At 54.2% G+C, this 66,927-nt stretch overlaps 6 protein-coding genes across 6 annotated transcripts in view; all 6 read left to right on the forward strand.

Annotated features, from left to right (window-relative positions):
- The first annotated feature begins 3,006 nt into the window (after positions 1-3,006).
- Positions 3,007-9,020, forward strand: LOC147596497 (dynein regulatory complex subunit 4-like). The gene is made up of 11 exons (XM_086771452.1): positions 3,007-3,093; positions 4,363-4,560; positions 4,757-4,963; positions 5,256-5,310; positions 5,691-5,896; positions 6,170-6,337; positions 6,674-6,760; positions 7,750-7,959; positions 8,297-8,362; positions 8,682-8,857; positions 8,969-9,020. The coding sequence occupies exons 1-11, from the start codon at positions 3,079-3,081 to the stop codon at positions 9,018-9,020; spliced, it is 1,440 nt and encodes a 479-aa protein (XP_086627578.1). The 5' UTR covers positions 3,007-3,078.
- A 6,191-nt stretch (positions 9,021-15,211) lies between these two features.
- On the forward strand, positions 15,212-21,246 carry LOC147596498 (dynein regulatory complex subunit 4-like). The gene is made up of 11 exons (XM_086771453.1): positions 15,212-15,298; positions 16,568-16,765; positions 16,962-17,168; positions 17,461-17,515; positions 17,917-18,122; positions 18,396-18,563; positions 18,900-18,986; positions 19,976-20,185; positions 20,523-20,588; positions 20,908-21,083; positions 21,195-21,246. Exons 1-11 carry the CDS (start codon positions 15,284-15,286, stop codon positions 21,244-21,246), a joined length of 1,440 nt encoding a protein of 479 aa, XP_086627579.1. The 5' UTR covers positions 15,212-15,283.
- Positions 21,247-27,431: 6,185 nt separating this feature from the next.
- On the forward strand, positions 27,432-33,466 carry LOC147596499 (dynein regulatory complex subunit 4-like). Its single transcript, XM_086771455.1, has 11 exons — positions 27,432-27,518; positions 28,788-28,985; positions 29,182-29,388; positions 29,681-29,735; positions 30,137-30,342; positions 30,616-30,783; positions 31,120-31,206; positions 32,196-32,405; positions 32,743-32,808; positions 33,128-33,303; positions 33,415-33,466. Exons 1-11 carry the CDS (start codon positions 27,504-27,506, stop codon positions 33,464-33,466), a joined length of 1,440 nt encoding a protein of 479 aa, XP_086627581.1. The 5' UTR covers positions 27,432-27,503.
- Positions 33,467-39,652: 6,186 nt separating this feature from the next.
- Positions 39,653-45,687, forward strand: LOC147596500 (dynein regulatory complex subunit 4-like). The gene is made up of 11 exons (XM_086771456.1): positions 39,653-39,739; positions 41,009-41,206; positions 41,403-41,609; positions 41,902-41,956; positions 42,358-42,563; positions 42,837-43,004; positions 43,341-43,427; positions 44,417-44,626; positions 44,964-45,029; positions 45,349-45,524; positions 45,636-45,687. The coding sequence occupies exons 1-11, from the start codon at positions 39,725-39,727 to the stop codon at positions 45,685-45,687; spliced, it is 1,440 nt and encodes a 479-aa protein (XP_086627582.1). The 5' UTR covers positions 39,653-39,724.
- A 6,189-nt stretch (positions 45,688-51,876) lies between these two features.
- On the forward strand, positions 51,877-57,911 carry LOC147596501 (dynein regulatory complex subunit 4-like). Its single transcript, XM_086771457.1, has 11 exons — positions 51,877-51,963; positions 53,233-53,430; positions 53,627-53,833; positions 54,126-54,180; positions 54,582-54,787; positions 55,061-55,228; positions 55,565-55,651; positions 56,641-56,850; positions 57,188-57,253; positions 57,573-57,748; positions 57,860-57,911. Exons 1-11 carry the CDS (start codon positions 51,949-51,951, stop codon positions 57,909-57,911), a joined length of 1,440 nt encoding a protein of 479 aa, XP_086627583.1. The 5' UTR covers positions 51,877-51,948.
- A 6,201-nt stretch (positions 57,912-64,112) lies between these two features.
- The window catches only part of LOC147596502 (dynein regulatory complex subunit 4-like), a 6,036-nt gene continuing 3,221 nt past the window's right edge, over positions 64,113-66,927 (forward strand). The window contains exons 1-5 of the mRNA XM_086771458.1: positions 64,113-64,199; positions 65,469-65,666; positions 65,863-66,069; positions 66,362-66,416; positions 66,818-66,927. The exon at positions 66,818-66,927 is cut by the window's right edge and continues 96 nt beyond it. Coding sequence (XP_086627584.1) covers positions 64,185-64,199; positions 65,469-65,666; positions 65,863-66,069; positions 66,362-66,416; positions 66,818-66,927 — 585 coding nt within the window. The 5' untranslated portion in view covers positions 64,113-64,184. The remainder of the gene's footprint in view (positions 64,200-65,468; positions 65,667-65,862; positions 66,070-66,361; positions 66,417-66,817) is intronic.

Here is a 66,927-nt window from a genome sequence, read left to right on the forward strand (position 1 = left end):
TCATCAGGAGAGAGACCCTATCTTTCCGTACAGCGCGATATCTTCCGGTCGCCAGACCCTAGCTACCCACATTTCCCCCCTCCCTATGCGTAATTAAATTGATCAAAATATCACAGTCTTTTCCCATTCGAATGCAAACGATTTTGACTGGCCTCATGGAGAGGGAGGCAAAAGAAAAAAAGCGTCCTTTCAAATCCGGAGCAGCAAGCCAAAGTGGTTCAGGTGTCATCACAGTCAGCAGGGCGTATGGATCCGCCACTGCTGGGTAGAGGTCTTCTTACTTTCCGTACGTCCAGTCCCAACGATATCTTTCCAGTGAGCAAGTACACAACCTAAAGGGCTTTTCTTTAATGTTCCTCCACTCTGACCTCCTCCCATATTTACTGATTCATTCTCTGATCCTGTCTTTACTCCGTGTCCAGCAACTCAGTTGCTGTACCACCCCTTCCCCAGAGTTTGAGGGGTGCTGCCACTCCCCCAGAATCCGACTGGGCGACTACTTCCTCTCTTCCCTCAGCCCGACTTCCTCTTTCCAGCGTACACATACACAACCCTCTCTTTACTCACCTAGAACACTCGAAATTCCAGCTAAACACTGCTCACAACTTTTCATTGCAGCACTTACTTGCACTCTGGAACAAACACAGGTTTACAAGAGGTATCGCGGTGTAAAGGATACCATTCAGGGCCATCGGGGTCCCACTACAAGGGAACAAAGAAATCTACAATGACAGAACACAATAAATTCGTACCGCAACTACAAAGACGCACTTTGGATCCAGTTCAAGAATACGTACACCGTGATCTCGGATAAAAACATACTAAACGTATAGTTAAGTTAGTTCAAATATTCTGTTCTTGTTCTACGTTTTACAGCAATCGTAAAGAATATATATATCTTAAAATAGTTGTTACCTTAAAAAGATCGATTAACGGCACTTTGTGAGTAGGCGTAAAAGCGAAGGCAAGCCTAATACTGTTAGTAAACCTGAGTGAAAATACTGTGTAATCATCTCGCGATAGCGAGTGTAAGGCACGCTGGGCGGATGGTAAATGGGGAACGATTAGGGATAATTCTAAACAAACAGAACCTTAAAGCAATTGTCGGTGTTCCATGCGTTCCACTAACATGACGTTAACCGTCTCTAATCGGCTCTTGACAAACGACACGAGTCTGTTTAGTATACAGGGTCCGAAGACCAATGCTAACACGATCATTGTGACTGGCCCTCCCAGGGTAGATACCAGGGTGGTTAACCACGGTGTGGCGAGTAAACCCTTTGTCCCCCGTCTGCCACCCGGACCGGGAATGCCAGCGTGGCTGTTGGGACCCAATCCGCACAGGCAATCTTTATTTCCCTCCAATCCGTGAGAGGAACTCCTTCCCCTCGCGATTCCTTTTTATTTTGGCTGGGGATATTTTTGCTTTTAATTTTATTTACCCTCGTGTCCTCCTCCTCTGAGTCTGAATCGGTTACGAGCCGCTCGCCCCAGCTCGCGGCTGTTCCGGAGTCGGAACTCGACTGACTGGTTACTTCCGGGTTCTGATGCCTGTTTGTTGGGCGCCGCCTACTTCCTTGGTGGGCGGGCCGTTCCCTCCCCCTTGGCTTGTCCCTCCGTTTTGGTTCGCCCCGCCTTCTGCTCGGCGGGCCGCTCTGATTGGCTGTCGGCGCTTCACTCACACTCCCCTCCCCTCCCCGGTCGCCCCCACCACTCTTCTCCTTCTTGTCCTCCTGCCCTTCACCTTTGTGTGCGCTTCTTAGCTCGAGCGCTTCTTCTTTGTTCCCACCGGGGACATCTTCGCCCCGCCCTCCCCCCGGGGTTCGGCGCCATTATGAGGCGCATAAGGTGGTGGTCTCGCCCGGGCTTCAGCGCCCCTGGCTTCCTCAGTTAACCCACCCCAGAAGGACAGTGCGCGCTTCTGTGCCTCCGTAATCGGGTCAGGGTTTGGGGACTGAGGGGGCGAGGGGTTCAGGGGTAGAGGGGGCGTGTCGCCCTCTTGTAAGTTTTTGGACTCCGTGGAATCACCGCCGTTTGGGGGGTGCGGAGTCTGCGTAGCTGCCCCGACTCCCAATTTCGGAGTGACTAACAAACAGTCCCTTGCCGCCCTCCAGGTTTCCTGCTCTTGTAAGGCCTTCTGCAGGGCCTGTACGACTTTCCCCCACGACTTAAGGTTTTTCCCGCTACCCGAGGACATCGTCTCCTCGGCTAATGCTTTAGTGCATTTATCCCACACTTCAGGGTGGAGAATATCCACCGGCTGGTCAATGACCCCAATTTGTAAAAGCCTCGCAACTGCGACAGTAAAATCTTTGGGCTTACAATCAATACCCCACTGCTTATGTAATTGTGATACGACCTTCACAAGGGCTTCCATCCTCCTTGTTGGTCCGGGAGCGTCCTCCCCGCCGGGCTGGTCCTGCCGCTCCGGCCGCCGTTCACCCGTCCAGGCGACTTCCCGGGTTTCGGCACCACTTGTTGCCTTTGTTGGCGTGGCGACCTGGTTCAGGGCCTGGACTAGGCCCCACCCCCGTTGCCACGGTGCAGCCCCACGTTGCTAACGGGCGTGTCCGACCACCTCACACCTCTCTCCAGATGCGCGTTCCCATTGCCTTGGAGACCACAGTGTGAGTGGCAGCAGCCATGGTGAGAGCAGGGCCTGAGCTTGTCCTGGGCCCAGCCCTGGGGAGGGAGCCCCTCAGCGCCATGCCCAGGCCTGTGATGCTGCTCCCGAGCCCTTCTTTTGGGTACGGGCATTCTGGGCTTCGCTTTGGGCCAGCAGTGGCTGGGTATGAGCCGTGGCTGTGCTGGAGGCTGTCAGGGGCTTCCAGGCCCCTTCCACGGACCCTGGCTCCCTGTCCCCCTCCTCACCCTGTCCCAGCCATGAGAGCAGGGAAATGTCCTGGTGGCCTGGGCTGCTGTGGGAGCTCTGAGCAGCACAGTTTCTTCCCAGCACCTGAGCCATGCACACACCTCGTGTGTTTTGCTTTCTCTCCTTAGGCACCCAAAAAGAAAGGCGGGAAAAAAGGGGAAGAAAGCAAAACTCCAGCAGTGGTGGATGCTTTGTCCCCGCAGGAGATGAGCAAGGAGCAGGTGAGAGAGCCCTCATCTTCCACACCAGTCCCGCTTAGGAAGCCCAGCTCAGCACCTGGCTCCGGCAATGACAGGTGGCGGAGGGTGACAGAGACAAGCAGCTGAGGATCATTTCCCTGCCTGATGGCCAGCTGTGCTGGTGAGGGATTCTCACTGGTCCTGGAAGGAGCAGCCCCCTCGTCCCATCCTCCCTTCTGCTGGTCCGGCCCACTCTGCTCTCCAGCCCTGTGCCCTCCCTGTCTTCTCCCCGACTCCATAACTCCGGCAGCCTGCTCAGCCAGCTGATGGCTCAGCTGGGAGCTCTGTGATGGCAGCCTGCTGTGCTCTTGCTCGCGGCACCCTCAGTTGCTCCAAGTCCCCTTGTTTTGCCCAGTGTCCTACCAACAGAGGAGCAGATGGCCCTGGGCTGGGGACCTTGCTCCTTGGGAAAGATCTTGCACATCTCAGAGCAAGCAGCATGCCCAGGTGGCCAAGAAGGCCTACAGCATCCTGGATTGTCTCAGAGAGTAGCCAGGATAATTAGGGCAGTGATCGTCCCCTGTAGTCAGCACTGGTGAGGCCGCACCTCCAGTGCTGTGTTCACTTTTGGGCCCCTCACTGAAAGAAAAACATTGAGGTGCTGGAGCACACCCAAAGGAGAGCAACGACGCTGGTGAAGGGTCTGGAGCCCGAGTCCTGTGCTGGAGAAAAGGAGGCTGAGGGGAGATCTTAGTGCTCTCTACAACTACCCGAAAGGAGGTTGGAGCAGAGAGGTTGTGGGTCTCTTCTCCCAAGTAAGAAGTGGTAGGGTGAGAGGAAACCACCTTCACCCAAAGGGTTCTCAAGCATTGGAACAGGCTGCCCAGAGAAGCAGTGGAGTCACCACCCCCAGAGATATTTAAAAGGCACGCAGATGTGCTGCTTAGGGACATGGATTGGTGGTGGCCTTGGCAGTGTTGAGATAACGGTTGGACTCAGTGATATTCAAGGTCTTTTCCAACCTAAACGATTCTATGATTTGATTCTACAAATCAGTAGTATTTAGGCACCTGGGAATGGTGTTACTCCTTTTCCAGGGGCTGATGGGTTCTGTCAGGCCCTGGGCAACCCCCACAGTCCCCAGATGTCCCTGTGTCAGGGCCCGTCCCCTTCTCTCCTGCGCGCCTCCATCCCATTGATGGCCACTGTGGTCTGCCAGGTTTGTGACATGGCTTGCCACGGGTGTCTTGTGGAGGTGTCTGTCTGAGGCCTCTTTTTTCCCCTCCCTGGCTCTTCCCCTTGGCTTTGCAGCTGGAGAAGCATGTTGCGCGTCTGCGGGAGGAGCTGGACCGGGAACGGGAAGAGCGCAACTATTTCCAGCTGGAACGTGACAAGTTTCACAGCTTCTGGGAGATGACCCGCCGGCAGCTGGAGGAGCAGAAAGCAGAGTTGCGGAAGAAGGAGTGGGAGATGAAGGAGGCGGAGGAGCAGCAACAAGTGGAGCTGAAGGTGGGAGGGCAGGAGGCTGGGAGATGTTGTGAGTGCCCCAAGCTCTGTCTGAGCCTTGGGCAGCTCTGAGGAGGTGAGGGAAGGGCTAGAGGAGGAGAAGCTGGGTGAGATGCAACCCAGACGCGTCACAGATAAAAATCCCAGGTCCACATGTCTCCTGCAGAAGCCCCTCACCCAGTCTGTAGCTTGTCTTTAGGTTTACAAGCAGAAGGTGAAGCACTTGTTGCACGAACACCAAGAAAACCTCACCGAGCTGAAGGGGGAGGGCACCCTGTCCGTGAAGCGGGCCCAGAAGGATCACTGGGCCCAGGAGATGGAGCTGAGGAAGGACATGCGTTCCATGAAAATGGAGCTGAAGGAGCAGGAGCTGGCCAGTGAGGAGGCACTGAAAAACATGCACCTGGTAGGTCCCTGGCCGGGCTGGAGCCATGTATGAGCCGTGTGCATCTGCTGCAGAGGGAGGTGGTGGGGCTGCGGAGAAGGGCTTCCTGGGGCTCCCAGCTCCTGCGAAATCCCCCTCCTGCAACGGAGAGCTGTGAGAGCTGCTGGAGAACCCATGAGCTGCCGTGTGCAGAGATAACGTGGGACTGGCACCACAGCAGGGGCCTTTCCCAGGGAGCAGGAGGGAATCCTTCAGGATGCAGCTGCCTGAGGATTTGATTATGTGTCTCTGACATGTAGCTTCTCCCTAACAGAAACAAGAGGAGGAGATCACCCAGCTGCACAACAACTTTGAGAGACAGGTGAAAGGTGAGTCCGTGCGCGTAGCTCCTGCGTGACCTCCCTTTGTCAGTGTGCCAGGGGAGGCTTCTCCGAGCTCTGCTGTGCTGCCGGGCTCCGTGGCAGAGCCTCGAGCAGAAAGGGGGATGGGTTTCCCTCCAGTTCTGGCTTGTTTTCCCCAAGTTTCCAGAGGGTGCAGGCAGGGCGCCTGTTGCTCTGCTCTCCGTGGTCCCAGTGTAGCTGCTCCGCACACTGGTGGCAGCTGTGGTGACACTGCTAACAAGTGTCTTGAACTCCAGTGATGCCACAGTGGCACACGCCACTCTGGCACCTCACCTATTAATGGCACTGGGGCATGTTACGTGCGATCTCCAGGAGGTCCTCACTCAGCTCTCTGTGTGCTCCCCCAGAGATCAAGGCCAAGTACACCAACAAGATGGAAGTGCTGCGGGACGAGCTTGACTTGTGTAGAACGACCGAGGTCCACAAAGTGGAGGAGGGGAAGAACACCCAGATTGATGAGCTGATGAGGAACCACGAGAAAGCCTTCCGTGACATCAAGGACTACTACAATGATATGCGTGACAAAAACATGGCGCTCATAGACTTGCTCAAGGTACTGCCTGCCCCCCTGCCTCAGCCTGCCTGGCCTGCAGTGTCACCATTCCAGCAATGGACCGCTCCTGTGAGGATTTCACCCAGGTCTGGCCGGTTCCCAGGCGGCCGTGTGGGTGCTGCTACTCTCCCGAGGGTCTGCTACCATTCCAGGAGTGAAGCTCTTGAGCACAGGGTCTTGCTGGGCCAGCAGCAGGAGGGTGTCCGGAGGGTTGGGGAAGCCCTGAGGACCTGGGCAGCCCCCAGGAGTTGGCACTTGTGTTTCCAAGAACAGGAGCAGATGGAGGAGATGAAGAAGAAAGGGAATCGCTTGGAAAAGGAGAAGGCACGTGTGCTGCTCCAGAACAAGCAGCTGAAGGAGCCCCTGCAGCAGGCCCGCGAGCAGCTGTCTGAGCTGCAGAAGAAGTTGGCCAACTATGACAAGGACAAGGAGGCCCTGAGGGTGAGTGCCAGCCCTGTCCTCTCCCCAGTGGCCCTGGCTCTGTCCTGGAGGCAGCCGCTCAGCAGTGACCTCTGCCACTCGGCTTGGCCAGATCCCTGAGCAAAGTCCTCCGAGTTCCTTTGGGCTTCGCTGGGTGCTTGTACGATCTCAAATGGCACTCCGGTAGCGAGAAAGTAGAGTCGCCTCCACAGCAGAGAGGAAAGGGTGTTGGTGCGGGTACTGCTTCTTTTTTCTCACCCATTTCTCTTTGCTGGTCACTCTCCTGCCTTGCCCGAACGTGTCCCCCACACCTCCCAGAGAAACCTGTGCTTTTTAACTGCCCCTTCCCACTCGCAGAACATCAGAGCCCATCTGAAACTCACCCAGAAGGAACTGAAGGCTCTTCAGTGGGAACACGAGGTCCTGGAGCAGAGGTTCAGCAAGGTGAGAGCTGCAGATGGGTCTGGGCATCCCACTTCCCTCTCCAAAACCCTGGCCCCTCCGCAGAGGGCTGGTCATGGGGACTGAGCAGAGAGTTTGTGCTTAGCCAAGGGCTTTCAGAAGATCTGATCCAGAGCCCTGAGATAACTGCTACTTCCAGTGAAGCTTCTCACAGCTTTGGCATCTTCCACTCAGCTCAGCAGACAGGCCTGGCCTTGTACTTGGCTAAGCAATCGCGCACGCTCAGGTAGTCCCCTCCCAGCCAGGGAGCCACTGGCTGCAGCAGCAGTTCTGGAGCAGAGCTGTGGCGAGGGATTGTCATGGGTCAGCACCCCCGGTGGGAGCTCGCTCCCTCCTTCTGCTGGCATTTGGGGGTTGCTTCCCTTGTTTGCCATGCGGGAGTGGCTCGGGATGAGTCCCATTGTCTGAGTTCTCCCAGACTCAGCCTCTCCCCCTCCCAGCGAAGATAAATCTCTGGAGGCAAGAAGAGAGCTTGTTTGTAATTAGCAGAAATCCTCAGGAACAGGAAGACTGGTCTGAGGCCTTGTTATCGATCCATCATGAAGGCAGCAACATATTAATTGCATTCCAAAATAAGCTGTGGTGGAGAAATTGTGTCCTAATTAGGACACTTCTTAACCAGCTGTGAGCCAGGGACTCCTGCCAGCTGCGAGGAGAGGAGAGACCCTTGTGTGCTGTGGGGCCCCCTCTGAAGTGTAAACCAGTGCCCATCCAGCCATTCTGCTGTCAGAGGTGTCTCGGGCCTGGAGGGGAGGCGAGAGCAGAAGTGTGGGTGCTGAGGGAGTGCCAGCCATGAAGGGAGGGAGGGAGAGAAGCTGTGCTCCAGCACCTGCCTTCCTGTGGGCTGCAGGTGCCATGGGGAATGGCCAGGCCGTGGCTGGAGCAGGCAGGGCCAAGCCACCAGACCTGTCTGGTGCTGGCCCGGGGTTGCCGCCAGCCCGGGTGTGAAGGCACGCTGTCTTTGGGAGCAGGTGCAGGCGGAGCGAGATGAGCTCTATCAGAAGTTCACCCAAGCCACAGAAGAGGTGCAGCAGAAGACGGGCTTCAAGAACTTGCTCCTAGAGCGCAAGCTGAAAGGGCTCCTCAGCATGGTGGAGAAAAAGGATGTGGAGCTCAGTGAGGCCTTTGCAGCCTCCAACCTCGACCCGGATGCCCTCTTCTTGGTCTCCAGCAAGCTGGAGGTACTGTGTGGGGCCCGGTGAGGGCTGGCCTTGGAGGGCAGAGGCTGCCTTATGGTGAAAGCTGACCCTGAGCCATGCAAGCCCTCGTCCTCCGTGGCTGAAGCTGCCATGTCACTCATCCATGTCCCTCACCTCTGCCTGGGGCTGGCTGTCCCTGGCAGTTCTGGCTGGAAGGACATAGAGCGGTGGCCACCTGTCAGGCTGTACTGCAAGCTAAGTCCTGCTGCCAGCTCGGCCGCTGCGCAGCAGCTCCTCTGTGCACTCTGTCACACTGCTCACAGCCGCCGTGTCCCCAGGGCCGTGTAGCTGTTGCCTGATGCACCATCTCCCTTTGCAGGACTTGGTCAGTTCGAAGAACACCACCATCAGGCAGCTGCAGCTGCAGCTAGCCCAAGTCTGCAAGGTGAGGGAAGGGGATGAAGCTTCCCTGAGCCCTGCAGGTCAGGGCTGGGGCCTGGTGGGTGCTGGCTGTGGCTTGGTGGGGTGGAAATGGGAATTTCTACTCCAAGCCTTGCACCAAGTGGATGGAAGGGAACTTCCAGCAGGCCGGCTGAGCTGCTTCATGGCCTGGGCAGGAGCCAGCCCAGGCTGCGGTTTCCCCTGCAAAGGAAGGCATTTTGGGGTCCTCTCCATGCAGGGAGGTGCAGAGCGTCCATGGCAAGGCAGGGAGGTGCTGGGCTGGAGCTCGGTATCAGGCTGAGCATGGGACGCTTCTCTTGCAGGCACACAATGACATGCTGCACACGTTGGAGGCCAAGCTGAGAGCCTTTGGGATCCCCGTGGACAACCTGGGCTTTAAGCCACTGGCGAGCCCCGTGCTGGGGCAGGTGCTGGGACAGGGCCCTGCGGGACTCATCGCTGTGCCCTCCTGGCGCCAGCTGGCGCGAAGGGACCCGCTGTGCCGTGCAGGGCCTCATTGGTGCTCCGCGACAATAAACAGAGCCCAGTGAGCCTTTGGCTCACTGTAGTCACATAGGGTAAATTTTGTATGAAATCTATGTGCCCTTAGAGGGAACACGGAGTCTCAGAACTGCTACAACATCTTGTTTGTTAGCAGTTAGCCCAGCATGTCTGGGGTGATTAAGAAGAGTGGTAGAACAAAGGCAGGCCTCAAACCCCAGCTGTGAAGATAGGCCCTGAGCCATCACTTTGGAGCCAGAAAATCAAGGAAAACGCGACCTGTTCCCAAGACCACGGATGGAGATTTTAAGGAAGGGTTCCGCCAGAGAATTTGAGGAGGGCCCACTCTGACAACCCCCAAGACCACCAGAAGACCCTTGACTCAAAAGACTGAGCATGCACAAGTGGGTGGGGAATATTACAATGGTTTCCAGGAAAACTGATGATTATGTATTAGTGTTCAGGGAATTATTAATGATGATGTATGAAATCACTAAATAGATTCTGTCCAGATTTTCAGACCGGCATGTATGCTGGGTGGAAGGATCCCCCGTGCATCCAGCGCTGCCACAAAGAATGCTGCTTCTTAATGCTATATTGCTGTTCAGGAGTTTGATTCCCGATTTTGGTGACACAGCTACTGGAGAAATGAGGGAAAAGGTCATGCCAGCATCAGTCCCTGCGACCACTGACTCACCAACCCTCTACTTCATTCCTACCACTGATTTAAAAGAAATGGGGGGAGTAACAGGACTGAGTGCGCGTAGGAATTGACGGGCCGGGCGAGGAGACTGGAACCAATCATTCTATAGAATAGTAATGCACATGTATTCGAAAGCTGAATCTGTAAAGGCTTTTTGTTCAAATACACTGCAGAGGGTCCCACTTGGTGTGATCCATTTGTGGGAGACTGTAGTGGATGGGAATATGAGCAAGTGTATCGATGTAAGCAAATGCAGCAAAGTGAGTAATGCGGATGGGAATAGGGGTGAATGTATCAAAGCAAACAGGACCTGAGCACAATGGGCAAAGCGAGAGTACATGCTGAGAAGCAACGGTGTGAAGAAGTACGTGATGAAGAACAATGCTACAACGTCAATCAAAAGCGTGAAGCAAATTGGACAAATAGTGGGGTGGTAGAGATCGTGCTAATAGTTGCCCTATAGGAATAGAGATCGTAGACAAAGAGCATCCAGGTAAAGAGTATAAAACACTGCTGTAAAAATAAACTTTGGCCTTTTGGGCTCACTTGCTGTCTTGCCCGTTACTCTGTCCCACCAATATGCCACAGATGGCGCCCAAACAGGGACGCACTTAAACTTCAAAAGGAACAAGGACGGAAACTCTGAAGAGGCTTGAACAAAGCCTGCACTGGTGGCATAGCCCAGTTGAACCAGAGGCCGGAATCCAGAAACCGGGATTGAGGATCCACACATCAGAAAGCGCGCTCATCACTTGCATACAGGTGAGCAACTGGGAATCATGGGAGGGAAAATATCCTCAGATGAGATGCAAAGCATTGATGTAATGGGAAAAATGCTGAAAACGCAGGGCAGGACTGTTACCAGCCCACAGTTAATGACTTTATTAGAGTGGATTCGTGAAAATCATCCGCAATTTCCTGCAGACGGGACTTTTCAAATAGAGGCTTGGGAGAAAGTGGGCACAAGCCTTCAAAAAATCGCTGCAGCAGCTTTTTGCAGCCAAGCTTGCAAAAACTTAGCCACTTGGGTACAAATCATGCTAACCCTCGATAATGTTTCAACAGAGTCTACTAATTCTTCTTTGCCTGAGGCGTCGGCATCTCCATTACCAGACCCTCAACCTGTAAGCGTGTCCCCCTGTAACAATGGCATCTCCCCAGAAACTGGTTGGGGGGAGGGATTAGCACAGAGAACTCCGTGCCGCGGGTCGGGGCAGAAAACTCCGTGCTGTATTCCTGTTCCCCTGCAACCTGCACTTGTACACCCTGCTTCCACGCTTTTACCGTCGCTGTCGTCACCACAGTCTCGCGTGCCAGATTTGCCTCGGGTTTCACCTATCAATTCTTTTCCTGATACTGCGCTTGCTAATAACGAAACCTCTCTGGAGGTAGATGTATTTAATGTGGGTTCAAAAGACTTTGAAAAGAAACCTGATCTGTTCCCTCCTCCGTGAAATGTGAATGTTAGTCATGCAGCTGTGAATGTTGAAATGTGTGGTATCTGGGAAGAGCGTAAAAAAGAGGCAATGCAGAATGGTGACTGGCAAACTGTTTTAGCCTGTCCAGTTATGTATCAAGCTAATCAGCAGCTGGTTTCGCAGCCTCTCAGTTATGATGCTATAAAGGAGCTGCGACGGACAGTAAAGAAGGGAGGGATACATTCTTCTTTTACTACACCCTTACTTGAGGCAAAAGCAGAGTCGTATACTCTGGATCCACATGATTGGAAATTGTTAATGAAAATGGTGTTAACACCTACACAGTCCATGATTTTAAAGAAGGATGTACTGTGCAAAGTATTACAAAATTTAAATCAACAGATTCCAATAGGATATGAACAACTGGCAGGAGAAAATGCTTATAGTAACTCGCTCCTGCAGGCACAGTTCCCGAGAGAAGCGTATGCTCAAATTAGACATATTGCTCTTAGGGCAGTGAGAAAAATCCCAGCATCAAAAGGCGAAGGACCTCAATCTTTTGTTAAGGTGCTGCAAGGAGCTAATGAGCCATATGCAGATTTCATAGATCGTCTGCAAGCTACTTTCGAGCAGCAGTTCGACAATGATGATGCAAGAGGGATGTTGCTATTACAACTGGCTGTTGAAAATGCTAACAATGATTGTAAGCATGTACTGCAACCTATGAAAAACCATAATCCCTCTTTGGCTGTGTAGTAGTTCAGCCCCGATCGGGACCAGACTACGCAGTCTCTCTCTCATTCCCCCCACCCTCCGAGAGAATAGGGAGAGATAATATAAGGAAAAACAGCTCGAGGTTTGAGATAAGGACAGGGAGAAATCCTTAAAGTTACCGTTACGGGCAAAACAGACTCGACTTGGGGAAAAACACTCATTTATTTCTAAAACTAGCAGGAGAATGAGACAGGGAACAAGATAACCTCCCCCCACCCCTCCCTCTTCCCGGGCTTAACATTTTCTCTACTACCTCCTGTTGCCTTTGTTGGCGTGGCGACCTGGTTCAGGAACGGCACGGCGACCAACCCCAGGCCGCTCGGTCCATCAGCTCGCTGACACCAGTGTGGTGGATGGCAAATGGCGTTTATTGAGGGGTAACACGACCTTATATAGCTTAGGTTTACAACGTTATTTCCGTCTGCTTGCATCACAAACTGACCGCTATTGGTCATCAGGAGAGAGACCCTATCTTTCCGTACAGCGCGATATCTTCCGGTCGCCAGACCCTAGCTACCCACATTTCCCCCCTCCCTATGCGTAATTAAATTGATCAAAATATCACAGTCTTTTCCCATTCGAATGCAAACGATTTTGACTGGCCTCATGGAGATGGAGGCAAAAGAAAAAAAGCGTCCTTTCAAATCCGGAGCAGCAAGCCAAAGTGGTTCAGGTGTCATCACAGTCAGCAGGGCGTATGGATCCGCCACTGCTGGGTAGAGGTCTTCTTACTTTCCGTACGTCCAGTCCCAACGATATCTTTCCAGTGAGCAAGTACACAACCTAAAGGGCTTTTCTTTAATGTTCCTCCACTCTGACCTCCTCCCATATTTACTGATTCATTCTCTGATCCTGTCTTTACTCCGTGTCCAGCAACTCAGTTGCTGTACCACCCCTTCCCCAGAGTTTGAGGGGTGCTGCCACTCCCCCAGAATCCGACTGGGCGACTACTTCCTCTCTTCCCTCAGCCCGACTTCCTCTTTCCAGCGTACACATACACAACCCTCTCTTTACTCACCTAGAACACTCGAAATTCCAGCTAAACACTGCTCACAACTTTTCATTGCAGCACTTACTTGCACTCTGGAACAAACACAGGTTTACAAGAGGTATCGCGGTGTAAAGGATACCATTCAGGGCCATCGGGGTCCCACTACAAGGGAACAAAGAAATCTACAATGACAGAACACAATAAATTCGTACCGCAACTACAAAGACGCACTTTGGATCCAGTTCAAGAATACGTACACCGTGATCTCGGATAAAAACATACTAAACGTATAGTTAAGTTAGTTCAAATATTCTGTTCTTGTTCTACGTTTTACAGCAATCGTAAAGAATATATATATCTTAAAATAGTTGTTACCTTAAAAAGATCGATTAACGGCACTTTGTGAGTAGGCGTAAAAGCGAAGGCAAGCCTAATACTGTTAGTAAACCTGAGTGAAAATACTGTGTAATCATCTCGCGATAGCGAGTGTAAGGCACGCTGGGCGGATGGTAAATGGGGAACGATTAGGGATAATTCTAAACAAACAGAACCTTAAAGCAATTGTCGGTGTTCCATGCGTTCCACTAACATGACGTTAACCGTCTCTAATCGGCTCTTGACAAACGACACGAGTCTGTTTAATATACAGGGTCCGAAGACCAATGCTAACACGATCATTGTGACTGGCCCTCCCAGGGTAGATACCAGGGTGGTTAACCACGGTGTGGCGAGTAAACCCTTTGTCCCCCGTCTGCCACCCGGACCGGGAACGCCAGCGTGGCTGTTGGGACCCAATCCGCACAGGCAATCTTTATTTCCCTCCAATCCGTGAGAGGAACTCCTTCCCCTCGCGATTCCTTTTTATTTTGGCTGGGGATATTTTTGCTTTTAATTTTATTTACCCTCGTGTCCTCCTCCTCTGAGTCTGAATCGGTTACGAGCCGCTCGCCCCAGCTCGCGGCTGTTCCGGAGTCGGAACTCGACTGACTGGTTACTTCCGGGTTCTGATGCCTGTTTGTTGGGCGCCGCCTACTTCCTTGGTGGGCGGGCCGTTCCCTCCCCCTTGGCTTGTCCCTCCGTTTTGGTTCGCCCCGCCTTCTGCTCGGCGGGCCGCTCTGATTGGCTGTCGGCGCTTCACTCACACTCCCCTCCCCTCCCCGGTCGCCCCCACCACTCTTCTCCTTCTTGTCCTCCTGCCCTTCACCTTTGTGTGCGCTTCTTAGCTCGAGCGCTTCTTCTTTGTTCCCACCGGGGACATCTTCGCCCCGCCCTCCCCCCGGGGTTCGGCGCCATTATGAGGCGCATAAGGTGGTGGTCTCGCCCGGGCTTCAGCGCCCCTGGCTTCCTCAGTTAACCCACCCCAGAAGGACAGTGCGCGCTTCTGTGCCTCCGTAATCGGGTCAGGGTTTGGGGACTGAGGGGGCGAGGGGTTCAGGGGTAGAGGGGGCGTGTCGCCCTCTTGTAAGTTTTTGGACTCCGTGGAATCACCGCCGTTTGGGGGGTGCGGAGTCTGCGTAGCTGCCCCGACTCCCAATTTCGGAGTGACTAACAAACAGTCCCTTGCCGCCCTCCAGGTTTCCTGCTCTTGTAAGGCCTTCTGCAGGGCCTGTACGACTTTCCCCCACGACTTAAGGTTTTTCCCGCTACCCGAGGACATCGTCTCCTCGGCTAATGCTTTAGTGCATTTATCCCACACTTCAGGGTGGAGAATATCCACCGGCTGGTCAATGACCCCAATTTGTAAAAGCCTCGCAACTGCGACAGTAAAATCTTTGGGCTTACAATCAATACCCCACTGCTTATGTAATTGTGATACGACCTTCACAAGGGCTTCCATCCTCCTTGTTGGTCCGGGAGCGTCCTCCCCGCCGGGCTGGTCCTGCCGCTCCGGCCGCCGTTCACCCGTCCAGGCGACTTCCCGGGTTTCGGCACCACTTGTTGCCTTTGTTGGCGTGGCGACCTGGTTCAGGGCCTGGACTAGGCCCCACCCCCGTTGCCAAGGTGCAGCCCCACGTTGCTAACGGGCGTGTCCGACCACCTCACACCTCTCTCCAGATGCGCGTTCCCATTGCCTTGGAGACCACAGTGTGAGTGGCAGCAGCCATGGTGAGAGCAGGGCCTGAGCTTGTCCTGGGCCCAGCCCTGGGGAGGGAGCCCCTCAGCGCCATGCCCAGGCCTGTGATGCTGCTCCCGAGCCCTTCTTTTGGGTACGGGCATTCTGGGCTTCGCTTTGGGCCAGCAGTGGCTGGGTATGAGCCGTGGCTGTGCTGGAGGCTGTCAGGGGCTTCCAGGCCCCTTCCACGGACCCTGGCTCCCTGTCCCCCTCCTCACCCTGTCCCAGCCATGAGAGCAGGGAAATGTCCTGGTGGCCTGGGCTGCTGTGGGAGCTCTGAGCAGCACAGTTTCTTCCCAGCACCTGAGCCATGCACACACCTCGTGTGTTTTGCTTTCTCTCCTTAGGCACCCAAAAAGAAAGGCGGGAAAAAAGGGGAAGAAAGCAAAACTCCAGCAGTGGTGGATGCTTTGTCCCCGCAGGAGATGAGCAAGGAGCAGGTGAGAGAGCCCTCATCTTCCACACCAGTCCCGCTTAGGAAGCCCAGCTCAGCACCTGGCTCCGGCAATGACAGGTGGCGGAGGGTGACAGAGACAAGCAGCTGAGGATCATTTCCCTGCCTGATGGCCAGCTGTGCTGGTGAGGGATTCTCACTGGTCCTGGAAGGAGCAGCCCCCTCGTCCCATCCTCCCTTCTGCTGGTCCGGCCCACTCTGCTCTCCAGCCCTGTGCCCTCCCTGTCTTCTCCCCGACTCCATAACTCCGGCAGCCTGCTCAGCCAGCTGATGGCTCAGCTGGGAGCTCTGTGATGGCAGCCTGCTGTGCTCTTGCTCGCGGCGCCCTCAGTTGCTCCAAGTCCCCTTGTTTTGCCCAGTGTCCTACCAACAGAGGAGCAGATGGCCCTGGGCTGGGGACCTTGCTCCTTGGGAAAGATCTTGCACATCTCAGAGCAAGCAGCATGCCCAGGTGGCCAAGAAGGCCTACAGCATCCTGGATTGTCTCAGAGAGTAGCCAGGATAATTAGGGCAGTGATCGTCCCCTGTAGTCAGCACTGGTGAGGCCGCACCTCCAGTGCTGTGTTCACTTTTGGGCCCCTCACTGAAAGAAAAACATTGAGGTGCTGGAGCACACCCAAAGGAGAGCAACGATGCTGGTGAAGGGTCTGGAGCCCGAGTCCTGTGCTGGAGAAAAGGAGGCTGAGGGGAGATCTTAGTGCTCTCTACAACTACCCGAAAGGAGGTTGGAGCAGAGAGGTTGTGGGTCTCTTCTCCCAAGTAAGAAGTGGTAGGGTGAGAGGAAACCACCTTCACCCAAAGGGTTCTCAAGCATTGGAACAGGCTGCCCAGAGAAGCAGTGGAGTCACCACCCCCAGAGATATTTAAAAGGCACACAGATGTGCTGCTTAGGGACATGGATTGGTGGTGGGCTTGGCAGTGTTGAGATAACGGTTGGACTCAGTGATATTCAAGGTCTTTTCCAACCTAAACGATTCTATGATTTGATTCTACAAATCAGTAGTATTTAGGCACCTGGGAATGGTGTTACTCCTTTTCCAGGGGCTGATGGGTTCTGTCAGGCCCTGGGCAACCCCCACAGTCCCCAGATGTCCCTGTGTCAGGGCCCGTCCCCTTCTCTCCTGCGCGCCTCCATCCCATTGATGGCCACTGTGGCCTGCCAGGTTTGTGACATGGCTTGCCACGGGTGTCTTGTGGAGGTGTCTGTCTGAGGCCTCTTTTTTCCCCTCCCTGGCTCTTCCCCTTGGCTTTGCAGCTGGAGAAGCATGTTGCGCGTCTGCGGGAGGAGCTGGACCGGGAACGGGAAGAGCGCAACTATTTCCAGCTGGAACGTGACAAGTTTCACAGCTTCTGGGAGATGACCCGCCGGCAGCTGGAGGAGCAGAAAGCAGAGTTGCGGAAGAAGGAGTGGGAGATGAAGGAGGCGGAGGAGCAGCAACAAGTGGAGCTGAAGGTGGGAGGGCAGGAGGCTGGGAGATGTTGTGAGTGCCCCAAGCTCTGTCTGAGCCTTGGGCAGCTCTGAGGAGGTGAGGGAAGGGCTAGAGGAGGAGAAGCTGGGTGAGATGCAACCCAGACGCGTCACAGATAAAAATCCCAGGTCCACATGTCTCCTGCAGAAGCCCCTCACCCAGTCTGTAGCTTGTCTTTAGGTTTACAAGCAGAAGGTGAAGCACTTGTTGCACGAACACCAAGAAAACCTCACCGAGCTGAAGGGGGAGGGCACCCTGTCCGTGAAGCGGGCCCAGAAGGATCACTGGGCCCAGGAGATGGAGCTGAGGAAGGACATGCGTTCCATGAAAATGGAGCTGAAGGAGCAGGAGCTGGCCAGTGAGGAGGCACTGAAAAACATGCACCTGGTAGGTCCCTGGCCGGGCCGGAGCCATGTATGAGCCGTGTGCATCTGCTGCAGAGGGAGGTGGTGGGGCTGCGGAGAAGGGCTTCCTGGGGCTCCCAGCTCCTGCGAAATCCCCCTCCTGCAACGGAGAGCTGTGAGAGCTGCTGGAGAACCCATGAGCTGCCGTGTGCAGAGATAACGTGGGACTGGCACCACAGCAGGGGCCTTTCCCAGGGAGCAGGAGGGAATCCTTCAGGATGCAGCTGCCTGAGGATTTGATTATGTGTCTCTGACATGTAGCTTCTCCCTAACAGAAACAAGAGGAGGAGATCACCCAGCTGCACAACAACTTTGAGAGACAGGTGAAAGGTGAGTCCGTGCGCGTAGCTCCTGCGTGACCTCCCTTTGTCAGTGTGCCAGGGGAGGCTTCTCCGAGCTCTGCTGTGCTGCCGGGCTCCGTGGCAGAGCCTCGAGCAGAAAGGGGGATGGGTTTCCCTCCAGTTCTGGCTTGTTTTCCCCGAGTTCTGGACAGTTTTCCCCAAGTTTCCAGAGGGTGCAGGCAGGGCGCCTGTTGCTCTGCTCTCCGTGGTCCCAGTGTAGCTGCTCCGCACACTGGTGGCAGCTGTGGTGACACTGCTAACAAGTGTCTTGAACTCCAGTGATGCCACAGTGGCACACGCCACTCTGGCACCTCACCTATTAATGGCACTGGGGCATGTTACGTGCGATCTCCAGGAGGTCCTCACTCAGCTCTCTGTGTGCTCCCCCAGAGATCAAGGCCAAGTACACCAACAAGATGGAAGTGCTGCGGGACGAGCTTGACTTGTGTAGAACGACCGAGGTCCACAAAGTGGAGGAGGGGAAGAACACCCAGATTGATGAGCTGATGAGGAACCACGAGAAAGCCTTCCGTGACATCAAGGACTACTACAATGATATGCGTGACAAAAACATGGCGCTCATAGACTTGCTCAAGGTACTGCCTGCCCCCCTGCCTCAGCCTGCCTGGCCTGCAGTGTCACCATTCCAGCAATGGACCGCTCCTGTGAGGATTTCACCCAGGTCTGGCCGGTTCCCAGGCGGCCGTGTGGGTGCTGCTACTCTCCCGAGGGTCTGCTACCATTCCAGGAGTGAAGCTCTTGAGCACAGGGTCTTGCTGGGCCAGCAGCAGGAGGGTGTCCGGAGGGTTGGGGAAGCCCTGAGGACCTGGGCAGCCCCCAGGAGTTGGCACTTGTGTTTCCAAGAACAGGAGCAGATGGAGGAGATGAAGAAGAAAGGGAATCGCTTGGAAAAGGAGAAGGCACGTGTGCTGCTCCAGAACAAGCAGCTGAAGGAGCCCCTGCAGCAGGCCCGCGAGCAGCTGTCTGAGCTGCAGAAGAAGTTGGCCAACTATGACAAGGACAAGGAGGCCCTGAGGGTGAGTGCCAGCCCTGTCCTCTCCCCAGTGGCCCTGGCTCTGTCCTGGAGGCAGCCGCTCAGCAGTGACCTCTGCCACTCGGCTTGGCCAGATCCCTGAGCAAAGTCCTCCGAGTTCCTTTGGGCTTCGCTGGGTGCTTGTACGATCTCAAATGGCACTCCGGTAGCGAGAAAGTAGAGTCGCCTCCACAGCAGAGAGGAAAGGGTGTTGGTGCGGGTACTGCTTCTTTTTTCTCACCCATTTCTCTTTGCTGGTCACTCTCCTGCCTTGCCCGAACGTGTCCCCCACACCTCCCAGAGAAACCTGTGCTTTTTAACTGCCCCTTCCCACTCGCAGAACATCAGAGCCCATCTGAAACTCACCCAGAAGGAACTGAAGGCTCTTCAGTGGGAACACGAGGTCCTGGAGCAGAGGTTCAGCAAGGTGAGAGCTGCAGATGGGTCTGGGCATCCCACTTCCCTCTCCAAAACCCTGGCCCCTCCGCAGAGGGCTGGTCATGGGGACTGAGCAGAGAGTTTGTGCTTAGCCAAGGGCTTTCAGAAGATCTGATCCAGAGCCCTGAGATAACTGCTACTTCCAGTGAAGCTTCTCACAGCTTTGGCATCTTCCACTCAGCTCAGCAGACAGGCCTGGCCTTGTACTTGGCTAAGCAATCGCGCACGCTCAGGTAGTCCCCTCCCAGCCAGGGAGCCACTGGCTGCAGCAGCAGTTCTGGAGCAGAGCTGTGGCGAGGGATTGTCATGGGTCAGCACCCCCGGTGGGAGCTCGCTCCCTCCTTCTGCTGGCATTTGGGGGTTGCTTCCCTTGTTTGCCATGCGGGAGTGGCTCGGGATGAGTCCCATTGTCTGAGTTCTCCCAGACTCAGCCTCTCCCCCTCCCAGCGAAGATAAATCTCTGGAGGCAAGAAGAGAGCTTGTTTGTAATTAGCAGAAATCCTCAGGAACAGGAAGACTGGTCTGAGGCCTTGTTATCGATCCATCATGAAGGCAGCAACATATTAATTGCATTCCAAAATAAGCTGTGGTGGAGAAATTGTGTCCTAATTAGGACACTTCTTAACCAGCTGTGAGCCAGGGACTCCTGCCAGCTGCGAGGAGAGGAGAGACCCTTGTGTGCTGTGGGGCCCCCTCTGAAGTGTAAACCAGTGCCCATCCAGCCATTCTGCTGTCAGAGGTGTCTCGGGCCTGGAGGGGAGGCGAGAGCAGAAGTGTGGGTGCTGAGGGAGTGCCAGCCATGAAGGGAGGGAGGGAGAGAAGCTGTGCTCCAGCACCTGCCTTCCTGTGGGCTGCAGGTGCCATGGGGAATGGCCAGGCCGTGGCTGGAGCAGGCAGGGCCAAGCCACCAGACCTGTCTGGTGCTGGCCCGGGGTTGCCGCCAGCCCGGGTGTGAAGGCACGCTGTCTTTGGGAGCAGGTGCAGGCGGAGCGAGATGAGCTCTATCAGAAGTTCACCCAAGCCACAGAAGAGGTGCAGCAGAAGACGGGCTTCAAGAACTTGCTCCTAGAGCGCAAGCTGAAAGGGCTCCTCAGCATGGTGGAGAAAAAGGATGTGGAGCTCAGTGAGGCCTTTGCAGCCTCCAACCTCGACCCGGATGCCCTCTTCTTGGTCTCCAGCAAGCTGGAGGTACTGTGTGGGGCCCGGTGAGGGCTGGCCTTGGAGGGCAGAGGCTGCCTTATGGTGAAAGCTGACCCTGAGCCATGCAAGCCCTCGTCCTCCGTGGCTGAAGCTGCCATGTCACTCATCCATGTCCCTCACCTCTGCCTGGGGCTGGCTGTCCCTGGCAGTTCTGGCTGGAAGGACATAGAGCGGTGGCCACCTGTCAGGCTGTACTGCAAGCTAAGTCCTGCTGCCAGCTCGGCCGCTGCGCAGCAGCTCCTCTGTGCACTCTGTCACACTGCTCACAGCCGCCGTGTCCCCAGGGCCGTGTAGCTGTTGCCTGATGCACCATCTCCCTTTGCAGGACTTGGTCAGTTCGAAGAACACCACCATCAGGCAGCTGCAGCTGCAGCTAGCCCAAGTCTGCAAGGTGAGGGAAGGGGATGAAGCTTCCCTGAGCCCTGCAGGTCAGGGCTGGGGCCTGGTGGGTGCTGGCTGTGGCTTGGTGGGGTGGAAATGGGAATTTCTACTCCAAGCCTTGCACCAAGTGGATGGAAGGGAACTTCCAGCAGGCCGGCTGAGCTGCTTCATGGCCTGGGCAGGAGCCAGCCCAGGCTGCGGTTTCCCCTGCAAAGGAAGGCATTTTGGGGTCCTCTCCATGCAGGGAGGTGCAGAGCGTCCATGGCAAGGCAGGGAGGTGCTGGGCTGGAGCTCGGTATCAGGCTGAGCATGGGACGCTTCTCTTGCAGGCACACAATGACATGCTGCACACGTTGGAGGCCAAGCTGAGAGCCTTTGGGATCCCCGTGGACAACCTGGGCTTTAAGCCACTGGCGAGCCCCGTGCTGGGGCAGGTGCTGGGACAGGGCCCTGCGGGACTCATCGCTGTGCCCTCCTGGCGCCAGCTGGCGCGAAGGGACCCGCTGTGCCGTGCAGGGCCTCATTGGTGCTCCGCGACAATAAACAGAGCCCAGTGAGCCTTTGGCTCACTGTAGTCACATAGGGTAAATTTTGTATGAAATCTATGTGCCCTTAGAGGGAACACGGAGTCTCAGAACTGCTACAACATCTCGTTTGTTAGCAGTTAGCCCAGCATGTCTGGGGTGATTAAGAAGAGTGGTAGAACAAAGGCAGGCCTCAAACCCCAGCTGTGAAGATAGGCCCTGAGCCATCACTTTGGAGCCAGAAAATCAAGGAAAACGCGACCTTCCCAAGACCACGGATGGAGATTTTAAGGAAGGGTTCCGCCAGAGAATTTGAGGAGGGCCCACTCTGACAACCCCCAAGACCACCAGAAGACCCTTGACTCAAAAGACTGAGCATGCACAAGTGGGTGGGGAATATTACAATGGTTTCCAGGAAAACTGATGATTATGTATTAGTGTTCAGGGAATTATTAATGATGATGTATGAAATCACTAAATAGATTCTGTCCAGATTTTCAGACCGGCATGTATGCTGGGTGGAAGGATCCCCCGTGCATCCAGCGCTGCCACAAAGAATGCTGCTTCTTAATGCTATATTGCTGTTCAGGAGTTTGATTCCCGATTTTGGTGACACAGCTACTGGAGAAATGAGGGAAAAGGTCATGCCAGCATCAGTCCCTGCGACCACTGACTCACCAACCCTCTACTTCATTCCTACCACTGATTTAAAAGAAATGGGGGGAGTAACAAGACTGAGTGCGCGTAGGAATTGACGGGCCGGGCGAGGAGACTGGAACCAATCATTCTATAGAATAGTAATGCACATGTATTCGAAAGCTGAATCTGTAAAGGCTTTTTGTTCAAATACACTGCAGAGGGTCCCACTTGGTGTGATCCATTTGTGGGAGACTGTAGTGGATGGGAATATGAGCAAGTGTATCGATGTAAGCAAATGCAGCAAAGTGAGTAATGCGGATGGGAATAGGGGTGAATGTATCAAAGCAAACAGGACCTGAGCACAATGGGCAAAGCGAGAGTACATGCTGAGAAGCAACGGTGTGAAGAAGTACGTGATGAAGAACAATGCTACAACGTCAATCAAAAGCGTGAAGCAAATTGGACAAATAGTGGGGTGGTAGAGATCGTGCTAATAGTTGCCCTATAGGAATAGAGATCGTAGACAAAGAGCATCCAGGTAAAGAGTATAAAACACTGCTGTAAAAATAAACTTTGGCCTTTTGGGCTCACTTGCTGTCTTGCCCGTTACTCTGTCCCACCAATATGCCACAGATGGCGCCCAAACAGGGACGCACTTAAACTTCAAAAGGAACAAGGACGGAAACTCTGAAGAGGCTTGAACAAAGCCTGCACTGGTGGCATAGCCCAGTTGAACCAGAGGCCGGAATCCAGAAACCGGGATTGAGGATCCACACATCAGAAAGCGCGCTCATCACTTGCATACAGGTGAGCAACTGGGAATCATGGGAGGGAAAATATCCTCAGATGAGATGCAAAGCATTGATGTAATGGGAAAAATGCTGAAAACGCAGGGCAGGACTGTTACCAGCCCACAGTTAATGACTTTATTAGAGTGGATTCGTGAAAATCATCCGCAATTTCCTGCAGACGGGACTTTTCAAATAGAGGCTTGGGAGAAAGTGGGCACAAGCCTTCAAAAAATCGCTGCAGCAGCTTTTTGCAGCCAAGCTTGCAAAAACTTAGCCACTTGGGTACAAATCATGCTAACCCTCGACAATGTTTCAACAGAGTCTACTAATTCTTCTTTGCCTGAGGCGTCGGCATCTCCATTACCAGACCCTCAACCTGTAAGCGTGTCCCCCTGTAACAATGGCATCTCCCCAGAAACTGGTTGGGGGGAGGGATTAGCACAGAGAACTCCGTGCCGCGGGTCGGGGCAGAAAACTCCGTGCTGTATTCCTGTTCCCCTGCAACCTGCACTTGTACACCCTGCTTCCACGCTTTTACCGTCGCTGTCGTCACCACAGTCTCGCGTGCCAGATTTGCCTCGGGTTTCACCTATCAATTCTTTTCCTGATACTGCGCTTGCTAATAACGAAACCTCTCTGGAGGTAGATGTATTTAATGTGGGTTCAAAAGACTTTGAAAAGAAACCTGATCTGTTCCCTCCTCCGTGAAATGTGAATGTTAGTCATGCAGCTGTGAATGTTGAAATGTGTGGTATCTGGGAAGAGCGTAAAAAAGAGGCAATGCAGAATGGTGACTGGCAAACTGTTTTAGCCTGTCCAGTTATGTATCAAGCTAATCAGCAGCTGGTTTCGCAGCCTCTCAGTTATGATGCTATAAAGGAGCTGCGACGGACAGTAAAGAAGGGAGGGATACATTCTTCTTTTACTACACCCTTACTTGAGGCAAAAGCAGAGTCGTATACTCTGGATCCACATGATTGGAAATTGTTAATGAAAATGGTGTTAACACCTACACAGTCCATGATTTTAAAGAAGGATGTACTGTGCAAAGTATTACAAAATTTAAATCAACAGATTCCAATAGGATATGAACAACTGGCAGGAGAAAATGCTTATAGTAACTCGCTCCTGCAGGCACAGTTCCCGAGAGAAGCGTATGCTCAAATTAGACATATTGCTCTTAGGGCAGTGAGAAAAATCCCAGCATCAAAAGGCGAAGGACCTCAATCTTTTGTTAAGGTGCTGCAAGGAGCTAATGAGCCATATGCAGATTTCATAGATCGTCTGCAAGCTACTTTCGAGCAGCAGTTCGACAATGATGATGCAAGAGGGATGTTGCTATTACAACTGGCTGTTGAAAATGCTAACAATGATTGTAAGCATGTACTGCAACCTATGAAAAACCATAATCCCTCTTTGGCTGTGTAGTAGTTCAGCCCCGATCGGGACCAGACTACGCAGTCTCTCTCTCATTCCCCCCACCCTCCGAGAGAATAGGGAGAGATAATATAAGGAAAAACAGCTCGAGGTTTGAGATAAGGACAGGGAGAAATCCTTAAAGTTACCGTTACGGGCAAAACAGACTCGACTTGGGGAAAAACACTCATTTATTTCTAAAACTAGCAGGAGAATGAGACAGGGAACAAGATAACCTCCCCCCACCCCTCCCTCTTCCCGGGCTTAACATTTTCTCTACTACCTCCTGTTGCCTTTGTTGGCGTGGCGACCTGGTTCAGGAACGGCACGGCGATCAATCCCAGGCCGCTCGGTCCATCAGCTCGCTGACACCAGTGTGGTGGACGGCAAATGGCGTTTATTGAGGGGTAACACGACCTTATATAGCTTAGGTTTACAACGTTATTTCCGTCTGCTTGCATCACAAACTGACCGCTATTGGTCATCAGGAGAGAGACCCTATCTTTCCGTACAGCGCGATATCTTCCGGTCGCCAGACCCTAGCTACCCACATTTCCCCCCTCCCTATGCGTAATTAAATTGATCAAAATATCACAGTCTTTTCCCATTCGAATGCAAACGATTTTGACTGGCCTCATGGAGAGGGAGGCAAAAGAAAAAAAGCGTCCTTTCAAATCCGGAGCAGCAAGCCAAAGTGGTTCAGGTGTCATCACAGTCAGCAGGGCGTATGGATCCGTCACTGCTGGGTAGAGGTCTTCTTACTTTCCGTACGTCCAGTCCCAACGATATCTTTCCAGTGAGCAAGTACACAACCTAAAGGGCTTTTCTTTAATGTTCCTCCACTCTGACCTCCTCCCATATTTACTGATTCATTCTCTGATCCTGTCTTTACTCCGTGTCCAGCAACTCAGTTGCTGTACCACCCCTTCCCCAGAGTTTGAGGGGTGCTGCCACTCCCCCAGAATCCGACTGGGCGACTACTTCCTCTCTTCCCTCAGCCCGACTTCCTCTTTCCAGCGTACACATACACAACCCTCTCTTTACTCACCTAGAACACTCGAAATTCCAGCTAAACACTGCTCACAACTTTTCATTGCAGCACTTACTTGCACTCTGGAACAAACACAGGTTTACAAGAGGTATCGCGGTGTAAAGGATACCATTCAGGGCCATCGGGGTCCCACTACAAGGGAACAAAGAAATCTACAATGACAGAACACAATAAATTCGTACCGCAACTACAAAGACGCACTTTGGATCCAGTTCAAGAATACGTACACCGTGATCTCGGATAAAAACATACTAAACGTATAGTTAAGTTAGTTCAAATATTCTGTTCTTGTTCTACGTTTTACAGCAATCGTAAAGAATATATATATCTTAAAATAGTTGTTACCTTAAAAAGATCGATTAACGGCACTTTGTGAGTAGGCGTAAAAGCGAAGGCAAGCCTAATACTGTTAGTAAACCTGAGTGAAAATACTGTGTAATCATCTCGCGATAGCGAGTGTAAGGCACGCTGGGCGGATGGTAAATGGGGAACGATTAGGGATAATTCTAAACAAACAGAACCTTAAAGCAATTGTCGGTGTTCCATGCGTTCCACTAACATGACGTTAACCGTCTCTAATCGGCTCTTGACAAACGACACGAGTCTGTTTAGTATACAGGGTCCGAAGACCAATGCTAACACGATCATTGTGACTGGCCCTCCCAGGGTAGATACCAGGGTGGTTAACCACGGTGTGGCGAGTAAACCCTTTGTCCCCCGTCTGCCACCCGGACCGGGAATGCCAGCGTGGCTGTTGGGACCCAATCCGCACAGGCAATCTTTATTTCCCTCCAATCCGTGAGAGGAACTCCTTCCCCTCGCGATTCCTTTTTATTTTGGCTGGGGATATTTTTGCTTTTAATTTTATTTACCCTCGTGTCCTCCTCCTCTGAGTCTGAATCGGTTACGAGCCGCTCGCCCCAGCTCGCGGCTGTTCCGGAGTCGGAACTCCACTGACTGGTTACTTCCGGGTTCTGATGCCTTTTGTTGGGCGCCGCCTACTTCCTTGGTGGGCGGGCCGTTCCCTCCCCCTTGGCTTGTCCCTCCGTTTTGGTTCGCCCCGCCTTCTGCTCGGCGGGCCGCTCTGATTGGCTGTCGGCGCTTCACTCACACTCCCCTCCCCTCCCCGGTCGCCCCCACCACTCTTCTCCTTCTTGTCCTCCTGCCCTTCACCTTTGTGTGCGCTTCTTAGCTCGAGCGCTTCTTCTTTGTTCCCACCGGGGACATCTTCGCCCCGCCCTCCCCCCGGGGTTCGGCGCCATTATGAGGCGCATAAGGTGGTGGTCTCGCCCGGGCTTCAGCGCCCCTGGCTTCCTCAGTTAACCCACCCCAGAAGGACAGTGCGCGCTTCTGTGCCTCCGTAATCGGGTCAGGGTTTGGGGACTGAGGGGGCGAGGGGTTCAGGGGTAGAGGGGGCGTGTCGCCCTCTTGTAAGTTTTTGGACTCCGTGGAATCACCGCCGTTTGGGGGGTGCGGAGTCTGCGTAGCTGCCCCGACTCCCAATTTCGGAGTGACTAACAAACAGTCCCTTGCCGCCCTCCAGGTTTCCTGCTCTTGTAAGGCCTTCTGCAGGGCCTGTACGACTTTCCCCCACGACTTAAGGTTTTTCCCGCTACCCGAGGACATCGTCTCCTCGGCTAATGCTTTAGTGCATTTATCCCACACTTCAGGGTGGAGAATATCCACCGGCTGGTCAATGACCCCAATTTGTAAAAGCCTCGCAACTGCGACAGTAAAATCTTTGGGCTTACAATCAATACCCCACTGCTTATGTAATTGTGATACGACCTTCACAAGGGCTTCCATCCTCCTTGTTGGTCCGGGAGCGTCCTCCCCGCCGGGCTGGTCCTGCCGCTCCGGCCGCCGTTCACCCGTCCAGGCGACTTCCCGGGTTTCGGCACCACTTGTTGCCTTTGTTGGCGTGGCGACCTGGTTCAGGGCCTGGACTAGGCCCCACCCCCGTTGCCACGGTGCAGCCCCACGTTGCTAACGGGCGTGTCCGACCACCTCACACCTCTCTCCAGATGCGCGTTCCCATTGCCTTGGAGACCACAGTGTGAGTGGCAGCAGCCATGGTGAGAGCAGGGCCTGAGCTTGTCCTGGGCCCAGCCCTGGGGAGGGAGCCCCTCAGCGCCATGCCCAGGCCTGTGATGCTGCTCCCGAGCCCTTCTTTTGGGTACGGGCATTCTGGGCTTCGCTTTGGGCCAGCAGTGGCTGGGTATGAGCCGTGGCTGTGCTGGAGGCTGTCAGGGGCTTCCAGGCCCCTTCCACGGACCCTGGCTCCCTGTCCCCCTCCTCACCCTGTCCCAGCCATGAGAGCAGGGACATTTGGTGGCCTGGGCTGCTGTGGGAGCTCTGAGCAGCACAGTTTCTTCCCAGCACCTGAGCCATGCACACACCTCGTGTGTTTTGCTTTCTCTCCTTAGGCACCCAAAAAGAAAGGCGGGAAAAAAGGGGAAGAAAGCAAAACTCCAGCAGTGGTGGATGCTTTGTCCCCGCAGGAGATGAGCAAGGAGCAGGTGAGAGAGCCCTCATCTTCCACACCAGTCCCGCTTAGGAAGCCCAGCTCAGCACCTGGCTCCGGCAATGACAGGTGGCGGAGGGTGACAGAGACAAGCAGCTGAGGATCATTTCCCTGCCTGATGGCCAGCTGTGCTGGTGAGGGATTCTCACTGGTCCTGGAAGGAGCAGCCCCCTCGTCCCATCCTCCCTTCTGCTGGTCCGGCCCACTCTGCTCTCCAGCCCTGTGCCCTCCCTGTCTTCTCCCCGACTCCATAACTCCGGCAGCCTGCTCAGCCAGCTGATGGCTCAGCTGGGAGCTCTGTGATGGCAGCCTGCTGTGCTCTTGCTCGCGGCGCCCTCAGTTGCTCCAAGTCCCCTTGTTTTGCCCAGTGTCCTACCAACAGAGGAGCAGATGGCCCTGGGCTGGGGACCTTGCTCCTTGGGAAAGATCTTGCACATCTCAGAGCAAGCAGCATGCCCAGGTGGCCAAGAAGGCCTACAGCATCCTGGATTGTCTCAGAGAGTAGCCAGGATAATTAGGGCAGTGATCGTCCCCTGTAGTCAGCACTGGTGAGGCCGCACCTCCAGTGCTGTGTTCACTTTTGGGCCCCTCACTGAAAGAAAAACATTGAGGTGCTGGAGCACACCCAAAGGAGAGCAACGATGCTGGTGAAGGGTCTGGAGCCCGAGTCCTGTGCTGGAGAAAAGGAGGCTGAGGGGAGATCTTAGTGCTCTCTACAACTACCCGAAAGGAGGTTGGAGCAGAGAGGTTGTGGGTCTCTTCTCCCAAGTAAGAAGTGGTAGGGTGAGAGGAAACCACCTTCACCCAAAGGGTTCTCAAGCATTGGAACAGGCTGCCCAGAGAAGCAGTGGAGTCACCACCCCCAGAGATATTTAAAAGGCACGCAGATGTGCTGCTTAGGGACATGGATTGGTGGTGGCCTTGGCAGTGTTGAGATAACGGTTGGACTCAGTGATATTCAAGGTCTTTTCCAACCTAAACGATTCTATGATTTGATTCTACAAATCAGTAGTATTTAGGCACCTGGGAATGGTGTTACTCCTTTTCCAGGGGCTGATGGGTTCTGTCAGGCCCTGGGCAACCCCCACAGTCCCCAGATGTCCCTGTGTCAGGGCCCGTCCCCTTCTCTCCTGCGCGCCTCCATCCCATTGATGGCCACTGTGGCCTGCCAGGTTTGTGACATGGCTTGCCACGGGTGTCTTGTGGAGGTGTCTGTCTGAGGCCTCTTTTTTCCCCTCCCTGGCTCTTCCCCTTGGCTTTGCAGCTGGAGAAGCATGTTGCGCGTCTGCGGGAGGAGCTGGACCGGGAACGGGAAGAGCGCAACTATTTCCAGCTGGAACGTGACAAGTTTCACAGCTTCTGGGAGATGACCCGCCGGCAGCTGGAGGAGCAGAAAGCAGAGTTGCGGAAGAAGGAGTGGGAGATGAAGGAGGCGGAGGAGCAGCAACAAGTGGAGCTGAAGGTGGGAGGGCAGGAGGCTGGGAGATGTTGTGAGTGCCCCAAGCTCTGTCTGAGCCTTGGGCAGCTCTGAGGAGGTGAGGGAAGGGCTAGAGGAGGAGAAGCTGGGTGAGATGCAACCCAGACGCGTCACAGATAAAAATCCCAGGTCCACATGTCTCCTGCAGAAGCCCCTCACCCAGTCTGTAGCTTGTCTTTAGGTTTACAAGCAGAAGGTGAAGCACTTGTTGCACGAACACCAAGAAAACCTCACCGAGCTGAAGGGGGAGGGCACCCTGTCCATGAAGCGGGCCCAGAAGGATCACTGGGCCCAGGAGATGGAGCTGAGGAAGGACATGCGTTCCATGAAAATGGAGCTGAAGGAGCAGGAGCTGGCCAGTGAGGAGGCACTGAAAAACATGCACCTGGTAGGTCCCTGGCCGGGCCGGAGCCATGTATGAGCCGTGTGCATCTGCTGCAGAGGGAGGTGGTGGGGCTGCGGAGAAGGGCTTCCTGGGGCTCCCAGCTCCTGCGAAATCCCCCTCCTGCAACGGAGAGCTGTGAGAGCTGCTGGAGAACCCATGAGCTGCCGTGTGCAGAGATAACGTGGGACTGGCACCACAGCAGGGGCCTTTCCCAGGGAGCAGGAGGGAATCCTTCAGGATGCAGCTGCCTGAGGATTTGATTATGTGTCTCTGACATGTAGCTTCTCCCTAACAGAAACAAGAGGAGGAGATCACCCAGCTGCACAACAACTTTGAGAGACAGGTGAAAGGTGAGTCCGTGCGCGTAGCTCCTGCGTGACCTCCCTTTGTCAGTGTGCCAGGGGAGGCTTCTCCGAGCTCTGCTGTGCTGCCGGGCTCCGTGGCAGAGCCTCGAGCAGAAAGGGGGATGGGTTTCCCTCCAGTTCTGGCTTGTTTTCCCCGAGTTCTGGACAGTTTTCCCCAAGTTTCCAGAGGGTGCAGGCAGGGCGCCTGTTGCTCTGCTCTCCGTGGTCCCAGTGTAGCTGCTCCGCACACTGGTGGCAGCTGTGGTGACACTGCTAACAAGTGTCTTGAACTCCAGTGATGCCACAGTGGCACACGCCACTCTGGCACCTCACCTATTAATGGCACTGGGGCATGTTACGTGCGATCTCCAGGAGGTCCTCACTCAGCTCTCTGTGTGCTCCCCCAGAGATCAAGGCCAAGTACACCAACAAGATGGAAGTGCTGCGGGACGAGCTTGACTTGTGTAGAACGACCGAGGTCCACAAAGTGGAGGAGGGGAAGAACACCCAGATTGATGAGCTGATGAGGAACCACGAGAAAGCCTTCCGTGACATCAAGGACTACTACAATGATATGCGTGACAAAAACATGGCGCTCATAGACTTGCTCAAGGTACTGCCTGCCCCCCTGCCTCAGCCTGCCTGGCCTGCAGTGTCACCATTCCAGCAATGGACCGCTCCTGTGAGGATTTCACCCAGGTCTGGCCGGTTCCCAGGCGGCCGTGTGGGTGCTGCTACTCTCCCGAGGGTCTGCTACCATTCCAGGAGTGAAGCTCTTGAGCACAGGGTCTTGCTGGGCCAGCAGCAGGAGGGTGTCCGGAGGGTTGGGGAAGCCCTGAGGACCTAGGCAGCCCCCAGGAGTTGGCACTTGTGTTTCCAAGAACAGGAGCAGATGGAAGAGATGAAGAAGAAAGGGAATCGCTTGGAAAAGGAGAAGGCACGTGTGCTGCTCCAGAACAAGCAGCTGAAGGAGCCCCTGCAGCAGGCCCGCGAGCAGCTGTCTGAGCTGCAGAAGAAGTTGGCCAACTATGACAAGGACAAGGAGGCCCTGAGGGTGAGTGCCAGCCCTGTCCTCTCCCCAGTGGCCCTGGCTCTGTCCTGGAGGCAGCCGCTCAGCAGTGACCTCTGCCACTCGGCTTGGCCAGATCCCTGAGCAAAGTCCTCTGAGTTCCTTTGGGCTTCGCTGGGTGCTTGTACGATCTCAAATGGCACTCCGGTAGCGAGAAAGTAGAGTCGCCTCCACAGCAGAGAGGAAAGGGTGTTGGTGCGGGTACTGCTTCTTTTTTCTCACCCATTTCTCTTTGCTGGTCACTCTCCTGCCTTGCCCGAACGTGTCCCCCACACCTCCCAGAGAAACCTGTGCTTTTTAACTGCCCCTTCCCACTCGCAGAACATCAGAGCCCATCTGAAACTCACCCAGAAGGAACTGAAGGCTCTTCAGTGGGAACACGAGGTCCTGGAGCAGAGGTTCAGCAAGGTGAGAGCTGCAGATGGGTCTGGGCATCCCACTTCCCTCTCCAAAACCCTGGCCCCTCCGCAGAGGGCTGGTCATGGGGACTGAGCAGAGAGTTTGTGCTTAGCCAAGGGCTTTCAGAAGATCTGATCCAGAGCCCTGAGATAACTGCTACTTCCAGTGAAGCTTCTCACAGCTTTGGCATCTTCCACTCAGCTCAGCAGACAGGCCTGGCCTTGTACTTGGCTAAGCAATCGCGCACGCTCAGGTAGTCCCCTCCCAGCCAGGGAGCCACTGGCTGCAGCAGCAGTTCTGGAGCAGAGCTGTGGCGAGGGATTGTCATGGGTCAGCACCCCCGGTGGGAGCTCGCTCCCTCCTTCTGCTGGCATTTGGGGGTTGCTTCCCTTGTTTGCCATGCGGGAGTGGCTCGGGATGAGTCCCATTGTCTGAGTTCTCCCAGACTCAGCCTCTCCCCCTCCCAGCGAAGATAAATCTCTGGAGGCAAGAAGAGAGCTTGTTTGTAATTAGCAGAAATCCTCAGGAACAGGAAGACTGGTCTGAGGCCTTGTTATCGATCCATCATGAAGGCAGCAACATATTAATTGCATTCCAAAATAAGCTGTGGTGGAGAAATTGTGTCCTAATTAGGACACTTCTTAACCAGCTGTGAGCCAGGGACTCCTGCCAGCTGCGAGGAGAGGAGAGACCCTTGTGTGCTGTGGGGCCCCCTCTGAAGTGTAAACCAGTGCCCATCCAGCCATTCTGCTGTCAGAGGTGTCTCGGGCCTGGAGGGGAGGCGAGAGCAGAAGTGTGGGTGCTGAGGGAGTGCCAGCCATGAAGGGAGGGAGGGAGAGAAGCTGTGCTCCAGCACCTGCCTTCCTGTGGGCTGCAGGTGCCATGGGGAATGGCCAGGCCGCGGCTGGAGCAGGCAGGGCCAAGCCACCAGACCTGTCTGGTGCTGGCCCGGGGTTGCCGCCAGCCCGGGTGTGAAGGCACGCTGTCTTTGGGAGCAGGTGCAGGCGGAGCGAGATGAGCTCTATCAGAAGTTCACCCAAGCCACAGAAGAGGTGCAGCAGAAGACGGGCTTCAAGAACTTGCTCCTAGAGCGCAAGCTGAAAGGGCTCCTCAGCATGGTGGAGAAAAAGGATGTGGAGCTCAGTGAGGCCTTTGCAGCCTCCAACCTCGACCCGGATGCCCTCTTCTTGGTCTCCAGCAAGCTGGAGGTACTGTGTGGGGCCCGGTGAGGGCTGGCCTTGGAGGGCAGAGGCTGCCTTATGGTGAAAGCTGACCCTGAGCCATGCAAGCCCTCGTCCTCCGTGGCTGAAGCTGCCATGTCACTCATCCATGTCCCTCACCTCTGCCTGGGGCTGGCTGTCCCTGGCAGTTCTGGCTGGAAGGACATAGAGCGGTGGCCACCTGTCAGGCTGTACTGCAAGCTAAGTCCTGCTGCCAGCTCGGCCGCTGCGCAGCAGCTCCTCTGTGCACTCTGTCACACTGCTCACAGCCGCCGTGTCCCCAGGGCCGTGTAGCTGTTGCCTGATGCACCATCTCCCTTTGCAGGACTTGGTCAGTTCGAAGAACACCACCATCAGGCAGCTGCAGCTGCAGCTAGCCCAAGTCTGCAAGGTGAGGGAAGGGGATGAAGCTTCCCTGAGCCCTGCAGGTCAGGGCTGGGGCCTGGTGGGTGCTGGCTGTGGCTTGGTGGGGTGGAAATGGGAATTTCTACTCCAAGCCTTGCACCAAGTGGATGGAAGGGAACTTCCAGCAGGCCGGCTGAGCTGCTTCATGGCCTGGGCAGGAGCCAGCCCAGGCTGCGGTTTCCCCTGCAAAGGAAGGCATTTTGGGGTCCTCTCCATGCAGGGAGGTGCAGAGCGTCCATGGCAAGGCAGGGAGGTGCTGGGCTGGAGCTCGGTATCAGGCTGAGCATGGGACGCTTCTCTTGCAGGCACACAATGACATGCTGCACACGTTGGAGGCCAAGCTGAGAGCCTTTGGGATCCCCGTGGACAACCTGGGCTTTAAGCCACTGGCGAGCCCCGTGCTGGGGCAGGTGCTGGGACAGGGCCCTGCGGGACTCATCGCTGTGCCCTCCTGGCGCCAGCTGGCGCGAAGGGACCCGCTGTGCCGTGCAGGGCCTCATTGGTGCTCCGCGACAATAAACAGAGCCCAGTGAGCCTTTGGCTCACTGTAGTCACATAGGGTAAATTTTGTATGAAATCTATGTGCCCTTAGAGGGAACACGGAGTCTCAGAACTGCTACAACATCTTGTTTGTTAGCAGTTAGCCCAGCATGTCTGGGGTGATTAAGAAGAGTGGTAGAACAAAGGCAGGCCTCAAACCCCAGCTGTGAAGATAGGCCCTGAGCCATCACTTTGGAGCCAGAAAATCAAGGAAAACGCGACCTTCCCAAGACCACGGATGGAGATTTTAAGGAAGGGTTCCGCCAGAGAATTTGAGGAGGGCCCACTCTGACAACCCCCAAGACCACCAGAAGACCCTTGACTCAAAAGACTGAGCATGCACAAGTGGGTGGGGAATATTACAATGGTTTCCAGGAAAACTGATGATTATGTATTAGTGTTCAGGGAATTATTAATGTTGATGTATGAAATCACTAAATAGATTCTGTCCAGATTTTCAGACCGGCATGTATGCTGGGTGGAAGGATCCCCCGTGCATCCAGCGCTGCAACAAAGAATGCTGCTTCTTAATGCTATATTGCTGTTCAGGAGTTTGATTCCCGATTTTGGTGACACAGCTACTGGAGAAATGAGGGAAAAGGTCATGCCAGCATCAGTCCCTGCGACCACTGACTCACCAACCCTCTACTTCATTCCTACCACTGATTTAAAAGAAATGGGGGGAGTAACAGGACTGAGTGCGCGTAGGAATTGACGGGCCGGGCGAGGAGACTGGAACCAATCATTCTATAGAATAGTAATGCACATGTATTCGAAAGCTGAATCTGTAAAGGCTTTTTGTTCAAATACACTGCAGAGGGTCCCACTTGGTGTGATCCATTTGTGGGAGACTGTAGTGGATGGGAATATGAGCAAGTGTATCGATGTAAGCAAATGCAGCAAAGTGAGTAATGCGGATGGGAATAGGGGTGAATGTATCAAAGCAAACAGGACCTGAGCACAATGGGCAAAGCGAGAGTACATGCTGAGAAGCAACGGTGTGAAGAAGTACGTGATGAAGAACAATGCTACAACGTCAATCAAAAGCGTGAAGCAAATTGGACAAATAGTGGGGTGGTAGAGATCGTGCTAATAGTTGCCCTATAGGAATAGAGATCGTAGACAAAGAGCATCCAGGTAAAGAGTATAAAACACTGCTGTAAAAATAAACTTTGGCCTTTTGGGCTCACTTGCTGTCTTGCCCGTTACTCTGTCCCACCAATATGCCACAGATGGCGCCCAAACAGGGACGCACTTAAACTTCAAAAGGAACAAGGACGGAAACTCTGAAGAGGCTTGAACAAAGCCTGCACTGGTGGCATAGCCCAGTTGAACCAGAGGCCGGAATCCAGAAACCGGGATTGAGGATCCACACATCAGAAAGCGCGCTCATCACTTGCATACAGGTGAGCAACTGGGAATCATGGGAGGGAAAATATCCTCAGATGAGATGCAAAGCATTGATGTAATGGGAAAAATGCTGAAAACGCAGGGCAGGACTGTTACCAGCCCACAGTTAATGACTTTATTAGAGTGGATTCGTGAAAATCATCCGCAATTTCCTGCAGACGGGACTTTTCAAATAGAGGCTTGGGAGAAAGTGGGCACAAGCCTTCAAAAAATCGCTGCAGCAGCTTTTTGCAGCCAAGCTTGCAAAAACTTAGCCACTTGGGTACAAATCATGCTAACCCTCGACAATGTTTCAACAGAGTCTACTAATTCTTCTTTGCCTGAGGCGTCGGCATCTCCATTACCAGACCCTCAACCTGTAAGCGTGTCCCCCTGTAACAATGGCATCTCCCCAGAAACTGGTTGGGGGGAGGGATTAGCACAGAGAACTCCGTGCCGCGGGTCGGGGCAGAAAACTCCGTGCTGTATTCCTGTTCCCCTGCAACCTGCACTTGTACACCCTGCTTCCACGCTTTTACCGTCGCTGTCGTCACCACAGTCTCGCGTGCCAGATTTGCCTCGGGTTTCACCTATCAATTCTTTTCCTGATACTGCGCTTGCTAATAACGAAACCTCTCTGGAGGTAGATGTATTTAATGTGGGTTCAAAAGACTTTGAAAAGAAACCTGATCTGTTCCCTCCTCCGTGAAATGTGAATGTTAGTCATGCAGCTGTGAATGTTGAAATGTGTGGTATCTGGGAAGAGCGTAAAAAAGAGGCAATGCAGAATGGTGACTGGCAAACTGTTTTAGCCTGTCCAGTTATGTATCAAGCTAATCAGCAGCTGGTTTCGCAGCCTCTCAGTTATGATGCTATAAAGGAGCTGCGACGGACAGTAAAGAAGGGAGGGATACATTCTTCTTTTACTACACCCTTACTTGAGGCAAAAGCAGAGTCGTATACTCTGGATCCACATGATTGGAAATTGTTAATGAAAATGGTGTTAACACCTACACAGTCCATGATTTTAAAGAAGGATGTACTGTGCAAAGTATTACAAAATTTAAATCAACAGATTCCAATAGGATATGAACAACTGGCAGGAGAAAATGCTTATAGTAACTCGCTCCTGCAGGCACAGTTCCCGAGAGAAGCGTATGCTCAAATTAGACATATTGCTCTTAGGGCAGTGAGAAAAATCCCAGCATCAAAAGGCGAAGGACCTCAATCTTTTGTTAAGGTGCTGCAAGGAGCTAATGAGCCATATGCAGATTTCATAGATCGTCTGCAAGCTACTTTCGAGCAGCAGTTCGACAATGATGATGCAAGAGGGATGTTGCTATTACAACTGGCTGTTGAAAATGCTAACAATGATTGTAAGCATGTACTGCAACCTATGAAAAACCATAATCCCTCTTTGGCTGTGTAGTAGTTCAGCCCCGATCGGGACCAGACTACGCAGTCTCTCTCTCATTCCCCCCACCCTCCGAGAGAATAGGGAGAGATAATATAAGGAAAAACAGCTCGAGGTTTGAGATAAGGACAGGGAGAAATCCTTAAAGTTACCGTTACGGGCAAAACAGACTCGACTTGGGGAAAAACACTCATTTATTTCTAAAACTAGCAGGAGAATGAGACAGGGAACAAGATAACCTCCCCCCACCCCTCCCTCTTCCCGGGCTTAACATTTTCTCTACTACCTCCTGTTGCCTTTGTTGGCGTGGCGACCTGGTTCAGGAACGGCACGGCGACCAACCCCAGGCCGCTCAGTCCATCAGCTCGCTGACACCAGTGTGGTGGACGGCAAATGGCGTTTATTGAGGGGTAACACGACCTTATATAGCTTAGGTTTACAACGTTATTTCCGTCTGCTTGCATCACAAACTGACCGCTATTGGTCATCAGGAGAGAGACCCTATCTTTCCGTACAGCGCGATATCTTCCGGTCGCCAGACCCTAGCTACCCACATTTCCCCCCTCCCTATGCGTAATTAAATTGATCAAAATATCACAGTCTTTTCCCATTCGAATGCAAACGATTTTGACTGGCCTCATGGAGAGGGAGGCAAAAGAAAAAAAGCGTCCTTTCAAATCCGGAGCAGCAAGCCAAAGTGGTTCAGGTGTCATCACAGTCAGCAGGGCGTATGGATCCGCCACTGCTGGGTAGAGGTCTTCTTACTTTCCGTACGTCCAGTCCCAACGATATCTTTCCAGTGAGCAAGTACACAACCTAAAGGGCTTTTCTTTAATGTTCCTCCACTCTGACCTCCTCCCATATTTACTGATTCATTCTCTGATCCTGTCTTTACTCCGTGTCCAGCAACTCAGTTGCTGTACCACCCCTTCCCCAGAGTTTGAGGGGTGCTGCCACTCCCCCAGAATCCGACTGGGCGACTACTTCCTCTCTTCCCTCAGCCCGACTTCCTCTTTCCAGCGTACACATACACAACCCTCTCTTTACTCACCTAGAACACTCGAAATTCCAGCTAAACACTGCTCACAACTTTTCATTGCAGCACTTACTTGCACTCTGGAACAAACACAGGTTTACAAGAGGTATCGCGGTGTAAAGGATACCATTCAGGGCCATCGGGGTCCCACTACAAGGGAACAAAGAAATCTACAATGACAGAACACAATAAATTCGTACCGCAACTACAAAGACGCACTTTGGATCCAGTTCAAGAATACGTACACCGTGATCTCGGATAAAAACATACTAAACGTATAGTTAAGTTAGTTCAAATATTCTGTTCTTGTTCTACGTTTTACAGCAATCGTAAAGAATATATATATCTTAAAATAGTTGTTACCTTAAAAAGATCGATTAACGGCACTTTGTGAGTAGGCGTAAAAGCGAAGGCAAGCCTAATACTGTTAGTAAACCTGAGTGAAAATACTGTGTAATCATCTCGCGATAGCGAGTGTAAGGCACGCTGGGCGGATGGTAAATGGGGAACGATTAGGGATAATTCTAAACAAACAGAACCTTAAAGCAATTGTCGGTGTTCCATGCGTTCCACTAACATGACGTTAACCGTCTCTAATCGGCTCTTGACAAACGACACGAGTCTGTTTAGTATACAGGGTCCGAAGACCAATGCTAACACGATCATTGTGACTGGCCCTCCCAGGGTAGATACCAGGGTGGTTAACCACGGTGTGGCGAGTAAACCCTTTGTCCCCCGTCTGCCACCCGGACCGGGAACGCCAGCGTGGCTGTTGGGACCCAATCCGCACAGGCAATCTTTATTTCCCTCCAATCCGTGAGAGGAACTCCTTCCCCTCGCGATTCCTTTTTATTTTGGCTGGGGATATTTTTGCTTTTAATTTTATTTACCCTCGTGTCCTCCTCCTCTGAGTCTGAATCGGTTACGAGCCGCTCGCCCCAGCTCGCGGCTGTTCCGGAGTCGGAACTCGACTGACTGGTTACTTCCGGGTTCTGATGCCTGTTTGTTGGGCGCCGCCTACTTCCTTGGTGGGCGGGCCGTTCCCTCCCCCTTGGCTTGTCCCTCCGTTTTGGTTCGCCCCGCCTTCTGCTCGGCGGGCCGCTCTGATTGGCTGTCGGCGCTTCACTCACACTCCCCTCCCCTCCCCGGTCGCCCCCACCACTCTTCTCCTTCTTGTCCTCCTGCCCTTCACCTTTGTGTGCGCTTCTTAGCTCGAGCGCTTCTTCTTTGTTCCCACCGGGGACATCTTCGCCCCGCCCTCCCCCCGGGGTTCGGCGCCATTATGAGGCGCATAAGGTGGTGGTCTCGCCCGGGCTTCAGTGCCCCTGGCTTCCTCAGTTAACCCACCCCAGAAGGACAGTGCGCGCTTCTGTGCCTCCGTAATCGGGTCAGGGTTTGGGGACTGAGGGGGCGAGGGGTTCAGGGGTAGAGGGGGCGTGTCGCCCTCTTGTAAGTTTTTGGACTCCGTGGAATCACCGCCGTTTGGGGGGTGCGGAGTCTGCGTAGCTGCCCCGACTCCCAATTTCGGAGTGACTAACAAACAGTCCCTTGCCGCCCTCCAGGTTTCCTGCTCTTGTAAGGCCTTCTGCAGGGCCTGTACGACTTTCCCCCACGACTTAAGGTTTTTCCCGCTACCCGAGGACATCGTCTCCTCGGCTAATGCTTTAGTGCATTTATCCCACACTTCAGGGTGGAGAATATCCACCGGCTGGTCAATGACCCCAATTTGTAAAAGCCTCGCAACTGCGACAGTAAAATCTTTGGGCTTACAATCAATACCCCACTGCTTATGTAATTGTGATACGACCTTCACAAGGGCTTCCATCCTCCTTGTTGGTCCGGGAGCGTCCTCCCCGCCGGGCTGGTCCTGCCGCTCCGGCCGCCGTTCACCCGTCCAGGCGACTTCCCGGGTTTCGGCACCACTTGTTGCCTTTGTTGGCGTGGCGACCTGGTTCAGGGCCTGGACTAGGCCCCACCCCCGTTGCCAAGGTGCAGCCCCACGTTGCTAACGGGCGTGTCCGACCACCTCACACCTCTCTCCAGATGCGCGTTCCCATTGCCTTGGAGACCACAGTGTGAGTGGCAGCAGCCATGGTGAGAGCAGGGCCTGAGCTTGTCCTGGGCCCAGCCCTGGGGAGGGAGCCCCTCAGCGCCATGCCCAGGCCTGTGATGCTGCTCCCGAGCCCTTCTTTTGGGTACGGGCATTCTGGGCTTCGCTTTGGGCCAGCAGTGGCTGGGTATGAGCCGTGGCTGTGCTGGAGGCTGTCAGGGGCTTCCAGGCCCCTTCCACGGACCCTGGCTCCCTGTCCCCCTCCTCACCCTGTCCCAGCCATGAGAGCAGGGACATTTGGTGGCCTGGGCTGCTGTGGGAGCTCTGAGCAGCACAGTTTCTTCCCAGCACCTGAGCCATGCACACACCTCGTGTGTTTTGCTTTCTCTCCTTAGGCACCCAAAAAGAAAGGCGGGAAAAAAGGGGAAGAAAGCAAAACTCCAGCAGTGGTGGATGCTTTGTCCCCGCAGGAGATGAGCAAGGAGCAGGTGAGAGAGCCCTCATCTTCCACACCAGTCCCGCTTAGGAAGCCCAGCTCAGCACCTGGCTCCGGCAATGACAGGTGGCGGAGGGTGACAGAGACAAGCAGCTGAGGATCATTTCCCTGCCTGATGGCCAGCTGTGCTGGTGAGGGATTCTCACTGGTCCTGGAAGGAGCAGCCCCCTCGTCCCATCCTCCCTTCTGCTGGTCCGGCCCACTCTGCTCTCCAGCCCTGTGCCCTCCCTGTCTTCTCCCCGACTCCATAACTCCGGCAGCCTGCTCAGCCAGCTGATGGCTCAGCTGGGAGCTCTGTGATGGCAGCCTGCTGTGCTCTTGCTCGCGGCGCCCTCAGTTGCTCCAAGTCCCCTTGTTTTGCCCAGTGTCCTACCAACAGAGGAGCAGATGGCCCTGGGCTGGGGACCTTGCTCCTTGGGAAAGATCTTGCACATCTCAGAGCAAGCAGCATGCCCAGGTGGCCAAGAAGGCCTACAGCATCCTGGATTGTCTCAGAGAGTAGCCAGGATAATTAGGGCAGTGATCGTCCCCTGTAGTCAGCACTGGTGAGGCCGCACCTCCAGTGCTGTGTTCACTTTTGGGCCCCTCACTGAAAGAAAAACATTGAGGTGCTGGAGCACACCCAAAGGAGAGCAACGATGCTGGTGAAGGGTCTGGAGCCCGAGTCCTGTGCTGGAGAAAAGGAGGCTGAGGGGAGATCTTAGTGCTCTCTACAACTACCCGAAAGGAGGTTGGAGCAGAGAGGTTGTGGGTCTCTTCTCCCAAGTAAGAAGTGGTAGGGTGAGAGGAAACCACCTTCACCCAAAGGGTTCTCAAGCATTGGAACAGGCTGCCCAGAGAAGCAGTGGAGTCACCACCCCCAGAGATATTTAAAAGGCACGCAGATGTGCTGCTTAGGGACATGGATTGGTGGTGGCCTTGGCAGTGTTGAGATAACGGTTGGACTCAGTGATATTCAAGGTCTTTTCCAACCTAAACGATTCTATGATTTGATTCTACAAATCAGTAGTATTTAGGCACCTGGGAATGGTGTTACTCCTTTTCCAGGGGCTGATGGGTTCTGTCAGGCCCTGGGCAACCCCCACAGTCCCCAGATGTCCCTGTGTCAGGGCCCGTCCCCTTCTCTCCTGCGTGCCTCCATCCCATTGATGGCCACTGTGGCCTGCCAGGTTTGTGACATGGCTTGCCACGGGTGTCTTGTGGAGGTGTCTGTCTGAGGCCTCTTTTTTCCCCTCCCTGGCTCTTCCCCTTGGCTTTGCAGCTGGAGAAGCATGTTGCGCGTCTGCGGGAGGAGCTGGACCGGGAACGGGAAGAGCGCAACTATTTCCAGCTGGAACGTGACAAGTTTCACAGCTTCTGGGAGATGACCCGCCGGCAGCTGGAGGAGCAGAAAGCAGAGTTGCGGAAGAAGGAGTGGGAGATGAAGGAGGCGGAGGAGCAGCAACAAGTGGAGCTGAAGGTGGGAGGGCAGGAGGCTGGGAGATGTTGTGAGTGCCCCAAGCTCTGTCTGAGCCTTGGGCAGCTCTGAGGAGGTGAGGGAAGGGCTAGAGGAGGAGAAGCTGGGTGAGATGCAACCCAGACGCGTCACAGATAAAAATCCCAGGTCCACATGTCTCCTGCAGAAGCCCCTCACCCAGTCTGTAGCTTGTCTTTAGGTTTACAAGCAGAAGGTGAAGCACTTGTTGCATGAACACCAAGAAAACCTCACCGAGCTGAAGGGGGAGGGCACCCTGTCCATGAAGCGGGCCCAGAAGGATCACTGGGCCCAGGAGATGGAGCTGAGGAAGGACATGCGTTCCATGAAAATGGAGCTGAAGGAGCAGGAGCTGGCCAGTGAGGAGGCACTGAAAAACATGCACCTGGTAGGTCCCTGGCCGGGCCGGAGCCATGTATGAGCCGTGTGCATCTGCTGCAGAGGGAGGTGGTGGGGCTGCGGAGAAGGGCTTCCTGGGGCTCCCAGCTCCTGCGAAATCCCCCTCCTGCAACGGAGAGCTGTGAGAGCTGCTGGAGAACCCATGAGCTGCCGTGTGCAGAGATAACGTGGGACTGGCACCACAGCAGGGGCCTTTCCCAGGGAGCAGGAGGGAATCCTTCAGGATGCAGCTGCCTGAGGATTTGATTATGTGTCTCTGACATGTAGCTTCTCCCTAACAGAAACAAGAGGAGGAGATCACCCAGCTGCACAACAACTTTGAGAGACAGGTGAAAGGTGAGTCCGTGCGCGTAGCTCCTGCGTGACCTCCCTTTGTCAGTGTGCCAGGGGAGGCTTCTCCGAGCTCTGCTGTGCTGCCGGGCTCCGTGGCAGAGCCTCGAGCAGAAAGGGGGATGGGTTTCCCTCCAGTTCTGGCTTGTTTTCCCCGAGTTCTGGACAGTTTTCCCCAAGTTTCCAGAGGGTGCAGGCAGGGCGCCTGTTGCTCTGCTCTCCGTGGTCCCAGTGTAGCTGCTCCGCACACTGGTGGCAGCTGTGGTGACACTGCTAACAAGTGTCTTGAACTCCAGTGATGCCACAGTGGCACACGCCACTCTGGCACCTCACCTATTAATGGCACTGGGGCATGTTACGTGCGATCTCCAGGAGGTCCTCACTCAGCTCTCTGTGTGCTCCCCCAGAGATCAAGGCCAAGTACACCAACAAGATGGAAGTGCTGCGGGACGAGCTTGACTTGTGTAGAACGACCGAGGTCCACAAAGTGGAGGAGGGGAAGAACACCCAGATTGATGAGCTGATGAGGAACCACGAGAAAGCCTTCCGTGACATCAAGGACTACTACAATGATATGCGTGACAAAAACATGGCGCTCATAGACTTGCTCAAGGTACTGCCTGCCCCCCTGCCTCAGCCTGCCTGGCCTGCAGTGTCACCATTCCAGCAATGGACCGCTCCTGTGAGGATTTCACCCAGGTCTGGCCGGTTCCCAGGCGGCCGTGTGGGTGCTGCTACTCTCCCGAGGGTCTGCTACCATTCCAGGAGTGAAGCTCTTGAGCACAGGGTCTTGCTGGGCCAGCAGCAGGAGGGTGTCCGGAGGGTTGGGGAAGCCCTGAGGACCTAGGCAGCCCCCAGGAGTTGGCACTTGTGTTTCCAAGAACAGGAGCAGATGGAAGAGATGAAGAAGAAAGGGAATCGCTTGGAAAAGGAGAAGGCACGTGTGCTGCTCCAGAACAAGCAGCTGAAGGAGCCCCTGCAGCAGGCCCGCGAGCAGCTGTCTGAGCTGCAGAAGAAGTTGGCCAACTATGACAAGGACAAGGAGGCCCTGAGGGTGAGTGCCAGCCCTGTCCTCTCCCCAGTGGCCCTGGCTCTGTCCTGGAGGCAGCCGCTCAGCAGTGACCTCTGCCACTCGGCTTGGCCAGATCCCTGAGCAAAGTCCTCTGAGTTCCTTTGGGCTTCGCTGGGTGCTTGTACGATCTCAAATGGCACTCCGGTAGCGAGAAAGTAGAGTCGCCTCCACAGCAGAGAGGAAAGGGTGTTGGTGCGGGTACTGCTTCTTTTTTCTCACCCATTTCTCTTTGCTGGTCACTCTCCTGCCTTGCCCGAACGTGTCCCCCACACCTCCCAGAGAAACCTGTGCTTTTTAACTGCCCCTTCCCACTCGCAGAACATCAGAGCCCATCTGAAACTCACCCAGAAGGAACTGAAGGCTCTTCAGTGGGAACACGAGGTCCTGGAGCAGAGGTTCAGCAAGGTGAGAGCTGCAGATGGGTCTGGGCATCCCACTTCCCTCTCCAAAACCCTGGCCCCTCCGCAGAGGGCTGGTCATGGGGACTGAGCAGAGAGTTTGTGCTTAGCCAAGGGCTTTCAGAAGATCTGATCCAGAGCCCTGAGATAACTGCTACTTCCAGTGAAGCTTCTCACAGCTTTGGCATCTTCCACTCAGCTCAGCAGACAGGCCTGGCCTTGTACTTGGCTAAGCAATCGCGCACGCTCAGGTAGTCCCCTCCCAGCCAGGGAGCCACTGGCTGCAGCAGCAGTTCTGGAGCAGAGCTGTGGCGAGGGATTGTCATGGGTCAGCACCCCCGGTGGGAGCTCGCTCCCTCCTTCTGCTGGCATTTGGGGGTTGCTTCCCTTGTTTGCCATGCGGGAGTGGCTCGGGATGAGTCCCATTGTCTGAGTTCTCCCAGACTCAGCCTCTCCCCCTCCCAGCGAAGATAAATCTCTGGAGGCAAGAAGAGAGCTTGTTTGTAATTAGCAGAAATCCTCAGGAACAGGAAGACTGGTCTGAGGCCTTGTTATCGATCCATCATGAAGGCAGCAACATATTAATTGCATTCCAAAATAAGCTGTGGTGGAGAAATTGTGTCCTAATTAGGACACTTCTTAACCAGCTGTGAGCCAGGGACTCCTGCCAGCTGCGAGGAGAGGAGAGACCCTTGTGTGCTGTGGGGCCCCCTCTGAAGTGTAAACCAGTGCCCATCCAGCCATTCTGCTGTCAGAGGTGTCTCGGGCCTGGAGGGGAGGCGAGAGCAGAAGTGTGGGTGCTGAGGGAGTGCCAGCCATGAAGGGAGGGAGGGAGAGAAGCTGTGCTCCAGCACCTGCCTTCCTGTGGGCTGCAGGTGCCATGGGGAATGGCCAGGCCGCGGCTGGAGCAGGCAGGGCCAAGCCACCAGACCTGTCTGGTGCTGGCCCGGGGTTGCCGCCAGCCCGGGTGTGAAGGCACGCTGTCTTTGGGAGCAGGTGCAGGCGGAGCGAGATGAGCTCTATCAGAAGTTCACCCAAGCCACAGAAGAGGTGCAGCAGAAGACGGGCTTCAAGAACTTGCTCCTAGAGCGCAAGCTGAAAGGGCTCCTCAGCATGGTGGAGAAAAAGGATGTGGAGCTCAGTGAGGCCTTTGCAGCCTCCAACCTCGACCCGGATGCCCTCTTCTTGGTCTCCAGCAAGCTGGAGGTACTGTGTGGGGCCCGGTGAGGGCTGGCCTTGGAGGGCAGAGGCTGCCTTATGGTGAAAGCTGACCCTGAGCCATGCAAGCCCTCGTCCTCCGTGGCTGAAGCTGCCATGTCACTCATCCATGTCCCTCACCTCTGCCTGGGGCTGGCTGTCCCTGGCAGTTCTGGCTGGAAGGACATAGAGCGGTGGCCACCTGTCAGGCTGTACTGCAAGCTAAGTCCTGCTGCCAGCTCGGCCGCTGCGCAGCAGCTCCTCTGTGCACTCTGTCACACTGCTCACAGCCGCCGTGTCCCCAGGGCCGTGTAGCTGTTGCCTGATGCACCATCTCCCTTTGCAGGACTTGGTCAGTTCGAAGAACACCACCATCAGGCAGCTGCAGCTGCAGCTAGCCCAAGTCTGCAAGGTGAGGGAAGGGGATGAAGCTTCCCTGAGCCCTGCAGGTCAGGGCTGGGGCCTGGTGGGTGCTGGCTGTGGCTTGGTGGGGTGGAAATGGGAATTTCTACTCCAAGCCTTGCACCAAGTGGATGGAAGGGAACTTCCAGCAGGCCGGCTGAGCTGCTTCATGGCCTGGGCAGGAGCCAGCCCAGGCTGCGGTTTCCCCTGCAAAGGAAGGCATTTTGGGGTCCTCTCCATGCAGGGAGGTGCAGAGCGTCCATGGCAAGGCAGGGAGGTGCTGGGCTGGAGCTCGGTATCAGGCTGAGCATGGGACGCTTCTCTTGCAGGCACACAATGACATGCTGCACACGTTGGAGGCCAAGCTGAGAGCCTTTGGGATCCCCGTGGACAACCTGGGCTTTAAGCCACTGGCGAGCCCCGTGCTGGGGCAGGTGCTGGGACAGGGCCCTGCGGGACTCATCGCTGTGCCCTCCTGGCGCCAGCTGGCGCGAAGGGACCCGCTGTGCCGTGCAGGGCCTCATTGGTGCTCCGCGACAATAAACAGAGCCCAGTGAGCCTTTGGCTCACTGTAGTCACATAGGGTAAATTTTGTATGAAATCTATGTGCCCTTAGAGGGAACACGGAGTCTCAGAACTGCTACAACATCTTGTTTGTTAGCAGTTAGCCCAGCATGTCTGGGGTGATTAAGAAGAGTGGTAGAACAAAGGCAGGCCTCAAACCCCAGCTGTGAAGATAGGCCCTGAGCCATCACTTTGGAGCCAGAAAATCAAGGAAAACGCGACCTTCCCAAGACCACGGATGGAGATTTTAAGGAAGGGTTCCGCCAGAGAATTTGAGGAGGGCCCACTCTGACAACCCCCAAGACCACCAGAAGACCCTTGACTCAAAAGACTGAGCATGCACAAGTGGGTGGGGAATATTACAATGGTTTCCAGGAAAACTGATGATTATGTATTAGTGTTCAGGGAATTATTAATGTTGATGTATGAAATCACTAAATAGATTCTGTCCAGATTTTCAGACCGGCATGTATGCTGGGTGGAAGGATCCCCCGTGCATCCAGCGCTGCAACAAAGAATGCTGCTTCTTAATGCTATATTGCTGTTCAGGAGTTTGATTCCCGATTTTGGTGACACAGCTACTGGAGAAATGAGGGAAAAGGTCATGCCAGCATCAGTCCCTGCGACCACTGACTCACCAACCCTCTACTTCATTCCTACCACTGATTTAAAAGAAATGGGGGGAGTAACAGGACTGAGTGCGCGTAGGAATTGACGGGCCGGGCGAGGAGACTGGAACCAATCATTCTATAGAATAGTAATGCACATGTATTCGAAAGCTGAATCTGTAAAGGCTTTTTGTTCAAATACACTGCAGAGGGTCCCACTTGGTGTGATCCATTTGTGGGAGACTGTAGTGGATGGGAATATGAGCAAGTGTATCGATGTAAGCAAATGCAGCAAAGTGAGTAATGCGGATGGGAATAGGGGTGAATGTATCAAAGCAAACAGGACCTGAGCACAATGGGCAAAGCGAGAGTACATGCTGAGAAGCAACGGTGTGAAGAAGTACGTGATGAAGAACAATGCTACAACGTCAATCAAAAGCGTGAAGCAAATTGGACAAATAGTGGGGTGGTAGAGATCGTGCTAATAGTTGCCCTATAGGAATAGAGATCGTAGACAAAGAGCATCCAGGTAAAGAGTATAAAACACTGCTGTAAAAATAAACTTTGGCCTTTTGGGCTCACTTGCTGTCTTGCCCGTTACTCTGTCCCACCAATATGCCACAGATGGCGCCCAAACAGGGACGCACTTAAACTTCAAAAGGAACAAGGACGGAAACTCTGAAGAGGCTTGAACAAAGCCTGCACTGGTGGCATAGCCCAGTTGAACCAGAGGCCGGAATCCAGAAACCGGGATTGAGGATCCACACATCAGAAAGCGCGCTCATCACTTGCATACAGGTGAGCAACTGGGAATCATGGGAGGGAAAATATCCTCAGATGAGATGCAAAGCATTGATGTAATGGGAAAAATGCTGAAAACGCAGGGCAGGACTGTTACCAGCCCACAGTTAATGACTTTATTAGAGTGGATTCGTGAAAATCATCCGCAATTTCCTGCAGACGGGACTTTTCAAATAGAGGCTTGGGAGAAAGTGGGCACAAGCCTTCAAAAAATCGCTGCAGCAGCTTTTTGCAGCCAAGCTTGCAAAAACTTAGCCACTTGGGTACAAATCATGCTAACCCTCGACAATGTTTCAACAGAGTCTACTAATTCTTCTTTGCCTGAGGCGTCGGCATCTCCATTACCAGACCCTCAACCTGTAAGCGTGTCCCCCTGTAACAATGGCATCTCCCCAGAAACTGGTTGGGGGGAGGGATTAGCACAGAGAACTCCGTGCCGCGGGTCGGGGCAGAAAACTCCGTGCTGTATTCCTGTTCCCCTGCAACCTGCACTTGTACACCCTGCTTCCACGCTTTTACCGTCGCTGTCGTCACCACAGTCTCGCGTGCCAGATTTGCCTCGGGTTTCACCTATCAATTCTTTTCCTGATACTGCGCTTGCTAATAACGAAACCTCTCTGGAGGTAGATGTATTTAATGTGGGTTCAAAAGACTTTGAAAAGAAACCTGATCTGTTCCCTCCTCCGTGAAATGTGAATGTTAGTCATGCAGCTGTGAATGTTGAAATGTGTGGTATCTGGGAAGAGCGTAAAAAAGAGGCAATGCAGAATGGTGACTGGCAAACTGTTTTAGCCTGTCCAGTTATGTATCAAGCTAATCAGCAGCTGGTTTCGCAGCCTCTCAGTTATGATGCTATAAAGGAGCTGCGACGGACAGTAAAGAAGGGAGGGATACATTCTTCTTTTACTACACCCTTACTTGAGGCAAAAGCAGAGTCGTATACTCTGGATCCACATGATTGGAAATTGTTAATGAAAATGGTGTTAACACCTACACAGTCCATGATTTTAAAGAAGGATGTACTGTGCAAAGTATTACAAAATTTAAATCAACAGATTCCAATAGGATATGAACAACTGGCAGGAGAAAATGCTTATAGTAACTCGCTCCTGCAGGCACAGTTCCCGAGAGAAGCGTATGCTCAAATTAGACATATTGCTCTTAGGGCAGTGAGAAAAATCCCAGCATCAAAAGGCGAAGGACCTCAATCTTTTGTTAAGGTGCTGCAAGGAGCTAATGAGCCATATGCAGATTTCATAGATCGTCTGCAAGCTACTTTCGAGCAGCAGTTCGACAATGATGATGCAAGAGGGATGTTGCTATTACAACTGGCTGTTGAAAATGCTAACAATGATTGTAAGCATGTACTGCAACCTATGAAAAACCATAATCCCTCTTTGGCTGTGTAGTAGTTCAGCCCCGATCGGGACCAGACTACGCAGTCTCTCTCTCATTCCCCCCACCCTCCGAGAGAATAGGGAGAGATAATATAAGGAAAAACAGCTCGAGGTTTGAGATAAGGACAGGGAGAAATCCTTAAAGTTACCGTTACGGGCAAAACAGACTCGACTTGGGGAAAAACACTCATTTATTTCTAAAACTAGCAGGAGAATGAGACAGGGAACAAGATAACCTCCCCCCACCCCTCCCTCTTCCCGGGCTTAACATTTTCTCTACTACCTCCTGTTGCCTTTGTTGGCGTGGCGACCTGGTTCAGGAACGGCACGGCGACCAACCCCAGGCCGCTCGGTCCATCAGCTCGCTGACACCAGTGTGGTGGACGGCAAATGGCGTTTATTGAGGGGTAACACGACCTTATATAGCTTAGGTTTACAACGTTATTTCCGTCTGCTTGCATCACAAACTGACCGCTATTGGTCATCAGGAGAGAGACCCTATCTTTCCGTACAGCGCGATATCTTCCGGTCGCCAGACCCTAGCTACCCACATTTCCCCCCTCCCTATGCGTAATTAAATTGATCAAAATATCACAGTCTTTTCCCATTCGAATGCAAACGATTTTGACTGGCCTCATGGAGAGGGAGGCAAAAGAAAAAAAGCGTCCTTTCAAATCCGGAGCAGCAAGCCAAAGTGGTTCAGGTGTCATCACAGTCAGCAGGGCGTATGGATCCGCCACTGCTGGGTAGAGGTCTTCTTACTTTCCGTACGTCCAGTCCCAACGATATCTTTCCAGTGAGCAAGTACACAACCTAAAGGGCTTTTCTTTAATGTTCCTCCACTCTGACCTCCTCCCATATTTACTGATTCATTCTCTGATCCTGTCTTTACTCCGTGTCCAGCAACTCAGTTGCTGTACCACCCCTTCCCCAGAGTTTGAGGGGTGCTGCCACTCCCCCAGAATCCGACTGGGCGACTACTTCCTCTCTTCCCTCAGCCCGACTTCCTCTTTCCAGCGTACACATACACAACCCTCTCTTTACTCACCTAGAACACTCGAAATTCCAGCTAAACACTGCTCACAACTTTTCATTGCAGCACTTACTTGCACTCTGGAACAAACACAGGTTTACAAGAGGTATCGCGGTGTAAAGGATACCATTCAGGGCCATCGGGGTCCCACTACAAGGGAACAAAGAAATCTACAATGACAGAACACAATAAATTCGTACCGCAACTACAAAGACGCACTTTGGATCCAGTTCAAGAATACGTACACCGTGATCTCGGATAAAAACATACTAAACGTATAGTTAAGTTAGTTCAAATATTCTGTTCTTGTTCTACGTTTTACAGCAATCGTAAAGAATATATATATCTTAAAATAGTTGTTACCTTAAAAAGATCGATTAACGGCACTTTGTGAGTAGGCGTAAAAGCGAAGGCAAGCCTAATACTGTTAGTAAACCTGAGTGAAAATACTGTGTAATCATCTCGCGATAGCGAGTGTAAGGCACGCTGGGCGGATGGTAAATGGGGAACGATTAGGGATAATTCTAAACAAACAGAACCTTAAAGCAATTGTCGGTGTTCCATGCGTTCCACTAACATGACGTTAACCGTCTCTAATCGGCTCTTGACAAACGACACGAGTCTGTTTAATATACAGGGTCCGAAGACCAATGCTAACACGATCATTGTGACTGGCCCTCCCAGGGTAGATACCAGGGTGGTTAACCACGGTGTGGCGAGTAAACCCTTTGTCCCCCGTCTGCCACCCGGACCGGGAACGCCAGCGTGGCTGTTGGGACCCAATCCGCACAGGCAATCTTTATTTCCCTCCAATCCGTGAGAGGAACTCCTTCCCCTCGCGATTCCTTTTTATTTTGGCTGGGGATATTTTTGCTTTTAATTTTATTTACCCTCGTGTCCTCCTCCTCTGAGTCTGAATCGGTTACGAGCCGCTCGCCCCAGCTCGCGGCTGTTCCGGAGTCGGAACTCGACTGACTGGTTACTTCCGGGTTCTGATGCCTGTTTGTTGGGCGCCGCCTACTTCCTTGGTGGGCGGGCCGTTCCCTCCCCCTTGGCTTGTCCCTCCGTTTTGGTTCGCCCCGCCTTCTGCTCGGCGGGCCGCTCTGATTGGCTGTCGGCGCTTCACTCACACTCCCCTCCCCTCCCCGGTCGCCCCCACCACTCTTCTCCTTCTTGTCCTCCTGCCCTTCACCTTTGTGTGCGCTTCTTAGCTCGAGCGCTTCTTCTTTGTTCCCACCGGGGACATCTTCGCCCCGCCCTCCCCCCGGGGTTCGGCGCCATTATGAGGCGCATAAGGTGGTGGTCTCGCCCGGGCTTCAGCGCCCCTGGCTTCCTCAGTTAACCCACCCCAGAAGGACAGTGCGCGCTTCTGTGCCTCCGTAATCGGGTCAGGGTTTGGGGACTGAGGGGGCGAGGGGTTCAGGGGTAGAGGGGGCGTGTCGCCCTCTTGTAAGTTTTTGGACTCCGTGGAATCACCGCCGTTTGGGGGGTGCGGAGTCTGCGTAGCTGCCCCGACTCCCAATTTCGGAGTGACTAACAAACAGTCCCTTGCCGCCCTCCAGGTTTCCTGCTCTTGTAAGGCCTTCTGCAGGGCCTGTACGACTTTCCCCCACGACTTAAGGTTTTTCCCGCTACCCGAGGACATCGTCTCCTCGGCTAATGCTTTAGTGCATTTATCCCACACTTCAGGGTGGAGAATATCCACCGGCTGGTCAATGACCCCAATTTGTAAAAGCCTCGCAACTGCGACAGTAAAATCTTTGGGCTTACAATCAATACCCCACTGCTTATGTAATTGTGATACGACCTTCACAAGGGCTTCCATCCTCCTTGTTGGTCCGGGAGCGTCCTCCCCGCCGGGCTGGTCCTGCCGCTCCGGCCGCCGTTCACCCGTCCAGGCGACTTCCCGGGTTTCGGCACCACTTGTTGCCTTTGTTGGCGTGGCGACCTGGTTCAGGGCCTGGACTAGGCCCCACCCCCGTTGCCACGGTGCAGCCCCACGTTGCTAACGGGCGTGTCCGACCACCTCACACCTCTCTCCAGATGCGCGTTCCCATTGCCTTGGAGACCACAGTGTGAGTGGCAGCAGCCATGGTGAGAGCAGGGCCTGAGCTTGTCCTGGGCCCAGCCCTGGGGAGGGAGCCCCTCAGCGCCATGCCCAGGCCTGTGATGCTGCTCCCGAGCCCTTCTTTTGGGTACGGGCATTCTGGGCTTCGCTTTGGGCCAGCAGTGGCTGGGTATGAGCCGTGGCTGTGCTGGAGGCTGTCAGGGGCTTCCAGGCCCCTTCCACGGACCCTGGCTCCCTGTCCCCCTCCTCACCCTGTCCCAGCCATGAGAGCAGGGAAATGTCCTGGTGGCCTGGGCTGCTGTGGGAGCTCTGAGCAGCACAGTTTCTTCCCAGCACCTGAGCCATGCACACACCTCGTGTGTTTTGCTTTCTCTCCTTAGGCACCCAAAAAGAAAGGCGGGAAAAAAGGGGAAGAAAGCAAAACTCCAGCAGTGGTGGATGCTTTGTCCCCGCAGGAGATGAGCAAGGAGCAGGTGAGAGAGCCCTCATCTTCCACACCAGTCCCGCTTAGGAAGCCCAGCTCAGCACCTGGCTCCGGCAATGACAGGTGGCGGAGGGTGACAGAGACAAGCAGCTGAGGATCATTTCCCTGCCTGATGGCCAGCTGTGCTGGTGAGGGATTCTCACTGGTCCTGGAAGGAGCAGCCCCCTCGTCCCATCCTCCCTTCTGCTGGTCCGGCCCACTCTGCTCTCCAGCCCTGTGCCCTCCCTGTCTTCTCCCCGACTCCATAACTCCGGCAGCCTGCTCAGCCAGCTGATGGCTCAGCTGGGAGCTCTGTGATGGCAGCCTGCTGTGCTCTTGCTCGCGGCACCCTCAGTTGCTCCAAGTCCCCTTGTTTTGCCCAGTGTCCTACCAACAGAGGAGCAGATGGCCCTGGGCTGGGGACCTTGCTCCTTGGGAAAGATCTTGCACATCTCAGAGCAAGCAGCATGCCCAGGTGGCCAAGAAGGCCTACAGCATCCTGGATTGTCTCAGAGAGTAGCCAGGATAATTAGGGCAGTGATCGTCCCCTGTAGTCAGCACTGGTGAGGCCGCACCTCCAGTGCTGTGTTCACTTTTGGGCCCCTCACTGAAAGAAAAACATTGAGGTGCTGGAGCACACCCAAAGGAGAGCAACGACGCTGGTGAAGGGTCTGGAGCCCGAGTCCTGTGCTGGAGAAAAGGAGGCTGAGGGGAGATCTTAGTGCTCTCTACAACTACCCGAAAGGAGGTTGGAGCAGAGAGGTTGTGGGTCTCTTCTCCCAAGTAAGAAGTGGTAGGGTGAGAGGAAACCACCTTCACCCAAAGGGTTCTCAAGCATTGGAACAGGCTGCCCAGAGAAGCAGTGGAGTCACCACCCCCAGAGATATTTAAAAGGCACGCAGATGTGCTGCTTAGGGACATGGATTGGTGGTGGCCTTGGCAGTGTTGAGATAACGGTTGGACTCAGTGATATTCAAGGTCTTTTCCAACCTAAACGATTCTATGATTTGATTCTACAAATCAGTAGTATTTAGGCACCTGGGAATGGTGTTACTCCTTTTCCAGGGGCTGATGGGTTCTGTCAGGCCCTGGGCAACCCCCACAGTCCCCAGATGTCCCTGTGTCAGGGCCCGTCCCCTTCTCTCCTGCGCGCCTCCATCCCATTGATGGCCACTGTGGCCTGCCAGGTTTGTGACATGGCTTGCCACGGGTGTCTTGTGGAGGTGTCTGTCTGAGGCCTCTTTTTTCCCCTCCCTGGCTCTTCCCCTTGGCTTTGCAGCTGGAGAAGCATGTTGCGCGTCTGCGGGAGGAGCTGGACCGGGAACGGGAAGAGCGCAACTATTTCCAGCTGGAACGTGACAAGTTTCACAGCTTCTGGGAGATGACCCGCCGGCAGCTGGAGGAGCAGAAAGCAGAGTTGCGGAAGAAGGAGTGGGAGATGAAGGAGGCGGAGGAGCAGCAACAAGTGGAGCTGAAGGTGGGAGGGCAGGAGGCTGGGAGATGTTGTGAGTGCCCCAAGCTCTGTCTGAGCCTTGGGCAGCTCTGAGGAGGTGAGGGAAGGGCTAGAGGAGGAGAAGCTGGGTGAGATGCAACCCAGACGCGTCACAGATAAAAATCCCAGGTCCACATGTCTCCTGCAGAAGCCCCTCACCCAGTCTGTAGCTTGTCTTTAGGTTTACAAGCAGAAGGTGAAGCACTTGTTGCACGAACACCAAGAAAACCTCACCGAGCTGAAGGGGGAGGGCACCCTGTCCGTGAAGCGGGCCCAGAAGGATCACTGGGCCCAGGAGATGGAGCTGAGGAAGGACATGCGTTCCATGAAAATGGAGCTGAAGGAGCAGGAGCTGGCCAGTGAGGAGGCACTGAAAAACATGCACCTGGTAGGTCCCTGGCCGGGCCGGAGCCATGTATGAGCCGTGTGCATCTGCTGCAGAGGGAGGTGGTGGGGCTGCGGAGAAGGGCTTCCTGGGGCTCCCAGCTCCTGCGAAATCCCCCTCCTGCAACGGAGAGCTGTGAGAGCTGCTGGAGAACCCATGAGCTGCCGTGTGCAGAGATAACGTGGGACTGGCACCACAGCAGGGGCCTTTCCCAGGGAGCAGGAGGGAATCCTTCAGGATGCAGCTGCCTGAGGATTTGATTATGTGTCTCTGACATGTAGCTTCTCCCTAACAGAAACAAGAGGAGGAGATCACCCAGCTGCACAACAACTTTGAGAGACAGGTGAAAGGTGAGTCCGTGCGCGTAGCTCCTGCGTGACCTCCCTTTGTCAGTGTGCCAGGGGAGGCTTCTCCGAGCTCTGCTGTGCTGCCGGGCTCCGTGGCAGAGCCTCGAGCAGAAAGGGGGATGGGTTTCCCTCCAGTTCTGGCTTGTTTTCCCCGAGTTCTGGACAGTTTTCCCCAAGTTTCCAGAGGGTGCAGGCAGGGCGCCTGTTGCTCTGCTCTCCGTGGTCCCAGTGTAGCTGCTCCGCACACTGGTGGCAGCTGTGGTGACACTGCTAACAAGTGTCTTGAACTCCAGTGATGCCACAGTGGCACACGCCACTCTGGCACCTCACCTATTAATGGCACTGGGGCATGTTACGTGCGATCTCCAGGAGGTCCTCACTCAGCTCTCTGTGTGCTCCCCCAGAGATCAAGGCCAAGTACACCAACAAGATGGAAGTGCTGCGGGACGAGCTTGACTTGTGTAGAACGACCGAGGTCCACAAAGTGGAGGAGGGGAAGAACACCCAGATTGATGAGCTGATGAGGAACCACGAGAAAGCCTTCCGTGACATCAAGGACTACTACAATGATATGCGTGACAAAAACATGGCGCTCATAGACTTGCTCAAGGTACTGCCTGCCCCCCTGCCTCAGCCTGCCTGGCCTGCAGTGTCACCATTCCAGCAATGGACCGCTCCTGTGAGGATTTCACCCAGGTCTGGCCGGTTCCCAGGCGGCCGTGTGGGTGCTGCTACTCTCCCGAGGGTCTGCTACCATTCCAGGAGTGAAGCTCTTGAGCACAGGGTCTTGCTGGGCCAGCAGCAGGAGGGTGTCCGGAGGGTTGGGGAAGCCCTGAGGACCTGGGCAGCCCCCAGGAGTTGGCACTTGTGTTTCCAAGAACAGGAGCAGATGGAGGAGATGAAGAAGAAAGGGAATCGCTTGGAAAAGGAGAAGGCACGTGTGCTGCTCCAGAACAAGCAGCTGAAGGAGCCCCTGCAGCAGGCCCGCGAGCAGCTGTCTGAGCTGCAGAAGAAGTTGGCCAACTATGACAAGGACAAGGAGGCCCTGAGGGTGAGTGCCAGCCCTGTCCTCTCCCCAGTGGCCCTGGCTCTGTCCTGGAGGCAGCCGCTCAGCAGTGACCTCTGCCACTCGGCTTGGCCAGATCCCTGAGCAAAGTCCTCCGAGTTCCTTTGGGCTTCGCTGGGTGCTTGTACGATCTCAAATGGCACTCCGGTAGCGAGAAAGTAGAGTCGCCTCCACAGCAGAGAGGAAAGGGTGTTGGTGCGGGTACTGCTTCTTTTTTCTCACCCATTTCTCTTTGCTGGTCACTCTCCTGCCTTGCCCGAACGTGTCCCCCACACCTCCCAGAGAAACCTGTGCTTTTTAACTGCCCCTTCCCACTCGCAGAACATCAGAGCCCATCTGAAACTCACCCAGAAGGAACTGAAGGCTCTTCAGTGGGAACACGAGGTCCTGGAGCAGAGGTTCAGCAAGGTGAGAGCTGCAGATGGGTCTGGGCATCCCACTTCCCTCTCCAAAACCCTGGCCCCTCCGCAGAGGGCTGGTCATGGGGACTGAGCAGAGAGTTTGTGCTTAGCCAAGGGCTTTCAGAAGATCTGATCCAGAGCCCTGAGATAACTGCTACTTCCAGTGAAGCTTCTCACAGCTTTGGCATCTTCCACTCAGCTCAGCAGACAGGCCTGGCCTTGTACTTGGCTAAGCAATCGCGCACGCTCAGGTAGTCCCCTCCCAGCCAGGGAGCCACTGGCTGCAGCAGCAGTTCTGGAGCAGAGCTGTGGCGAGGGATTGTCATGGGTCAGCACCCCCGGTGGGAGCTCGCTCCCTCCTTCTGCTGGCATTTGGGGGTTGCTTCCCTTGTTTGCCATGCGGGAGTGGCTCGGGATGAGTCCCATTGTCTGAGTTCTCCCAGACTCAGCCTCTCCCCCTCCCAGCGAAGATAAATCTCTGGAGGCAAGAAGAGAGCTTGTTTGTAATTAGCAGAAATCCTCAGGAACAGGAAGACTGGTCTGAGGCCTTGTTATCGATCCATCATGAAGGCAGCAACATATTAATTGCATTCCAAAATAAGCTGTGGTGGAGAAATTGTGTCCTAATTAGGACACTTCTTAACCAGCTGTGAGCCAGGGACTCCTGCCAGCTGCGAGGAGAGGAGAGACCCTTGTGTGCTGTGGGGCCCCCTCTGAAGTGTAAACCAGTGCCCATCCAGCCATTCTGCTGTCAGAGGTGTCTCGGGCCTGGAGGGGAGGCGAGAGCAGAAGTGTGGGTGCTGAGGGAGTGCCAGCCATGAAGGGAGGGAGGGAGAGAAGCTGTGCTCCAGCACCTGCCTTCCTGTGGGCTGCAGGTGCCATGGGGAATGGCCAGGCCGTGGCTGGAGCAGGCAGGGCCAAGCCACCAGACCTGTCTGGTGCTGGCCCGGGGTTGCCGCCAGCCCGGGTGTGAAGGCACGCTGTCTTTGGGAGCAGGTGCAGGCGGAGCGAGATGAGCTCTATCAGAAGTTCACCCAAGCCACAGAAGAGGTGCAGCAGAAGACGGGCTTCAAGAACTTGCTCCTAGAGCGCAAGCTGAAAGGGCTCCTCAGCATGGTGGAGAAAAAGGATGTGGAGCTCAGTGAGGCCTTTGCAGCCTCCAACCTCGACCCGGATGCCCTCTTCTTGGTCTCCAGCAAGCTGGAGGTACTGTGTGGGGCCCGGTGAGGGCTGGCCTTGGAGGGCAGAGGCTGCCTTATGGTGAAAGCTGACCCTGAGCCATGCAAGCCCTCGTCCTCCGTGGCTGAAGCTGCCATGTCACTCATCCATGTCCCTCACCTCTGCCTGGGGCTGGCTGTCCCTGGCAGTTCTGGCTGGAAGGACATAGAGCGGTGGCCACCTGTCAGGCTGTACTGCAAGCTAAGTCCTGCTGCCAGCTCGGCCGCTGCGCAGCAGCTCCTCTGTGCACTCTGTCACACTGCTCACAGCCGCCGTGTCCCCAGGGCCGTGTAGCTGTTGCCTGATGCACCATCTCCCTTTGCAGGACTTGGTCAGTTCGAAGAACACCACCATCAGGCAGCTGCAGCTGCAGCTAGCCCAAGTCTGCAAGGTGAGGGAAGGGGATGAAGCTTCCCTGAGCCCTGCAGGTCAGGGCTGGGGCCTGGTGGGTGCTGGCTGTGGCTTGGTGGGGTGGAAATGGGAATTTCTACTCCAAGCCTTGCACCAAGTGGATGGAAGGGAACTTCCAGCAGGCCGGCTGAGCTGCTTCATGGCCTGGGCAGGAGCCAGCCCAGGCTGCGGTTTCCCCTGCAAAGGAAGGCATTTTGGGGTCCTCTCCATGCAGGGAGGTGCAGAGCGTCCATGGCAAGGCAGGGAGGTGCTGGGCTGGAGCTCGGTATCAGGCTGAGCATGGGACGCTTCTCTTGCAGGCACACAATGACATGCTGCACACGTTGGAGGCCAAGCTGAGAGCCTTTGGGATCCCCGTGGACAACCTGGGCTTTAAGCCACTGGCGAGCCCCGTGCTGGGGCAGGTGCTGGGACAGGGCCCTGCGGGACTCATCGCTGTGCCCTCCTGGCGCCAGCTGGCGCGAAGGGACCCGCTGTGCCGTGCAGGGCCTCATTGGTGCTCCGCGACAATAAACAGAGCCCAGTGAGCCTTTGGCTCACTGTAGTCACATAGGGTAAATTTTGTATGAAATCTATGTGCCCTTAGAGGGAACACGGAGTCTCAGAACTGCTACAACATCTCGTTTGTTAGCAGTTAGCCCAGCATGTCTGGGGTGATTAAGAAGAGTGGTAGAACAAAGGCAGGCCTCAAACCCCAGCTGTGAAGATAGGCCCTGAGCCATCACTTTGGAGCCAGAAAATCAAGGAAAACGCGACCTGTTCCCAAGACCACGGATGGAGATTTTAAGGAAGGGTTCCGCCAGAGAATTTGAGGAGGGCCCACTCTGACAACCCCCAAGACCACCAGAAGACCCTTGACTCAAAAGACTGAGCATGCACAAGTGGGTGGGGAATATTACAATGGTTTCCAGGAAAACTGATGATTATGTATTAGTGTTCAGGGAATTATTAATGATGATGTATGAAATCACTAAATAGATTCTGTCCAGATTTTCAGACCGGCATGTATGCTGGGTGGAAGGATCCCCCGTGCATCCAGCGCTGCCACAAAGAATGCTGCTTCTTAATGCTATATTGCTGTTCAGGAGTTTGATTCCCGATTTTGGTGACACAGCTACTGGAGAAATGAGGGAAAAGGTCATGCCAGCATCAGTCCCTGCGACCACTGACTCACCAACCCTCTACTTCATTCCTACCACTGATTTAAAAGAAATGGGGGGAGTAACAGGACTGAGTGCGCGTAGGAATTGACGGGCCGGGCGAGGAGACTGGAACCAATCATTCTATAGAATAGTAATGCACATGTATTCGAAAGCTGAATCTGTAAAGGCTTTTTGTTCAAATACACTGCAGAGGGTCCCACTTGGTGTGATCCATTTGTGGGAGACTGTAGTGGATGGGAATATGAGCAAGTGTATCGATGTAAGCAAATGCAGCAAAGTGAGTAATGCGGATGGGAATAGGGGTGAATGTATCAAAGCAAACAGGACCTGAGCACAATGGGCAAAGCGAGAGTACATGCTGAGAAGCAACGGTGTGAAGAAGTACGTGATGAAGAACAATGCTACAACGTCAATCAAAAGCGTGAAGCAAATTGGACAAATAGTGGGGTGGTAGAGATCGTGCTAATAGTTGCCCTATAGGAATAGAGATCGTAGACAAAGAGCATCCAGGTAAAGAGTATAAAACACTGCTGTAAAAATAAACTTTGGCCTTTTGGGCTCACTTGCTGTCTTGCCCGTTACTCTGTCCCACCAATATGCCACAGATGGCGCCCAAACAGGGACGCACTTAAACTTCAAAAGGAACAAGGACGGAAACTCTGAAGAGGCTTGAACAAAGCCTGCACTGGTGGCATAGCCCAGTTGAACCAGAGGCCGGAATCCAGAAACCGGGATTGAGGATCCACACATCAGAAAGCGCGCTCATCACTTGCATACAGGTGAGCAACTGGGAATCATGGGAGGGAAAATATCCTCAGATGAGATGCAAAGCATTGATGTAATGGGAAAAATGCTGAAAACGCAGGGCAGGACTGTTACCAGCCCACAGTTAATGACTTTATTAGAGTGGATTCGTGAAAATCATCCGCAATTTCCTGCAGACGGGACTTTTCAAATAGAGGCTTGGGAGAAAGTGGGCACAAGCCTTCAAAAAATCGCTGCAGCAGCTTTTTGCAGCCAAGCTTGCAAAAACTTAGCCACTTGGGTACAAATCATGCTAACCCTCGACAATGTTTCAACAGAGTCTACTAATTCTTCTTTGCCTGAGGCGTCGGCATCTCCATTACCAGACCCTCAACCTGTAAGCGTGTCCCCCTGTAACAATGGCATCTCCCCAGAAACTGGTTGGGGGGAGGGATTAGCACAGAGAACTCCGTGCCGCGGGTCGGGGCAGAAAACTCCGTGCTGTATTCCTGTTCCCCTGCAACCTGCACTTGTACACCCTGCTTCCACGCTTTTACCGTCGCTGTCGTCACCACAGTCTCGCGTGCCAGATTTGCCTCGGGTTTCACCTATCAATTCTTTTCCTGATACTGCGCTTGCTAATAACGAAACCTCTCTGGAGGTAGATGTATTTAATGTGGGTTCAAAAGACTTTGAAAAGAAACCTGATCTGTTCCCTCCTCCGTGAAATGTGAATGTTAGTCATGCAGCTGTGAATGTTGAAATGTGTGGTATCTGGGAAGAGCGTAAAAAAGAGGCAATGCAGAATGGTGACTGGCAAACTGTTTTAGCCTGTCCAGTTATGTATCAAGCTAATCAGCAGCTGGTTTCGCAGCCTCTCAGTTATGATGCTATAAAGGAGCTGCGACGGACAGTAAAGAAGGGAGGGATACATTCTTCTTTTACTACACCCTTACTTGAGGCAAAAGCAGAGTCGTATACTCTGGATCCACATGATTGGAAATTGTTAATGAAAATGGTGTTAACACCTACACAGTCCATGATGTGGCATGAAGATTTTAAAGAAGGATGTACTGTGCAAAGTATTACAAAATTTAAATCAACAGATTCCAATAGGATATGAACAACTGGCAGGAGAAAATGCTTATAGTAACTCGCTCCTGCAGGCACAGTTCCCGAGAGAAGCGTATGCTCAAATTAGACATATTGCTCTTAGGGCAGTGAGAAAAATCCCAGCATCAAAAGGCGAAGGACCTCAATCTTTTGTTAAGGTGCTGCAAGGAGCTAATGAGCCATATGCAGATTTCATAGATCGTCTGCAAGCTACTTTCGAGCAGCAGTTCGACAATGATGATGCAAGAGGGATGTTGCTATTACAACTGGCTGTTGAAAATGCTAACAATGATTGTAAGCATGTACTGCAACCTATGAAAAACCATAATCCCTCTTTGGCTGTGTAGTAGTTCAGCCCCGATCGGGACCAGACTACGCAGTCTCTCTCTCATTCCCCCCACCCTCCGAGAGAATAGGGAGAGATAATATAAGGAAAAACAGCTCGAGGTTTGAGATAAGGACAGGGAGAAATCCTTAAAGTTACCGTTACGGGCAAAACAGACTCGACTTGGGGAAAAACACTCATTTATTTCTAAAACTAGCAGGAGAATGAGACAGGGAACAAGATAACCTCCCCCCACCCCTCCCTCTTCCCGGGCTTAACATTTTCTCTACTACCTCCTGTTGCCTTTGTTGGCGTGGCGACCTGGTTCAGGAACGGCACGGCGACCAACCCCAGGCCGCTCGGTCCATCAGCTCGCTGACACCAGTGTGGTGGACGGCAAATGGCGTTTATTGAGGGGTAACACGACCTTATATAGCTTAGGTTTACAACGTTATTTCCGTCTGCTTGCATCACAAACTGACCGCTATTGGTCATCAGGAGAGAGACCCTATCTTTCCGTACAGCGCGATATCTTCCGGTCGCCAGACCCTAGCTACCCACATTTCCCCCCTCCCTATGCGTAATTAAATTGATCAAAATATCACAGTCTTTTCCCATTCGAATGCAAACGATTTTGACTGGCCTCATGGAGAGGGAGGCAAAAGAAAAAAAGCGTCCTTTCAAATCCGGAGCAGCAAGCCAAAGTGGTTCAGGTGTCATCACAGTCAGCAGGGCGTATGGATCCGCCACTGCTGGGTAGAGGTCTTCTTACTTTCCGTACGTCCAGTCCCAACGATATCTTTCCAGTGAGCAAGTACACAACCTAAAGGGCTTTTCTTTAATGTTCCTCCACTCTGACCTCCTCCCATATTTACTGATTCATTCTCTGATCCTGTCTTTACTCCGTGTCCAGCAACTCAGTTGCTGTACCACCCCTTCCCCAGAGTTTGAGGGGTGCTGCCACTCCCCCAGAATCCGACTGGGCGACTACTTCCTCTCTTCCCTCAGCCCGACTTCCTCTTTCCAGCGTACACATACACAACCCTCTCTTTACTCACCTAGAACACTCGAAATTCCAGCTAAACACTGCTCACAACTTTTCATTGCAGCACTTACTTGCACTCTGGAACAAACACAGGTTTACAAGAGGTATCGCGGTGTAAAGGATACCATTCAGGGCCATCGGGGTCCCACTACAAGGGAACAAAGAAATCTACAATGACAGAACACAATAAATTGGTACCGCAACTACAAAGACGCACTTTGGATCCAGTTCAAGAATACGTACACCGTGATCTCGGATAAAAACATACTAAACGTATAGTTAAGTTAGTTCAAATATTCTGTTCTTGTTCTACGTTTTACAGCAATCGTAAAGAATAGATATATCTTAAAATAGTTGTTACCTTAAAAAGATCGATTAACGGCACTTTGTGAGTAGGCGTAAAAGCGAAGGCAAGCCTAATACTGTTAGTAAACCTGAGTGAAAATACTGTGTAATCATCTCGCGATAGCGAGTGTAAGGCACGCTGGGCGGATGGTAAATGGGGAACGATTAGGGATAATTCTAAACAAACAGAACCTTAAAGCAATTGTCGGTGTTCCATGCGTTCCACTAACATGACGTTAACCGTCTCTAATCGGCTCTTGACAAACGACACGAGTCTGTTTAATATACAGGGTCCGAAGACCAATGCTAACACGATCATTGTGACTGGCCCTCCCAGGGTAGATACCAGGGTGGTTAACCACGGTGTGGCGAGTAAACCCTTTGTCCCCCGTCTGCCACCCGGACCGGGAACGCCAGCGTGGCTGTTGGGACCCAATCCGCACAGGCAATCTTTATTTCCCTCCAATCCGTGAGAGGAACTCCTTCCCCTCGCGATTCCTTTTTATTTTGGCTGGGGATATTTTTGCTTTTAATTTTATTTACCCTCGTGTCCTCCTCCTCTGAGTCTGAATCGGTTACGAGCCGCTCGCCCCAGCTCGCGGCTGTTCCGGAGTCGGAACTCGACTGACTGGTTACTTCCGGGTTCTGATGCCTGTTTGTTGGGCGCCGCCTACTTCCTTGGTGGGCGGGCCGTTCCCTCCCCCTTGGCTTGTCCCTCCGTTTTGGTTCGCCCCGCCTTCTGCTCGGCGGGCCGCTCTGATTGGCTGTCGGCGCTTCACTCACACTCCCCTCCCCTCCCCGGTCGCCCCCACCACTCTTCTCCTTCTTGTCCTCCTGCCCTTCACCTTTGTGTGCGCTTCTTAGCTCGAGCGCTTCTTCTTTGTTCCCACCGGGGACATCTTCGCCCCGCCCTCCCCCCGGGGTTCGGCGCCATTATGAGGCGCATAAGGTGGTGGTCTCGCCCGGGCTTCAGCGCCCCTGGCTTCCTCAGTTAACCCACCCCAGAAGGACAGTGCGCGCTTCTGTGCCTCCGTAATCGGGTCAGGGTTTGGGGACTGAGGGGGCGAGGGGTTCAGGGGTAGAGGGGGCGTGTCGCCCTCTTGTAAGTTTTTGGACTCCGTGGAATCACCGCCGTTTGGGGGGTGCGGAGTCTGCGTAGCTGCCCCGACTCCCAATTTCGGAGTGACTAACAAACAGTCCCTTGCCGCCCTCCAGGTTTCCTGCTCTTGTAAGGCCTTCTGCAGGGCCTGTACGACTTTCCCCCACGACTTAAGGTTTTTCCCGCTACCCGAGGACATCGTCTCCTCGGCTAATGCTTTAGTGCATTTATCCCACACTTCAGGGTGGAGAATATCCACCGGCTGGTCAATGACCCCAATTTGTAAAAGCCTCGCAACTGCGACAGTAAAATCTTTGGGCTTACAATCAATACCCCACTGCTTATGTAATTGTGATACGACCTTCACAAGGGCTTCCATCCTCCTTGTTGGTCCGGGAGCGTCCTCCCCGCCGGGCTGGTCCTGCCGCTCCAGCCGCCGTTCACCCGTCCAGGCGACTTCCCGGGTTTCGGCACCACTTGTTGCCTTTGTTGGCGTGGCGACCTGGTTCAGGGCCTGGACTAGGCCCCACCCCCGTTGCCACGGTGCAGCCCCACGTTGCTAACGGGCGTGTCCGACCACCTCACACCTCTCTCCAGATGCGCGTTCCCATTGCCTTGGAGACCACAGTGTGAGTGGCAGCAGCCATGGTGAGAGCAGGGCCTGAGCTTGTCCTGGGCCCAGCCCTGGGGAGGGAGCCCCTCAGCGCCATGCCCAGGCCTGTGATGCTGCTCCCGAGCCCTTCTTTTGGGTACGGGCATTCTGGGCTTCGCTTTGGGCCAGCAGTGGCTGGGTATGAGCCGTGGCTGTGCTGGAGGCTGTCAGGGGCTTCCAGGCCCCTTCCACGGACCCTGGCTCCCTGTCCCCCTCCTCACCCTGTCCCAGCCATGAGAGCAGGGACATTTGGTGGCCTGGGCTGCTGTGGGAGCTCTGAGCAGCACAGTTTCTTCCCAGCACCTGAGCCATGCACACACCTCGTGTGTTTTGCTTTCTCTCCTTAGGCACCCAAAAAGAAAGGCGGGAAAAAAGGGGAAGAAAGCAAAACTCCAGCAGTGGTGGATGCTTTGTCCCCGCAGGAGATGAGCAAGGAGCAGGTGAGAGAGCCCTCATCTTCCACACCAGTCCCGCTTAGGAAGCCCAGCTCAGCACCTGGCTCCGGCAATGACAGGTGGCGGAGGGTGACAGAGACAAGCAGCTGAGGATCATTTCCCTGCCTGATGGCCAGCTGTGCTGGTGAGGGATTCTCACTGGTCCTGGAAGGAGCAGCCCCCTCGTCCCATCCTCCCTTCTGCTGGTCCGGCCCACTCTGCTCTCCAGCCCTGTGCCCTCCCTGTCTTCTCCCCGACTCCATAACTCCGGCAGCCTGCTCAGCCAGCTGATGGCTCAGCTGGGAGCTCTGTGATGGCAGCCTGCTGTGCTCTTGCTCGCGGCACCCTCAGTTGCTCCAAGTCCCCTTGTTTTGCCCAGTGTCCTACCAACAGAGGAGCAGATGGCCCTGGGCTGGGGACCTTGCTCCTTGGGAAAGATCTTGCACATCTCAGAGCAAGCAGCATGCCCAGGTGGCCAAGAAGGCCTACAGCATCCTGGATTGTCTCAGAGAGTAGCCAGGATAATTAGGGCAGTGATCGTCCCCTGTAGTCAGCACTGGTGAGGCCGCACCTCCAGTGCTGTGTTCACTTTTGGGCCCCTCACTGAAAGAAAAACATTGAGGTGCTGGAGCACACCCAAAGGAGAGCAACGACGCTGGTGAAGGGTCTGGAGCCCGAGTCCTGTGCTGGAGAAAAGGAGGCTGAGGGGAGATCTTAGTGCTCTCTACAACTACCCGAAAGGAGGTTGGAGCAGAGAGGTTGTGGGTCTCTTCTCCCAAGTAAGAAGTGGTAGGGTGAGAGGAAACCACCTTCACCCAAAGGGTTCTCAAGCATTGGAACAGGCTGCCCAGAGAAGCAGTGGAGTCACCACCCCCAGAGATATTTAAAAGGCACGCAGATGTGCTGCTTAGGGACATGGATTGGTGGTGGCCTTGGCAGTGTTGAGATAACGGTTGGACTCAGTGATATTCAAGGTCTTTTCCAACCTAAACGATTCTATGATTTGATTCTACAAATCAGTAGTATTTAGGCACCTGGGAATGGTGTTACTCCTTTTCCAGGGGCTGATGGGTTCTGTCAGGCCCTGGGCAACCCCCACAGTCCCCAGATGTCCCTGTGTCAGGGCCCGTCCCCTTCTCTCCTGCGCGCCTCCATCCCATTGATGGCCACTGTGGTCTGCCAGGTTTGTGACATGGCTTGCCACGGGTGTCTTGTGGAGGTGTCTGTCTGAGGCCTCTTTTTTCCCCTCCCTGGCTCTTCCCCTTGGCTTTGCAGCTGGAGAAGCATGTTGCGCGTCTGCGGGAGGAGCTGGACCGGGAACGGGAAGAGCGCAACTATTTCCAGCTGGAACGTGACAAGTTTCACAGCTTCTGGGAGATGACCCGCCGGCAGCTGGAGGAGCAGAAAGCAGAGTTGCGGAAGAAGGAGTGGGAGATGAAGGAGGCGGAGGAGCAGCAACAAGTGGAGCTGAAGGTGGGAGGGCAGGAGGCTGGGAGATGTTGTGAGTGCCCCAAGCTCTGTCTGAGCCTTGGGCAGCTCTGAGGAGGTGAGGGAAGGGCTAGAGGAGGAGAAGCTGGGTGAGATGCAACCCAGACGCGTCACAGATAAAAATCCCAGGTCCACATGTCTCCTGCAGAAGCCCCTCACCCAGTCTGTAGCTTGTCTTTAGGTTTACAAGCAGAAGGTGAAGCACTTGTTGCACGAACACCAAGAAAACCTCACCGAGCTGAAGGGGGAGGGCACCCTGTCCGTGAAGCGGGCCCAGAAGGATCACTGGGCCCAGGAGATGGAGCTGAGGAAGGACATGCGTTCCATGAAAATGGAGCTGAAGGAGCAGGAGCTGGCCAGTGAGGAGGCACTGAAAAACATGCACCTGGTAGGTCCCTGGCCGGGCCGGAGCCATGTATGAGCCGTGTGCATCTGCTGCAGAGGGAGGTGGTGGGGCTGCGGAGAAGGGCTTCCTGGGGCTCCCAGCTCCTGCGAAATCCCCCTCCTGCAACGGAGAGCTGTGAGAGCTGCTGGAGAACCCATGAGCTGCCGTGTGCAGAGATAACGTGGGACTGGCACCACAGCAGGGGCCTTTCCCAGGGAGCAGGAGGGAATCCTTCAGGATGCAGCTGCCTGAGGATTTGATTATGTGTCTCTGACATGTAGCTTCTCCCTAACAGAAACAAGAGGAGGAGATCACCCAGCTGCACAACAACTTTGAGAGACAGGTGAAAGGTGAGTCCGTGCGCGTAGCTCCTGCGTGACCTCCCTTTGTCAGTGTGCCAGGGGAGGCTTCTCCGAGCTCTGCTGTGCTGCCGGGCTCCGTGGCAGAGCCTCGAGCAGAAAGGGGGATGGGTTTCCCTCCAGTTCTGGCTTGTTTTCCCCGAGTTCTGGACAGTTTTCCCCAAGTTTCCAGAGGGTGCAGGCAGGGCGCCTGTTGCTCTGCTCTCCGTGGTCCCAGTGTAGCTGCTCCGCACACTGGTGGCAGCTGTGGTGACACTGCTAACAAGTGTCTTGAACTCCAGTGATGCCACAGTGGCACACGCCACTCTGGCACCTCACCTATTAATGGCACTGGGGCATGTTACGTGCGATCTCCAGGAGGTCCTCACTCAGCTCTCTGTGTGCTCCCCCAGAGATCAAGGCCAAGTACACCAACAAGATGGAAGTGCTGCGGGACGAGCTTGACTTGTGTAGAACGACCGAGGTCCACAAAGTGGAGGAGGGGAAGAACACCCAGATTGAT

Source organism: Chlamydotis macqueenii, chromosome Z (assembly GCF_036417535.1).
Source record: "Chlamydotis macqueenii isolate bChlMac1 chromosome Z, bChlMac1.mat, whole genome shotgun sequence".
In the NCBI taxonomy this organism is placed as follows: Eukaryota; Metazoa; Chordata; class Aves; order Otidiformes; family Otididae; genus Chlamydotis; species Chlamydotis macqueenii.

What these genes read in the sequence shown, in the direction of transcription:
- LOC147596497 (XM_086771452.1), top strand. An exon ending in TGGAGCAGAGGTTCAGCAAG is followed by an intron (nt 6,761 to 7,749) that starts GTGAGAGCTGCA and finishes CTTTGGGAGCAG; the next exon opens with GTGCAGGCGGAGCGAGATGA. An exon ending in TGGTCTCCAGCAAGCTGGAG is followed by an intron (nt 7,960 to 8,296) that starts GTACTGTGTGGG and finishes CTCCCTTTGCAG; the next exon opens with GACTTGGTCAGTTCGAAGAA.
- LOC147596500 (XM_086771456.1), top strand. An exon ending in AGGACAAGGAGGCCCTGAGG is followed by an intron (nt 43,005 to 43,340) that starts GTGAGTGCCAGC and finishes TCCCACTCGCAG; the next exon opens with AACATCAGAGCCCATCTGAA. An exon ending in TGGTCTCCAGCAAGCTGGAG is followed by an intron (nt 44,627 to 44,963) that starts GTACTGTGTGGG and finishes CTCCCTTTGCAG; the next exon opens with GACTTGGTCAGTTCGAAGAA.
- LOC147596498 (XM_086771453.1), top strand. An exon ending in AGCAACAAGTGGAGCTGAAG is followed by an intron (nt 16,766 to 16,961) that starts GTGGGAGGGCAG and finishes GCTTGTCTTTAG; the next exon opens with GTTTACAAGCAGAAGGTGAA. An exon ending in AGCTAGCCCAAGTCTGCAAG is followed by an intron (nt 20,589 to 20,907) that starts GTGAGGGAAGGG and finishes CTTCTCTTGCAG; the next exon opens with GCACACAATGACATGCTGCA.
- LOC147596499 (XM_086771455.1), top strand. An exon ending in AGGACAAGGAGGCCCTGAGG is followed by an intron (nt 30,784 to 31,119) that starts GTGAGTGCCAGC and finishes TCCCACTCGCAG; the next exon opens with AACATCAGAGCCCATCTGAA. An exon ending in CTGGCGCGAAGGGACCCGCT is followed by an intron (nt 33,304 to 33,414) that starts GTGCCGTGCAGG and finishes ATGTGCCCTTAG; the next exon opens with AGGGAACACGGAGTCTCAGA.
- LOC147596501 (XM_086771457.1), top strand. An exon ending in CGCTCATAGACTTGCTCAAG is followed by an intron (nt 54,788 to 55,060) that starts GTACTGCCTGCC and finishes TTCCAAGAACAG; the next exon opens with GAGCAGATGGAGGAGATGAA. An exon ending in AGCTAGCCCAAGTCTGCAAG is followed by an intron (nt 57,254 to 57,572) that starts GTGAGGGAAGGG and finishes CTTCTCTTGCAG; the next exon opens with GCACACAATGACATGCTGCA.